Source organism: Triticum aestivum, chromosome 5A, assembly GCF_018294505.1.
Source record: "Triticum aestivum cultivar Chinese Spring chromosome 5A, IWGSC CS RefSeq v2.1, whole genome shotgun sequence".
Classification (NCBI taxonomy): Eukaryota; Viridiplantae; Streptophyta; class Magnoliopsida; order Poales; family Poaceae; genus Triticum; species Triticum aestivum.
In genome coordinates, this window is record NC_057806.1 from 167,967,746 (window position 1) to 168,039,834 (window position 72,089).

The 72,089-nt window shown below is 45.8% G+C and overlaps 1 long non-coding RNA gene across 6 annotated transcripts; it reads right to left on the minus strand.

The window, feature by feature from the left end:
- Positions 1–50,572: 50,572 nt before the first annotated feature.
- LOC123102725 (uncharacterized) lies at positions 50,573–54,394 on the minus strand. 6 transcript variants are annotated; one of them, XR_006449238.1, is made up of 5 exons: positions 53,583–54,392; positions 52,644–52,833; positions 52,037–52,268; positions 51,683–51,777; positions 50,573–51,191 (listed from the first exon to the last, which is right to left on the minus strand). It is a non-coding gene; the product is annotated as an uncharacterized lncRNA (long non-coding RNA). The 6 variants fall into 6 exon arrangements; XR_006449235.1 differs by having other exon boundaries at positions 52,037–52,957; positions 53,583–54,394; XR_006449234.1 differs by having other exon boundaries at positions 52,037–52,833.
- Positions 54,395–72,089: the final 17,695 nt, after the last annotated feature.

Below are 72,089 nucleotides of genomic sequence, written 5' to 3' on the forward strand. Positions count from 1 at the left end.
ATATCATGCATATGGCGCCTCGTATTGCTTACATTATACATCTTATATGACATCAGCTTAGTCTAGATTTGCTTTGTGTGAATGCCACCTGTTTGGTTTCTATATCATACTCCCGCCGTTCCTAAATATTTGTCTTTTTAGAGATTTCAACAAGTGACTACACACGGGGAAAAATGAGTGAATCCACACTCTAAAATATGTCTATATACACCGTATGTGGTAGTCCATTTGAAATCTCTAAAAGGACAAATATTTAGGAATGGCGGGAGTATATGGGAATTATGCAATGCCATCTTCTTTAGCCAGGCATCATATACGTGAATCATGCAATGTCATCCTGTTTAGCCAGTCATCGTATATGTGAATTGTATCGTGCCATATTTTTTTCATAATCTACTCCATTTGTCAACAATGTTTATACATTCATCTACTCTTCTTGTGCATCAGCCATTTGAGTCGGTCATGGGAAAATCTGGAGTGAAAACAAGGTATTCTGAGCAGTCAGTGCTACCTGTCGATGCAGATTTCTTGCTGGTTACAGATAGCTCCTCAAAGGAGGATTCAGAGACATATGACCAGTCGTACCCCCCCCCACCCCCGAGGTGCATGCCCTAACTTGGCAGGGTTATATTGCTCATATCATGCATATGGTGTCTTGCATTGTCATGCCATCTGCTTATATTAGACATGCTTTGTGTGAATGCCTCATGTTTGCTTTCTATATCAGATATGTGAATTATGCAATGTCATTTTTTTCAGCCAGTTATCATATGTGTGAATTATGCACCGCCATGTAGCCAGGCATCATATATGTGAATTATCTCATGCCATCCTTTTTTTCATTACGTATTCTATTTTTTTGACAATCTATGTATATTGAACTACTCTTCATGTGTATCAGCCATTTGAGCTGGTTACAGAAAAATCTGGAGTGAAAACAAGGTCTTTAGAGCAGGCAATGGTACATGTTGAAGCATATATCTCGATGGACAGGTAGCTCCTCAGTGGAGGATTCAGAGACAGATGACCAATCCTATATCCCACCGGAGGTGTATGCTCTAATTTGCAATGTTTATATTTCTCATATCATGCATATGGTGTCTTGCATTGCTTAGTTTAGACATCATATGCACAATTTTCAATTCCATCTGCTTAGTTTAGAGATCATACATGCGAGTGCCAGCTGCTTAGTATATGAATTAATTATGTCAATTATATCATGCCATCATGTATACTTAGACAACATGTATGTGAATTATTTCATCCCAACCTATTTTAGAAAGACATCATATAGTTTTATCATGTCATTATGTTTAGATACTCAACATATGTTGAATTATGCCATTGTATCCTGTTAAGTTATCCATCATATATCCGAAATTGTGTCATGCTATCCTATTGAGTTAGCCATCATATATGTGAAATTGTGCCATGCTGTCCTGTTTGGTTAGACGACATATATGTGAATTACCACATCTGTCTATCATACAATGTCTATACTTTCAATTTCTTTTCTTGTTTATCAGCCATTTGACTTGGAGGGGTGATGGCAGTATCTAAGGGAGCAAAAACCTGTTGTTCACAAAAGACAGTGCTACCCATCGATGCAGATAGAACCATTGTCGTACTGGCCCACGAACTAGCCCCACCACACATAATCGAGACTCTTCCAGATTGCACACTTACACCAGTGGACAGAGAACTAGCTACAACCCATCTAACCCCAACCCCAGCGGATAGTAACCCACTTCTAGTTGACACAACACCATGTCCACCACATAGTACCCCCACACGAGCAGTTTGTAAAGTAACTGTAGTACCCAAAGCACGAAGACCACCACAGCAAACCCAAGCTCCACGTTTAAAGTAGAAGAGCAACTATTCTCGGGTCAAATTCCGTAGCTATGGTCCATACTCCGTTGTTGTTGCATCATTGTATTTACTCATACCAACTACTTTCAAATTTGAAGGATCCAATTGAAACTCCAATGGCGCAACAGGTATGTTTTAAACCTATTTCTTTAACTGGATTGATGTTCTAACTTCTTGCTCTATGTTGATTTCAGTTTTAGTTGTATAAATAGTTATGTTCTCATGTGATGCACATTACAAGTGTTGCCAGTGTTGTGTAGTTTCTCACACTTATATTCTGTCTATGCTGACGTGTCTTAAAAATATATGATTTGAACTGTGTCTCTATCTTGATTTGGCAACATAAACTAGAATGATATGGACAATACAGTGACCATAGTACATAGATATATGTTTGTTTCATGTTGTTATCCTGTCCACCTTGCTACTGAACCGGTTTACCAAAATAAGTTTGTATACTACATGCTAAACATGTGATGTGTCTGCTTGTTTCTCTTGTAGAATGCAAACAGAATATTGGAGAAGAGCACCCCACTATGCAAAGGTAGAGAAAGTAATGCAGATAAGGTTCAAGATAGTGAGAAAACCCTGTTGGTCTCCAAGAAAGGTGATAAAAATGATCTTGTAGATAGTGAGACAACCCCGCAGTCCTGCGTTGATGTAGTGTTTGAGTTACTGGCCAGTACCGCTGGCACAAGCTCTTCGAACTCACTGCCTGAATCACTTCGGCTTCTTTAGTCTCAGCTACAAGCTGAAAGGCGTCAGTCAGCTATGCTGCAGCAAGAAGCCAAAGGACTGAGGAAGTCCCTGCAGAATTCAAATGCATACTTTCTGGTGCAACAACAAGCGCTGGAGGATTTAAGAGCCAAACAAGAGAAAGCTAATAAGCTTGCTAAGCATCTTGCCAGCATTATGGGTACCCAGGATATTGTTTCTTGAGATCTTCTGAAGTGGTTTCAGTTCTATACTTGTTTTGCTGTGGCGTTTATTTGCACTGGTAGCCAACTTTGGCAACCAGTGTATGTGATATGCTGCTTTGTTCCCAATATTTGCACTGGTGGCGAACTTTGATTCCTAGTGGATGTAATATGTGTAATAGCCGTGATAGCCTAGCGTAAGTTGCTTGCTTATTTATTTCCTTGTTGTCTTGTTTATTTGTTTGCTTGTAGTCAGTGCAGTTCTTTTCCTGTGGTTTGCTAGTGGCCCGCAATAACCTATTTTTTACAACTAGGCCACAATAACTATGGGCGACATATTGACTTTAGTGACCATGGGCCTCCTATGGGCCATAGAAACAATGGGCCTTCTACGGGGCGTAGCATCAATGGGCCTTCTATGGGCCGTATGATCGATTGGCCAAACATAGGCCAATAACGGATCGCATTATGGGTCGTAAACGGGCTAGAGTTGGAACCATCCGTTCATGGGCCGACCATAACGGTCCGTCGATCGGCCGTATATGCTGACGCTATGAAAACGGCCCAACGGATTAACGGGCCACAAACGGGCCGAATGTAACCATGGGCTGAATTTGGCCCACAAGTAGAAAGGCCCTGTAACGAGCCGTAAGTAACTGAATGCTGGAATTGAGCCCAAGAATAAATGGGCCTTAGAAGGCCGAAAGATAACACGGGCTGGAAATGGCCCAATGAATAATGGGTCGTTAATGGGTATAAAGCGATACTCTATTCATTACGGGCCAGTTTCACAATGGGTCGTTAATGGGACAAGAGTTACAAAGGGCCTCATATGGGCCGAAAGACGTCATGGGCCATACATGTGCCGGAAGTTACAACGGGCTGGAATCATATCAGACGGCCCAAATGACACTAATCGGCCTAATTCAGATAGGTCGTAACTGGTCGTGAGTTAGCAGGCTGTAAATGGACTATATGCGAACATGTCGTTAATAGGATTTACGTAGGTCGGCCCGCTACCTTTTGACCAAGTCAAATGGGCCAGCCTTTTCACAAGAATGGGCCTCTATTGGGTCATGCCACGTGTTGACGTATCATAGGCGCCTTCGGTCCAATGAGTGGATGACATCTGTCCCAACGGTGAGCCGACACGTGGTTCATCTGGCCATTGAGAATTTTACACGTGAAAATCCCCATTGGTTCGGGTTGTTAATGGGTTATCGGATCCAAACCAGAACCCGATAGCTTAACGTGGCCCGTTATGGTGGATGCCACGTGTTGGTTACCCTTGACGAAAGCAATTCTATGACGCACGATTTATCGTCATGGAAGTGGACACTTCCGTGATGATAATTTTGGTAATGTCATGGAACACTTCTATGACAGCACATGTATGACTATCTTGATTCTGTCATAAAATCGTCATGGATATACATGCATGACAGAAAATGTGACCTACTATGGCAAACACGTATTGTCGGATTCAGGGCTCCGCGGACCCAAGAAACATTTGAACTCTGGGGTGCGTGCGAAGAACTCAATCTCCCCAGCCTACCAACTCGGCGCTCTCACGGCCTAGCTCGGTGAATGGGAGAGGAAAGAGACACAGCAGTTTACCCAAGTTCGGGCCACCTTGCGGTGTAAGACCCCACTCCTGCTTTGTGGTGGATTAGACTCGAGGTGGTCTGAGGATGAACTAGTACAGAGGAAGAACTACCTCAGGAGGTCTATTCTTTTGTTGGTGTGAGCTGGTGGGGGTTCGGATCGGGTCTCTCCCTCTATGGTGGTGGCTAACCTATGTTTATAGTGGCCTTGGTCCTCTTCCCCCAAAATGAAGGCGGGAAGAGATCCCACAACGACCAGTTTGAAGGGAGACAAATAGTAAATCATATCCTAATGAAAGGTGGTCTTCGCCTGCAAAGCTTCTGGTCCTGACGTCGCGGTGGGCTCGGTGATGACCTCCATCCTGATGTCCTGGCGGTCTTGATCTTGTAGCACGGGAATGGAAAGCTTTGGCTGATTCCTCGGGACTCCGCGCCTGCGCTTGCCTCCTTAGCACCAAAGAGGAAACCCGCTGTACTGCGCCCACTGGCGCCCTCCTGGCCTTGGTCATCATGGCTTGTGTCACCTTAACTTCATGAGGTGAGCGCCTGCATAGGAATCTCCGCTCCTCAGGAGCCAGCCTAGGGTGGCCGCTCCCTTCATAGGTCTTCGCGTAGTCCGCCTCGCGAGGCTTGGCCCCTCGCGAGGGTCTTGTCTTGTCGATGCTGGAGATGGGTCATACCAGGCCGTTGATGGAGCCACGCCGTGGGCCGCGGGCAAGCAAGTCTGGGTACCCTGGTTCCTAGAACGCTGACAGTAGCCCCCAGGCCCAAGGCGCGCTCAGACTTGGCTTCGAGGTGAAGCCAACGGGCAACGGCGAAGCACCCCAGGCCCCAACCGCCTACGGGCCTAGTCGACGTGTGGCACTTGATGGGATGTGGGTGTCTCCACTTCCCCACGCAGCCTCAAAACCGTTTGACTTGACAACACCCTTCTGCATGCAAAAAAGATCATCATTACTAGGGATCATGGGAGGCCGGCAGTTGGCCTCCCTCTGGCAATAAATGGGGGGCGAAGCCCCCGGATCATCTCCGTCTTCTCGTTGCTTGCTCCTTCTTCTTCCTTTTGTTGCGAAACATAGTAAGAAATTTCAAAAAAAAACTACGCTCATGCAAGATCTATCTAGGAGATGCATAGCAACGAGAGGGGGAAAGTGTGTCTACATACCCTCGTAGACCAAAAGCGGAAGCGTTTGACAATGCGGTTGACGTAGTTGAAGTTCTTCTCCTTCCGACCGATCAAGCACCGAACGTACGGCACCTCCGAGTTCTGCACAGGTTCAGCTCGATGACATCCCTCAAACTCTTGATCCAGCAAAGTGTCAAGGGAGAGTTCTGTCAGCACGACGGCGTGGTGATGGTGATGGTGAAGTGATCCGCACAGGGCTTCGCCTAAGCACTACATGAATATGACCGGAGGCGTAAACTTTGGAGGGGGCGCCTCACACAGCTAACAGATGTTTATGTGTGTTCTAGTGGTGCCCCCCCCCAACATATATATAGGTTGGAGGGGAGGAGAGGCGGCCAAGGGGGCGCCCCAAGTAGGAGGAATCCTACTTGGGCGCCTCCCAATTCGGCCTCCCCCCTTACCATATCTTCCGGAGGGGGGAAGGAGCACTAAAAAAAGACACATATATGACATTTTGGGCCGAACGAAAAAAAATTATGTCATACATATGACACTTCTATGACGATAATTGTGACAAAACCCGGTATCATCGTACATGCGGTGGGCTCCTACTTCTATGACAAAAATCATGACAGAAAATGGGCTTTTCGTCCTGGGCGGGCCGGAGACGCAGCTGCATGACATTCTTTGGGCCGTCCATGATGGAAAAAATCGTGGTAGAAGCGAGGGGGAGGAAAATTTCGGGGAGTTCCCGGTTATGGTGGGAGGTCGGGGGCCGAGCAATGCGCGTTTCTCTCATACATGTACGCGCATGTGTGCGAGGCATTGGCTGTAACTGAACCCGAGCGAGGCGTTGGGCTCTAACTGAACCCGAGCGAGGCGTTGGGCTCTAACTGAACCCGAGGCGTTGGGCTCTAACTGAACTCAAGCGGTGGGAATAGTAGGGGGCAGTGAGGCCTCCGCGGCAGCACAGTCGGCCACGGGAGGCAGGAGCATGCGGCACGACCGGCGCTACTTTGGGCGGCGGGAGCAAGAAGACCAGAGGTTGAAGAAGCACTACGGCCGTTGGATGGACATCGTACGGTCACTGGAGCTAGAATCATTCATATTGACTAAAGTTGACAAAGGCCCCCGTCCCAGTCAACTTAGTAGGCCCACGAGTCAGCCTCCCACCATGGTGGGTCCCAGCTAGCAGGGGGAGTATTCATTTTTTTGTGCGTAATAAGGAGGCACTTCCGGTGGGTCTGAGCTGACAGCAGGGGGAATGTTTTTTTCGCGAAATACGCTGGCCCGTCCAGTGGGTCCCAGCAGTCAGGGGGGAACATTTTTTCACAAAATAAGGTGGCCCGTCCGGTGGGTCCCTGCTGTCAGGTGGAGGAATAATAATTTTGTGCGTAATAAGGAGGCACTTCCTTGCGGCCGCCTGGACCCAGTTGTCAGCCTCTCCACGTACAGTACTCTTCCGATGGAAGTCGGTCGTTGACCACGTTGACCACGCCGCGCTGAGAGCACCAGGGCGGTGGTCTAGACGACAGTGAGGCCTGGGAAGGGGACGATGCGGAGCCGGGGAAGACGCAGCAGTGGAAGCCCGCACGGAGAGGAGTACGAGGATTCACTGGTTCGGCTGCGGTGTGAGGCTACCGTCACCGCAGAATAACAGGGGGTGTGGGTGAGTAGAGGGATGGCCTGGCCAGCGGTGGGAGTAGTACGGGGCGGTGAGGCCTCGCGGCATCACAGCCGGCCATGGGAGGCAGGAGCACACGACACGACCGGCGCTGCTTTGGGCGGCTGGAGCAAGAAGACCAGAGGTTGAAGAAGCACTACGGCCGTAGGATGTACATCGTACGATCACTGCAGCTAGAATCGTTTATATTGACTAAGTTGACAAAGCCCTTGGTACGCGTCAACTTAGTAGGCCCACAACTCGGATTTGGCAGAGAACATATAGCCCATTTGTGATTTGTAAGAATGTACAGCCCATTTATTAATTCTAATGGAATTTACTACAGCCCATTTACGGTTTGTTAAAAGTACAGCCCAACTCCTAGCTAGGACAATGATTAATAATTTCAAACAACCACTCAAAACAGAATTCAAAAAAAATTCCCACATTTTGATGTGATCCGATATATTTTTATCCGAAATTTCTAGTCAGGTCAAATATAATTTCAAAATAAAGTTGTATTACGTTAAAATCCAACGAAATATTGCACGTGCAACAAGTAATGAAATTAAAATTTTCAAATTCCAAAAATAATATGTTTTTCAAACTAATTACGAGTTTGGTGCATAGTAACTGTCCAGTTATTATAATTACATCCCATTTATTATTTCTTAAACTCCATTTTCTTGTTAAGCCTAATGCATACCTCCTAGGAAAGTTTGCAGCCCAGCGGGGCGGAGAATAACAAGTTGACCCGGATATTGTGTACAACTGACGACCCAGTTGCATTGCTGATGTTGAAAAAAAGGCCTGTGTAGTACAGTAAAACCTAACATGGTTACTCAGCCCACATTCAGCGATGCCGGAAAGGCCCAAACAAGGCTTCTGTACAACTTTTTGAAGTCACTAAGCTCAATTAATAACTTAAGAAAAAAGTTAGATTACAGCGGAACCTAATTAAAAGTTGTCATGAGCAAATAAATAATTCAACGGGTCCCACTTGTGCATATGTGCGTGTGTGTGCGTGTGAGAGAGAGAGAGAGATAGATAGAGAGACCCATCGGTCGATGCTCGTAAATACATATTTCAGCCATATGCATTGCTGATGCTCAGTAAAAACTTATATAGTTGACACAATCATATAGAACATCATAGCACACTGAACTTGCATATAAAAATTTCACGCAGGTGGCACAATCAGGATGGAAGCAGTGGATCGCTACGGGAAGGGCTATGTTGAAACCAACGAAGTCGTAGATAATGGTTCATCGTCTTTATCAATGACGGGGAAATATCTTGAATGTTGTGCAAAGAAAACAGACAGACAACACAATAAGTTCTGCTAGCACATTAAGTTGACGTACATCCCTTTCTAAAAAAAGTTCAGGTACAAAATTAGAACAGGTCACAATCAAATGTATTGGCATATCAGTGCTTCACACCCATAGCTCGGATTTAACTAGTACTCCCTCCGTCCGGGAAAAGTTGTCCACAGGGCAGTGTATTTGTTTTTTTGCAAAAAAAACCACAGAGTTTTAAACACATCACAAAGAAGTCCATCTCCTTCCTTCCTCCTCCCCCGTCGCCCGCGCCTTGCAGCCATCGCCGGCTACCCACCTGCGCCACTGCCCGCCTGGATCTGCACCGCAACCAACACTAGAACCGTGGCCCAGCCCATGACCAACAACAGCACCACCGCCCGCTTGCACCTGTGTCGCAGCTTACCACCTGCACCGCCCGCCGTGAAGGTGACCTGCGCCGGCGCCCTCCTCGAGCTACGCCACCGGCCCCATTGAAGGTCGCCGCCCATGTTCGCCCACCTTCGCCGCCCACCTGCGCCTCCGATTTCGTCCGCTTCGGCAGCCGGCACCGTGGACAATTCCGGCCACTCCCGCCTCTCATGCTGCTACTGGTGGACAACGCCGGCGTCGTGGACCTCTGATGCTGCTTTTGCCTTTTCCCCTAACTCACCTCTGCTGCCACTCCCGCCTATGCTGGTGAGTCTGCCCCGCCCGCCTCTACTACTGCTGTTGTTCAATTTGTTGTTGTGAGTCTGAATTTGCTATTCTCAGTACAGGCTGAGAAAATTCAGTCAGGGGATAGAAATCTAGAGAAATAATCCAGGACAAAGGTTGTACACTGCTGCTAAATGATGAACAGATTATAGTGAAAATTTAGTTTGATGCCATCAAATTCATTGAGTAATACTCTTGGCATTCTTGGAGATCTGCTAGTTTTTGGAAGTTTTTCTTGCTACAGTTAACTGAAAATGTTCAGTGTTCCAATACTGTAGAGAAACTATAGTGCTTGTAATTCAGTTATGACTCCTTTACTGAAACTGTAGTGTTTGCTAAAACTGAGATGTAAACTAAAGGAGTTTGTGATTTGCAGAAGCTGTAGCATACTCCAACAAGTGATAAATGCACCCAAAAGTTCACTGAGAAAATGCAGAGGCTGCTCACTTGTTACTGAAAGTTTTCTGGAGTGATAAATGCACGCACAAGAAGTTCAGTTAACTGTTACTGTTGCTATATGAATTCCAACCAGGTCAATTTGTTTTCAATTACTCTGTAATACTCAGCCAGGTTTATGCAAAATGAAGATCAACCATGTTTATTTGGATTTATTTGGATTTATTTGAATCATTTGAATTTATTTGTTTTATTTGGATTTATACACCATTTGTCCAATTGCAAACATACCTAAAGTTTCCAATTGTCCAATTTTAGTCATTCATTTTACAGAGAGCTAAGCATAGCCATGACTCTTCCCTAAATATTCCTGTAGAATCAATTCAAGCAGCACAACACTGAAAACTGAAAACTGCCACAACCCTTAACTAAGAGTTGATAAAAACATGTCCCTAAAATTGGAATTATTTGAATTAGCTAGGTTTATTCTTCTTCATATACAGAAAAAGATGAATATTGTTCGTCTACTAGTTACATCAAATTTAGAACTGAATAAACACTTGTCATCTTCAGTAAACACTTGTAAATCTAGAGTGGTTTTAAACTTAGAATGCACCAAGTACTAATATCCTTTGCCAGGCTACACACCATCTACTTGGAGTAGACAGCAAGATTCACAGAGACATGCACGCTTCAATAGACTTGTGAATGCTAGCAAAGTGATAAGTAAAAACTTGGATGCTCTCAGAAATATAGCACCAGAGGACATTAAGTGAACTGGCCTGTATGCTAAAGGCAAGGAAATGCCACCTTCTTTTCTTCTTCGAGCAGTTGATGAACTGGCCTGTATGCTGCAGCTACACATAGGTTCTGCAGAAAATGCACCAAAAGAGTTACACACAGGTGAAGTAAGTGGAAAGCAACATTTAATCTCCACTTCTTTTCTTTTGGTAGTGAAATTCAATCTGAATTTTGTAAGCACAGAAAATGCACCAATACTGAACATTTATTCCCACCTCCACCACCATCTTGTCAGTTTCGACAGTGTGTGTATGGAGTAGTTTTGACGGCAGTATAATTGTGCATCATGTAAACATTATGAGAATGATTAAGGGTTCAGCAATCAGATTATAATTATGACCAGAACAGAGGAACAAATATCATGGTTAGTTTTATGTAAAAAAATCAGAAATGGAGTTACTCACTTGAAGTTACTATAGTTACTCACTTGAACTTACTGTAGTAGTGGCCAAAATTCAGAAAAGTTACTAAACAGCAGAAGTAGTGGCCAAAATTCAAAGTACTAAAAAGATTCTACACTAAATATACAGTGTTATCCATGTTCTGTATCCAGGACATTTTTTTATCTGTTTGCATGCATAGGTCCCACCTATCAGGAAGGATGGGCACGTACACGAACAGGTACGACTCATCAGTCTACCCGCATAGCCTTTTCGTTTAGTCTACCTAGCCGTCTAATCAACTGCCTGCACGCCACTTCTCCCATTTACTTCTCCATCGGGAACCGATTCTCCTCGGCTTCTTCACCTCCCCTTCGTCTTCATTTGCATCCAAACCCCACTGCGTTCACATTGTTTTAACCTCTTTAAATAATCATCTACTACTTCAGTTAGACTAGCCATCTAATCCTAATTCTCCAAACCATAGCCCTCCGTTCCAGCGGTTCCAAATGGCGGAAGAGATCGAGATGCAGGTTTTTAGCGTCCAACATGTCCTCGTCGAAGGCTCGATGCGCATAGTTGCCACCGTCACCGTCCACCCAAGGGTTGTTCGGCAGTGGATCAACAATGTATCCAACTCCCTCGAAAAGGTAGAGACGAGGGTCATCGGTCTCGACGCAGAGTACACGGAGCGTGCCCCTGGGAAGATCCAGTGCGCCGCCGTCCTTCAGCTGTGCCACGAAGATGATGTTTTGGTGTACCACATCATACACTCGCCCTCCATACCACGTGAGCTTCACGATTTCTTGTCTCGGGAGGACGTATACTTCTGTGGGGCAGCCATCGAAGGGGACAAACAGAAGCTGAAGCCGTACAACCTTGATTTGAAAAGCATCGCTGACCTACAAACCAGAATCAAAATTCATGTAGAAGCTTGTGATAAACAGACACCATCCCTATTCGATGTAGCAAATTTTGTGCTCGGTACAAATCTTCAGAAGGGTGACGAGACGGTGGCATTAAGGTCATCTGGATGGGAGAATTATCCCTTGACGTACGAGTGGATAAAATATGCTGCCCTCGATGCCCGTGTGAGTTTCGAGATAGGTGCAAGGTCCAAAGAGCTTGTTGCAAAGCCGTCCCCCACAGAGAATGATAAGAAGAAGAAGAAGAAGAAGAAGAAGAAGAAGAAGAAGAAGAAGAAGAAGAAGAAGAAGAAGAAGAAGAAGAAGAAGAAGAAGAAGAAGAAGAAGAAGAAGAAGAAGAAGAAGAAGAAGAAGAAGAAAAGGATGCACCAGCAGGAGGGCATTATGGATGGATGAACTATTTCCTCTCTTGTAAAAAAAAATTATTCCCTCTCGGTGTATATTGGTATAGATGGACTATTTCGATGGTGTGCATGTCTTTGGAACATAGTAGTAGCGTGGGTCCGCTTGACTATAAGGAACTATTTATCCGCATATATAGCTTTCTATGCTACTCCTTCCAGTGATCGGTATACAGTGCATGTGTCCGTAGACATGACAGCTTGTGTGCATGACATGTGGGCCACCTAAAATGCGGCGAGCATCAAGTTTCTACCAAAGCCACCCGCGATTCCCACGACGCCGCTCGAACCCATGAAACCACACGTCCCCCGACCTACGGCTCACCCCTCTTGGCCCCACTGCCCCTCTGCCTACGGGAGCATTACATGTGGACCAGTCACCTATCGGGTCCACATGTTATTGACTCAAAGGTAGGTGTAGTAAGGCGCTGAAGCTCAGTCTCGACGGCCCTGAGAGGGAAATGTAACTCCTGCGCCAGGGCTTGTGGTGCTCCCGCAGCACGAACTCGTGCCAAACTCGAGATTTGTTTCTTTACTATACATGCACGCAACGATTAAATGGACATTGTAATCTCAACATGTGATGGGGAGCTCAAAATTTGAATTTGAAACATATAAAATGAAAAGATTCAAAACAAATAAACTGGGAGAGAGGGAGTATATCGTAGGATGTGTCCCATACAAAATAAGTCCCCTGGTTTGTCACCGCGAAGATGCGGTTAGAAAGGAGCACAGCGTCTTCCTACTCGTACGGCAACAAATCGGCCGCAGACAGCATGGCCCGCCTTTGACCGCCATGTGCAAGGTTCGTGCTATCTTATTCAATCTCACCGTGGTTCCATCGTACCAATTCATGCGGTGGCCCGTTGCATGGCTGATCCCAATGTTGGACAAAGGTTCTACGGGAACGGTGTCACCGTTGTAAATGTTGTGCAAATTGATGTTGGTACCCTCCTGTACATATGCAAGCCAATCTCCACTCGCACCGAGCCTAACCTGTGAAACAGTGGGCAGGGGGAGAATTAGGAAATGGACACGGAAGTAGTCTTTAGAATGCATTTACTACGTGATCAAACTCATCTTACCTGCTCATCGGAGGAAATCCGAGTGCCCCTCAACGTCGGCATCTCAAGGGGCGTCAACTTGCAACTACGGCCACGCCGCGCTGGAGAGACCCCCAAGGAAACATCCTCGTGCGTTCCACGGAACATCAAGATGCATTTGTATGAGTAGTTTATCTTGTGAGAGAAAAGGATGAACGAGGGAAGGCCTCTAGAGATAGAGATGGACACTACTACTACCAATGTGCTGGCCCGTGCATTGCAATGGATCCAAAGTAGTAGAATAATACTTGTTCACGTGCTTGAAATATAAACACTCTAGTTTTGATATACATGTGTCAGCAGACATGACAGCTTGTCCATGGAAGTTGAACCACGGCGACCATCACGTTTCTTGTTTCTACCACTGCCACACCCACACGCGATTCCCACGATGCCGCTCCAACCCACGGCACGACGTCCCCCGACGTGGACATGGATCCTCTGACGTGGCTATCACTGCCTTGCCCTGCCTTTCCTTCGCTGATAGGTGGGACCCACGCTTATGGGTCCCACATGTCAGTGACTGAATGGTAGGATTGTTCGCGTCAGGGGATCCTCATCCCCCGACGTGCCCTCATCCCTCTCGGCCCCACCGCTCCTCTGCCTTTGTGTGCATGACATGCGGGCCAGCTAAACTACGGCGACCATCAACTTTCTACCACAGACACATCCGATTGGACGCGGTTTGCCTGCTCTGCTGCTGTGCGCCGATCCATACTCCCGCACCATCGAATTTTCATCCAGCGGTTGTGACACATTTCGTCCCGGGCATCAATCCTCAGCTGGAGTACTTATGTACTCCCTCCGGTCCTTTTTACTCTGCACATTGGATTTGCCGAAAGTCAAACTTTGCTAAGTTTGACCAAATTTATATTAGAAATTATTAGCATCTATAATATCTAATAAATATAATATGAAAATATATTCCAAGATGAATCTAATGATATTGGTGTTGTTATGTGAATGTCTATAATTTTTTATATAAACTTGGTTAAAGTTGGATGAGATTGACTTCGGACAAACCTAATATGCAGAGTAAAAAGGACCAGAGGGAGTACTACAGGTAGTACCCGCCGGTGTGGCCATCTACGCCTCGTAACGCCCCGACGCCCAGCTGTGGCACCCTCGCCACGGCCACGCCACCACCGGCCGGTTCATCTCGAATGAGTGAGTCGCGAACCACGCCACCACCATGAGAATGACATGTGGGCCAGCCGCATTTAAGGTCCGCATGTCATTGACTCATAGGCCGGGCACTAAGCCACTGAAGTTCGGTCCCGTGGGCCCCGAGAGGGAAATGTAACTCCTGCGGCAGGCCTTGTGGTGCTCCCGCAGTACGAGCTCGTGCCAAAACTGGAATTTGTTTCTTACTACTACCAACTACTAGTACTAGTAAGGTACACGTGCATTGCACGCATGAGATTCTGGTGGTTTGTGCATTATGCTTCTACATGTGGAGCTTTCTGGATTCTAACATGTGGCAAAATCTGGTGGAATGTAAGGTTAGGCAAGTTTGATTAACTTAGGTGAGTGTTTGGTTCAAGCCACACCTTAGGCAAGCCACACTAAGGCCCCACATGACATACACACAAAAATGTGGCAAGATTCCCTTAGGCTTGCCAACTTGTTTCTCTCGTTTTGAAGAACTAATAACTTTGCCTAAGCTTAGTTGTGGCAAAGTTAGGGTCTGTTTGATTCAAAGGATTTTCATAGGATCTTTGAAGGATTAGAATCCTTAGGAATTTTTCCTACGTTGGTCGTTTGATTCGTAGGATTGAATCATGTAGAATATTTTCCTAAGGATTCATTTGTACTACGTTTCACAGGAATTCTAACATGCACTCCAACCTCTTGAAAGAAATCCTTTGTTTTTCATGTGACACAATCAAACAAACTCAAATCCTATAGGGATCCAATGAACATGCCATTCCAATCCTACTTTTTTCCTATTCCTGTGTTTCTGCAATCCTATGAATCAAAGAGGCCCTTAGTCATGAATTAAGTTCAACCATGGAGTCTTCTAGATTATACATGTGGCAGAATCTGGTGGATGATATCCAACGGCCAGTAGTGCTCGGATTTGCCATCTTTGTACCGTCGGATTGGCTTCATCCAACGACCAACTTTCAAAGTTTTTCACACACTATATAGGGGGTATAGATATAGATGTGCCGGTCCATTGCAATGGATCCAAAGTATATATATCTATTTAGTGGAGTGCACTCTAAACACATTATCTATTTATTTTTCTCTAACCTTCCGTAGCCATGCAACCAAGCCACATAAGCTTCATGGGTGCCCCCCACATCATATTATTCATACTACGTTGATTGAAAAAAGATAAATCACCCAAAACAAGATCTTCCCGTTTTTTGTTCCTATGATGTTGTGCGTGCACGTACCTACTAGTTGTATAGTGGTAGTACTAGTAATATAGTATTAGGAGTACAAACTTGGTACTAGTAGGAGTAGTACTAGTACGGAATGCTCCTACTCTATCAACGAGCCCCGTCTGACACCAAATTTCTTGGCTTCCGTGCTACAGCTAGATCTTCCCCTCGTTTCTGTTTTCCAACCCGGCGGCGGGCGGGGTGTCGGTTTGCTCAACGGCGGTCCCACATGAAAGTGAAAATGCTAGGCAACACGCCTTCCCTAAGCTATGTGTCGTGCCGGACGGGCCGTGTTGTACTCCCGATTCCCGGGCGTGTGGGGGTGCGACGCGAACGCGGCAGGCCTTTTCCTTTTACCAGCAATGTGCCCGTGCGTTGCGACGGATCCAAAGTAGTAGAATAGTAGTATTTGTTCACAAACTTGAAAGAAATCACTATTGTTTTGATATACTCCTAATATATTACTCCCTCCGTACCTAAATATTTGTCTTTTTTGAGATTTCAAATGGACTATCACATACGGATTATATAGACATATTCTAGTGTTTCTAGCAAGATGCCCGCGCGTTGCACGAAGTTGATGGAAAAGGTAAGCACAACTTATAAATTGACGGATGGAGTACTAGTTATAGTGATGCATATAATTAAGCAAAGGGATCGCACATGTCGGTATTGACTGGAATGAGAATGCAACAGCACAATAAGAATTAAGGCCACGATGATGCGATCGCAGTGGTGGTTACAGAAGGCAAGAAGAAAGATGGATCCACGAACTTACGACCTCCTCCTCCTCAACTTAGTGCGTCGGGCCACCGACCGGCGGCTAAGGAGCGGCGGCTTTTGTGGCGAGGTCGAGGTGCTTCTCAGCAAAGGCATCCAAGGCTTCCAGCCGGTTGAGGAAGGCCAACATCGTAGCGTCCTCACTGGCCTTGTAAATACCTATGTACATGATTTCCTCATACATGTGGATGTGTAGGTCGATGAATTCTTGCAGGGCGAGGCGCCTCGCGGCGAGCGTGACCTCCAGGTGGACATTCTTCATGGCGTCGGCGAGCAGTCGCAGGGCCACCAGTGCTTGAAAGAGGTTCTGGCCATGGAGGCTGATTAGGGTGGCAGGAAATAAGGAGCCCCAGCACGCGGGCTGGAGGAGTACGGCGATGTCGTCTGCGAGCTTCTTGCGGACGGTGAACTTGTTGCTGGTGGCAACGATCATCTGGTCCAACTGAGAGTCGTAGTTGGCGTCGAAGGCGGCCATCCACCAGCCGGTCTCCAACACCGTCTGGAGACGATCCTCGGCGCCATGCCGCAGGCCGGCGTCGTGGACCATCTGGCGCAGCCGCTGGCCGCTCACGAGCATCGCCGCCATGGGTCTGGAGTGAGCTCTTTTGCGCTTAGTGTAGGTGCTTAGGAAAATGCTTAGATGCGTACGATGTGGTAGATGCATTGGAATGGAGGGGCGCCTTTATATGAGGGCAATGAGGGCAAACTGCGTTGCATTCACATCGTGCAGCCTCTTTTCCCGGACCTCCTCCCATTACTTCCCTCATGCATTAATTGAAGGTGGATGCATTGGCCGTTCAACATATCGGGAACCGCTACTCCCTCCCTCGTCTGCATTAAAGCCGTATCGGGAACTGCGCCGCCCGCTGTCAAATCGAATACTCCCTCCGTCTAGGTGAGTATTAAGTCATCTTACGAAAACCAAATAGTAAACACATAGGCATGGTGCATTAACTCTCACGTTGTTTCTTATTTTTTGACATAAATAGAGGAATCAACCAAGAAGAGATGTGGGGCTTGTATGCTTTTAATGACTTGAGACTATCAAACATGACATGCAGTGGTCAGTTCGTTGCACAAGAACAAATACAACCCACGTCAGCACACACGCATCTTATATAGCATCACATCCAATGGCTATAAAAGATGAATGAGACCAAATTATATCTCATCTAGATGAGTTCTAGCAAAACTGTATTAATAATACTTAGTACTCCTGCGCCATGTATCATATATTAGTATCATGTAGTACTTTATTTATTTATGAGGTATCCAGATGGCACTGCACCGCCAAGAAAAGAGGGTAACATCAAAATTATGGACTACTTTTTTGAGTATGTTGGTAAGGTCCGGTCATAGTCACTTGTTGAAATCTCTAAAAAGACAAATACTCCCTCCGTCCGGAAATACTTGTCATCAAATGGATAAAAGGAAATGTATCTAGACATATTTTAGTTTTAGATACATCTCTTTTTATCCATTTTGATGGCAAGTATTTTTGGACGGAGGGAGTAGAAAACAGAGTTGGTGATGATGGTGTGCGTGCCATCCTGCAATATAGGCCGTCGGATTTATATCTAAGAGATAGGAAAGAAACTATGGCAATGTTGCAAAAATATGCCCACACGTCTCTCCACGTTCGCAAATAAGGCCTTCCCTCGTTCAACCTTTTCTCTCACAAGATAAACTACTCACACAAATGCATCTTGAGGTGTCCATAGAATCGAAGAGAGGGATGATGTGTGTGTGTGCGCGCGCGCGATCGATAAAGAGTGCCATCGAATTTGTGTGTGCCCACGTCAAAGATATAGAGTGGCTGGCCTACTGGAACGTGAGATGGGACATGTGCAGTTTGTCTCTGTGGCATGGATACCTACCTGCAGCGCTCGACTATCGGTGTGTGGTGGGGGAAGAGGGAGGCCCAATTAACTATAGAGGTACAATGGCTGGTATATGTGTGGAGGAGGAGAGAGGCCTACCTCATGTATTAAGGAGATCGATTTGCCTCATGTATTAAGGGAGATCGATCGGCATCCATGCACATGTGCAGGAGAGGAATAAGGTTGGGAGAGAGACAGAGCTAGAGTGTTGGAGGGGGTGGTAGTGGAGTTGCTTCTAACAAATGGTGGGATAGGCTTGCTAGACAAACGGAGGGCACACCCGCAATATCAATAAGAGAGGAGATGGTTGCTTGTTGTCTGTGCACGTGCGTGTGAGAGACGGGTCAGGAGGCATGCACCAATGATGAGGGGGGGACGATGTGGCTGTGGTAAGCAGACGTAACTACATAGGAAGATCAATCGCCCTTTGTTAGAGAAAGGAGAAACATAACTTGTGAGGTAGGTCGGTCGATGGGGGGGTAGTTAAAGTCGATCTAGTTATATGTTGGGAGATCGATCGGTATACATGCATGTGTGTGTTAGAAGCAAATGAGGCACGAGGAGAAGGATAGGGAGAGAGAGGGATGCATGTAGGAGGTGGTATGAGAGGCATACTATATCGAGGGGGGAGGAGTGTGCGAGTACGAGAACAATGAAAAGAGTGGTGGGAGTGAGGCATGGACGGTGACAAGAGAAGAGGGGAAGCTTGTGTTTGTGCTAGGCACACCTGGCTAGAGAGGCATATCGATTGATGTGTGACGTAAAGAAGGAGCTGGGGGGGCTACACACACCATGGGTGAACGACCTAAAGTGAAAAGACGAATTTGCGCGATGGAGCTAGAGAATGCTGAGGGAGGGTGATAGGGATGCGGGCGTGTGCATGCACAAGAGAAAGTTAGCGCTAGCTACAAATATAAGAGGGTTGTGTGGGTGTAAAAGATGAATAGAGATCATATATACTTCATTATAAAAAGCGAATTCGGATATTTGAAGAATTTATCATAGTGTTTCAAACCGACACATGTGTGAATATATATATAACGGTGATACACATGGTGTGGTTATGAACATGTTATACTACATTTAGTATATTTTATCTCTACTCTTATAAAAACGGAGTTGTTGATGACGGTGTGCCTGCCATCCTGCATTATAGGCCGTCCGATTTATATCTGGCGGATAGCAAGGAAACTATGATGGTTGAAGTTGGCAACAATCATGATTGTAGATTCTTATTGAAATAGAGAAATGAATTCAAATTTAGTTCGAATTGCGGCGGTAGTATAGACATTTGGAATGCACTAAAATGTTGGTATGAGTAGGTTACATGCATTATACAGCAAGCGAAAAAATTTAATCGGACATAACATGGATTCATACTCCCTCCTTCCATCTATATAGGGCGTAATGAGATTTTAAGACCGCCTTTCACTATTGACAAGATTAATAGTACATGACATGCACAATGTGAAAATTATATCATTGAAACAACCTTTCACAGACGAATTTAATGGTGTGCTTCGTGTAAGTTGCATGTCATATATCATTGCTCTAATATTTGGTCAAAGTTAGCATCGAAAAACGCATTAGGCCCTATATAGACGAAAGGAGGGAGTAGCTTTGAATAGCATTTGTATAGTAAAACGGGGCAAGACTCTCTCTTTGTGTGGTGTGAATAGTTTTACTTTTTTTTGTTTTCTTTTTGGTTGAGGGAAGTGCGAATTGATTTGGTACGTACAAGTACAATATTACTACATGTTAGGCTTGTCCCTAAAATTCAACCTGCGTCTTGTTATATCCTGAAAATTCAGATATCATGCTCCCAAAACTGGCACCTTCACAACCCGCGCCTTGCTATTCCGAAATTACAACACGCGCGAAAACTCCCTCCAGCTGCCAAATCCTGACATGCGAAATCCCCCTTCTAATCCTGAGCCGAAAGGGCCGCTAGTTCAAATCGGTGGGGGGTACTTTTGTAACACACCCTACATTTTGGACAAGCGCCTCCCTATGTCATGCTTCACCCCCTCCCATCGCCCCCTTTTCGCCATTCGAAATCCCAGGCCGCTATAACCTCTCCGCTCCAGCCACGAAACCCCACCCTCCTCCCTCCGCCACGTCACCGCTGCCCAGCCGGAGCCTCTTCCCCGATGACATCGTCCACCGCAACAGCTCAACGTCTCTCGTCCACCTCCCCGGATGAGGATCCGTCGTCCATCTCGTTGTCCCGCCGGTTCAGCTGCCCCGTCCTCCACCTCCAAGGAGCTGCTCCGACGATCGCCTCGTCTATCATGGCTGCTCCATCCCCATAGCGCCACCTTAACCTGCTCCACCGGAACCGCAGCATCCTCACTGACTCCTCGGACGAAGCCGAGGCCTCCTCGGCGCCACCAAAGAGGTTGTACACTCATCGCATCGCACCTTCTCCTTAACTTGACCTCCCAGCGACGACAGTGCTCCATCCCGCACCCCCATGGAGCGGCTACCTTGAAGCTGGCGCAGCAGGCGACATCTCCACGGCGGCTCTTCCCCAGTGCGAGGCCCCTTCGGCGGCGGCGTCCATACCAGCCGGATCTGCTACTGCTGCTCCGGCTCTCGCTCGATCACTTGCTCGCCCAGCTGCTGCTTCTTCTCTCCCCCTCGCTCGTGATGTTGCTCTGCTTCGATTAAGCCACACTTCAGTCAACTGAATCGACTTTTGGGTCAGTCAATTTTCTGGGGTTGGGGGGGGGGGGGGGCTCGCCGAAGTTAAGGAAGAACCACCCGCAGCGGGGACGGGGGCTCACCGGAGAGGTACCCCACTATCTATCTTAGGGTTCAGGGGGGGGGCGGGGGGCCTAGAGGGCTGGCCGGGGCGGCGGTGGCGAGTTGTTTCGGGGCGGCGAGGCGGCGCTGGGGCCGGTGGTTCGGCCGGTGGTGGCTGGCGGCTCAGGGGGTGCAGGTTGAAGATGAACTACAGGCCCTCCCTAAACTACATGTCAAGTGCCTCTCTGCTACCATTGCGTTCAGTTTCGACAGTAGCATTCAGATTCTACAGTAAATTTCAGTTTCGACAGTTAAGTTCAGAGTCAACAGTTTTTACCTCATCTGTTGTAGTCAGGTGGTTTTTGGTGATGTTAATTTTACATCCATTTTACATCATCTATTGGAGCTGCTATTAGAATCCCACTTGAGATTGACGATGTCTGTCTTGTGCTGCTTCAGCCTTGACGTCTTACGGCTCACCGGAGCTACTCCAACGACAGAATGATCCATCACAACAGAGCAGTGCCCTGGACGCCGTCTACAGATTCCTCAGATCTTCCTCCACACCTACGACAGCCACCTCTGCCTCAACTACTTCAGTGACCAACCCAATGATGCTGAGGTCGACACGGCTACGACAAAGAGGTTGTACACTTGTTGCATCACTTATTACTATACATTCACGTCGATCCATTAGGGCTATTTTGGTTCAACGGAAAAACATCGATCCACTGGTTGTTACCATCACTCTAAATTTCTGCATGCTCTCCTTACATAATCTCACCATATTTTTTTCGTATGCATGTCAGATATTGTACATAGTCATGCTGAACATGTAGAGAAAAAGAGAAGAGTTTTGCGCGGCAATACAATGTCATGCAGACATCGCTCCATGGTGGGTTCAATGGAAAACCCTCCCCACCCCTCTCCAGATTGTAATCCAGAGGAAGATATCTATTCTGAGGCAGATTCAGACGCCGCTGACCACTCTTATTTACCCCCCCAAGGTGTTTGCTCTACCTTGGCATGATGATGTTAGTCATATCATACATATGTTTCCTTTCAGTGCCTACTTTTGACATCATATATGTCATCTGCTTAGTTTAGACATGTTCTGTAATGCCACTGTTTAGTTTCTATATCATATATGGGAATTATGCAGTCTCATGTCTTTTAGCCAGCCATAATATATGTAAAATGTGCAATGCCAGCCTGTTTAACCAGGCATCATATATTTGAATGATATCTTGCCCATCCTTTTCTTCATTACATTTCCATTTGTCGACAATGTTTGTACATTAAACTACTCTTCCTGTGAATCAGCCATTTGGGTGGGAGATGGAAAAATCTAGAGTGAAAACAAGGCCTTCAGAGCAGACGGTGCTACCTATCGAAGCAGATCTCTTGTTGGGTCCCGATAGCTCCTCAGAGATGGATTCAGAGACAGATGACCAGTACTATTCCCCCACTAAGGTGTATGCTCTAACTTGGCATGGTTATACTGCTCATATCATGCATACGGTGTCTTGCATTGCATAGTTTAGACATCATATACACAATATTCAACACCATGTTCTTAGTTCAGACATCATATCGAATGCCCTTTGTTTAGCATATAAATCACATATGTGAATTAAATGATGCGATCATGATTACTTAGATAACATGTAGGTGAATTATGTCATGCGATCCTGTTTAGTTATTCATCATATCTTTGAATTATGTTATGCTATGCTATCTAGTTTAGATAGACATCATATATGTGAAATTATGTCATGCTATCCGTCTTAGTTAAACAATATACATGTCAACTATTTCATGCCCTCTTTTTTCCACACTATCTATTGCATCTGTCTCTCATACAATGTCTGTACATTCAACTATGTTTCCTATTTATCAACCATTTGAATTGGAGCGGGTGATGCCAGTATCTAGCGAACTAAAAACATGGTCTTCAAATAAAACAGTGCTACCTCTTGGTGGAGATAGAACCCCGGTTGTACATGCACAAGAACCATCCCTACCACACATAAGCCAAACTCTCGCAGATTGTACCCCTACTGCGATGGACAGAGAACTAGCTTCACCCAATCTAACCCCAACCCCAGCCGATAGTAACCCAGTTCCTGTTGACACAGCACCATATCCACCATAGAGCTCCCAAACAAGAGCAGATAGTAAGGAAGCTCCAGAGCCCAAAGGGCCAGTACTATCACGGCGAACCCCAACTCCACCAGTTAGTACGCTTATTCCTGCGGAGGAAGCACAACCAGCTAGTCGTAGTTTAGCATCTATCGCATTTGATGTTGTTAAATCATATGTGCGTATCTTCCCATATTGGAAATATTATACTGAAGATGAAGGAAAATGCCAGTTGCAGGTGTTTGTCCAGGAGTTATGTGTAAGTAATGTTATTCATGGCAATTACTTTGCTTCGTCCCATACATCCTACCTCCATGATGGTTATAATACAGCAAATTTTCCCATTTTTCTCTATAGAGAAGGACCAATTTGGAAACTCAGGATGAGGTAACCTGTGCTAATACCTCTGCTATCTTCAAGAATGCTTGGTGGCAGTATTGGAATTACCTGAAGAAAACGTACTTCACCGGCAAACAAACTCATCAAATTCCCTTACGTCCTCCTGAGACACATTTACTGGACGATGACTGGGAACGCCTTGTTTTGTACTGGTCCCAAACCAAGAATGTGGTAAGGTCTATGAGCTCATTTTCTATTTTTAAGTATTATATTCTTGTGTCTTACTGTACTCTGTTCATGTAGAACAAGTGCCTAAACCTAAAGAACAACTATTCTAATTTAAGATTCCATTGCTATCATAGTTCAAAAAAGCGCTAGGCGTTAATTGTGCGTTTTGCCACCGCCTTGCGCTTTACTGACCAAAGCGCATGCTTATGCGCAGTTATGCACAGATTATGCGTAGTTATGTGCAATGCGTTTTGCCAACGCCCAGAGCCTAGGCGCACTTAAGCGCTCGCTTAGGCGCGCCTTTTTTAGCTATGACTGCTTTGCTCTTGTATCATTGTATTTACTCATACAAACTTATTTTTAAATTGAAGGATCCAATCGAAACTCCAATGGCACAGCAGGTATGTTCACGCATGTTTCTTTAACATGTTTGCTCTTATCAATAGCTCTGTTGATTTCAATTTCAATTGTGTATACAGTTGACTTTCATATCATGCACATTACTAGCATCACAACAGAGCCAATAGTGTTGTTGTACATGTAGACCCGTGGTACCCATCTGAAATCTTGTCGTGCCGTGTAGTTTCCCACGCTTTGTATTCTTTCACTGCTGCTTTGTCTTGAACTGATATGATTTGAACCATGTCTCTATTTTGATTTGGCAAGACAATGCAGTGACCATAGGACATAGATATATGTTTGTTTGATGCTTTTATTATGTACTAGTACTTGGCAATAGAAGACTTGGTAGTTTAATCCTGTCCACCTTACTAATGAACCGGTTCACCGAAATGAGTTTCATATACTAGTACATGCTAAACTTGTTATGTGTCTGCTTATTTCTTCTTTTAGAATGCTGACAGAATATTGGGGAAGAGTGCCTTATTAAGCAATGGTAAAGGAAGTAATGTAGATAAGGTTCAGGATAGTGACACATCCTTGTTGGTCTCCAACAAAGCTGATAAAACAGCTAAGGAAGACTATCCTGAAGACGGTGAGACAACCCCAAAGTCCAGTCTTGGTTTAGTGTTCGAGTTACTGGCCACTACCGCTTGCACAAGCTATTCAAACTCATTGTCTGAATCAGTTTGGTTTCTTGAGTCTCAACTACAAGCTGAAAGACATCGATCAGCTGTGCTGCGACAAGAAGCGGAAGGACTGCGGAAGTCCCTGGAGCATTCAGATGCATACTTTCTGGTGCAACAGCAAGCGTTGGAGGATTTTAGCGCCAAACAGGACAAAGCTAATCAGCTTGATAAGCTTATTGCCAGCATGGTGGATACCCAGGATAATGTTTCTTGAGCTCTTCTGAAGTTGTTTCAGTTGTGCTCTTGTTTTGCTACCACGTTTATTTGCACTGGTGGCCAATTTTGACGGCCAGTGTATGTAATGTGCTGCTTTGTTCCCTATATTTGCACTGGTGGCGAACTTTGATGCCCAGTGGATGTAATATGTGTAATAGCGGTAATAGGCTAGCGTTAATTGCTTGCTTATTTATTTCCTTATTGTCTTGTTTAGTTGTTTGCTTGTAGTCACTGCAGTTCTTTTTCTGTTTTTTTCTAGCGGCCACAATAGCCTATTTTTGGTAACTAGGCCAAAATAATCATGGGCCTTCTACGGGTCGTATGATCCATGGGCCTTCGTCCGGCCGTAGGATCCATCGGCCTTCTATACGGGCCTTAGGGTCCATGGGCCTTATACGAGTCGTAGGGTCCATGGGCCTTCTACGGGCCGTATGATCCATGGGCCTTCTACGGGCCGTACTACCCATGGGCCTCATATGGGCCGTAGGATCCATGGGCCTTCTACGGGGCGTATCATCATTTCACCAATCATGGGCCGTACTATTCATGGACCATAACGGGCCGTTAATAGGCCATATCTGATAACTCTATGAAAACAGCCCAACGGGTTTTTTACATGAAAACGGCCCAACGTATTAACGGTTTGCAAATGGGCCGACTGTAACGACGGGCTGAATTTGGCCCACAAGCAGAAAATGACAGTAACGGGCCGTATGTAACCGAATGCTGCAAATGAGCCCAAGAATCAATGGTCTCTGAGAAGGCTGAAAGATAACTTGGGCTGGAAACGGCCCAATGGAATAACGGGCCGTTAATGGGTATAAAGTGATACACTGTTCATTACGGGCCAGTTTCACCACGGGCAGTTAATGGGCCAAGAGTTACAAAGGTCCTCATATGGGCCAAAAGAAGTCATGGGCCACACATGGGCCGAAAGTTAAAACGGGTTGAATCATATTGGACGTCCCAGATGACACTACTGGGCCTAATTCGGAAAGGGTGTAACGGGCCCTGGGTTAGCGGGCTGTAAATGGGCTATATGCGAACAGGTCGTTAACTGGCTTTCCGTGGGCCGGCCCGCCACCTTTTGACCAAGTCAAACGGGCCGGCCTTTTCACAGGAATGGGCCTCTGTTGGGCCGTGCCACGTGTCGCTGTATCATAGGCGCCTTCGGTCCAATGAGCGGATGACATCTGTCCCAACGATGAGCCGACACGTGTTTCCTCCAGCCAATGATGATTTTACACGTGGAAAATCCCCATTGGTCGGGGCTGTTAACGGGTTATCGGATCCAAAACCCGACCCGGTAACTTAACGGCGTTCCGTTACGGTGGATACCACATGTCGGTCACCCTTGACGAAAGCACTTCTATGACGCGCGATTTATCGTCATGGAAGTGGACACTTCTGTGATGATAATTTTGGTAATGTCATGGAACACTTCTACGACAGCACAGGTATGACTATCTTGATTCTATCATAAATTTGTCATGGATGTACATGCATGAAAAAAACACGACCTACTGTGACAAACACGTATCATCACGGAAGTGTATTTTTTTTGTAGTGGAGGAGGGATGAGGGAAGGAAGGGGGAGGTCGAATCCCTCCCCTTCCTTTCCCTCTTCTCCTCTTTCCTTCCCCTCCTGATTCGGCCTACATGGGGCGCACCAGCCCCCTAGGGGCTGGTATGTTCCCTTCTTGGCCCATTAGGCCCATGTAGTTGCCGGGGGGATGCCCGGAACCCCTTCCGGTGACCCGATATGTACCCGGTACCCCCGGATCACTTCCGGTGTCCAAATACCATCATCCTATATATCAATCTTTACCTATCGGCCAGTTCAAGACTCCTTGTCATGTATGTGATCTCATCCGGGACTCCGAACAACATTCAGTCACAAAATCACATAACCCATATAATACAATATCGTCATCGAATGTTAAGCATGCGGACCCTACGGGTTCGAGAACTATGTAGACATGACCGAGACACCTCTCCGGTCAATAACCAATAGCAGAACCTGGATGCTCAAATTGGTTCCCACATATTCTATGAAGATCTTTATCGGTCGTACCATAATGACAACATATGTTGTTCCTTTTGTCATCGGTATGTTACTTGCCCGAGATTCGATCGTCTGTATCTTCATACCTAGTTCAATCTCGTTACTGGCAAGCCTCTTTACCCATTCCGTAATACATCATCCTGTAACTAAATCATTAGTGACATTTCTTGCAAGGCTTATCATGATGTGTATTACCGAGAGGGCCCAGAGATACCTCTCCGGTACTTGGAGTGACAAATCCTAATCTCGATCTATGCCAACCCAACAAACACCTTTGGAGATACGTGTAGAGCATCTTTATAATCACACAGTTACATTGTGACGTTTGATAGCACACAAGGTATTCCTCCGGTATCCGGGAGTTGCATAATCTGAAGTCAAAGGACTATGTATATGACATGAAGAAAGAAATAGCAATAAAACTTAACGGTCATTATGCTAAGCTAACGAATGCGTCTTGTCCATCATATCATTCTCCTAACGATGTGATCCCATTCATCAAATAACAACACATTTCTATGGTTAGGAAACTTAACCATCTTTGATTAACGAGCTAGTCTAGTAGAGGCTTACTAGGGACATTGTGTTTTGTCTATGTATCCACACATGTATCAAGTTTCCGGTTAATACAATTCTAGCATGAATAATAAACATTTATCATGATATAAGGAAATATAAATAACAACTTTATTATTGCCTCTAGGGCATATTTCCTTTAGTCTCCCACTTGCACTAGAGTCAATTATCTAGATTACTTTGTAATGACTCTAACACCCATGGAGTCTTGGTGTTGATCATGTTTTGTTCGTGGAAGAGGCTTAGTCAACGGGTCTGCCACATTCAGATACGTATGTATTTTGCAAATCTCTATGTCTCCCTCCTTGACTTGATAACGCATAGAGTTGAAGCGTCTCTTGATGTGTTTGGTTATTTTGTGAAATTTGGATTCCTTCGCCAAGGCAATTGCTCCAGTATTGTGACAAAAGATTTTCATTAGACCCGATGCACTAGGTATTACACCTAGATCGGATATGAACTCCTTCATCCAGACTCCTTCATTCGCTGCTTCTGAAGCAGCTATGTACTCCGCTTCACACGTAGATCCCGCCATGACGCTTTCCTTGGAACTTCACCAACTGACAGCTCCACCATTCAATATAAATATGTATCCGGTTTGTGACTTAGAGTCATCCAAATCAGTGTCAAAGCTAGCATCGACGTAACCATTTACGACGAGCTCTTTGTCACCTCCATAAAAGAGAAACATATCCTTAGTCCTTTTCAGGTACTTCAGGATGTTCTTGACCGTTGTCCGGTGATCCACTCCTAGATTACTTTGGTACCTCCCTGCTTGACTTATAGCAAGACACACATCAGGTCTGGTACACATCATAGCATACATGATAGAACCTATGGTTGAGGCACAGGGAATGACTTTCATTTTCTCTCTATCTTCTGCAGTGGTCGGGCATTGAGTCTGACTCAACTTCACACCTTGTAACACAGGCAAGAACCCTTTCTTTGACTGATCCATCTTTATCTTCTTCAAAACTTTATCAAGGTATGTGCTTTGTGAAAGTCCAATTAAGCACCTTGATCTATCTCTATAGATCTTGATGCCCAATATACAAGCAGCTACACTGAGGTCTTTCATCGAAAAACTCTTATTCAAGTATCATTTTATGCTATCCAGAAATTCTATATCATTTCCAATCAACAATATGTCATCCACATATAATATTAGAAATGCTACAGAGCTCCCACTCACTTTCTTGTAAATACAGGCATCTCCAAAAGTCTGTATAAAACCATATGCTTTGATCACCTCACCAAAGCATATATTTCAACTCTGAGATGCTTGCACCAGTCCATAAATGGATCGTTGGAGCTTGCACACTTTGTTAGTACCTTTAGGATCAACAAAACCTTCTGGTTGCATCATATACAACTCTTATTTAAGAAATCCATTAAGGAATGCAATTTTGACGTCCATTTGCCAGATTTCATAATCATAAAATGCGGCAATTCCTAACATGATTCGGATAGACTTAAGCATCGCAGCAGGTGAGAAGGTCTCATCGTAGTCAACTCCTTGAACTTGTCGAAAAACTTTTTGCAACAAGTCGAGCTTTGTAGACAGTAACATTACTTTTTGCAACAAGTCAAGCTTTGTAGACAGTAACATTACAATCAGCATCAGTCTTCTTCTTGAAGATCCATTTATTCTCTATGGCTTGCCCATCATCGTGCAAGTCAACCAAAGTCCACACTTTGTTTTCATACATGGATCATATCTTAGATTTCATGGCCTGAAGCCATTTATCAGAATCTGGGCTCATCATCACTTCCTCATAGTTCGTAGGTTCATCTTGGTCTAGTAACATGACTTCCAGAGCAGGATTACCGTACCACTCAGGTGCGGAACGTGCTCTCGTTGACCTACGAGGTTCGGTAGTAACTTGATCTAAAGTTTCATGATCATTATCATTATCTTCCTCTCTAGTTGTTGTAGGCATCATAGGAACTGATTTCTGTGATGAGCCAATTTCCAATTCGAGAGAAGGTACAATTACCTCATCAAGTTCTACTTTCCTCCCACTCACTTTTTTCGAGAGAAACTCCTCTAGAAAGGATCCATTCTTAGCAACAAAGATCTTGCCTTCGGATATGTGATAGAAGGTGTACCCAATAGTTTCTTTTGGGTATCCTATGAAGACGCACTTCTCCGATTTTGGTTTGAGCTTATCAGGCTGAAGCTTTTTCACATAAGCATCACAACCCCAAACATTAAGAAATGACAGATTAGGTTTCTTACCAAACCATTGTTCATATGGTGTTGTCTCAATGGATTTAGATGGTGCCCTATTTAAAGTGAATGCAATTGTCTCTAATGCATAACCCCAAAATGATTGTGGTAAATCGGTAAGAGACATCATAGATTGCACCATATCTAATAAAGTACGGTTACAATGTTCGGACACACCATTACACTGTGGTGCTCCAGGTGGCATGAGTTGTGAAACTATTCCACATTGTTTTGAATGAAGGCCAAACTCGTAACTTGCTGCCCCTGCTGTCATTGGGAAAGGACACCGCAAGATTGAACCCAAAGCTAAGCACTTATACAATTGCAAGAAAGATCAATCTAGTAGGCCAAACTAAACCGATAATTCGAAGAGACATGCAAACATATCAAATCATGCATATAAGAATTTAGAGAAGAACCAAATAGTGTTCATAGATAAACTTGATCATAAATCCACAATTCATAGGATCTCGGCACCAAATAACAATTATTTAGGTCTAAAACTAATCCCGAAGGTAGATGTAGTGGTAGTGTGCCGACGGTGATCACATCGACCTTGGAACCATTCCCGATGCGGATCGTCACCTCGTACTTAGCCAATATTCGTTTAATCCGTAGCCCCTGTTTCAAGTTACAAATATGAGCAACGGAACCGGTATCAAATACCCAGGTACTACTATGAGCATTAGTAAGGTACACATCAATAACATGTATATCAAATACACTTTGCCATCCTTCTTATCCGCCAAATACTTGGGGCAGTTCCGCTTCCAGTGACCAGTCCCTTTGAAGTAGAAGCACTCAGTTTCAGGCTTAGGTCCAGACTTGGGCTTCTTCCCAGGAGTGGCAACTTGCTTGCCATTCTTCTTGAAGTTCCCTTCTTTCCTTTGCCATTTTTCTTGAAACTAGTGGTCTTGTTAACCATCAACACTTGATGCTCCTTCTTGATTTCTACCTCCGCAGCTTTGAGCATGGAGAAGAGCTCGGGAATTGTCTTAGCTATCCCTTGCATATTATAGTTCATCACGAAGCCTTTGTAGCTTGGTGGCAGTGATTGAAGAACTATGTCAATAACACTATCATCTGGAAGATTAACTGCCAGCTGAGTCAAGTGGTTATGATACCCAGACATTCTGAGTATGTGTTCACTGACAGAGCTGTTCTCCTCCATCTTGCAGCTGTAGAACTTGTCGGAGACTTCATATCTCTCAACTCGGGCATTTGCTTGAAATATTAACTTCAACTCCTGGAACATATCATATGGTCCATGGTGTTCAAAACATCTTTGAAGTCCTGATTCTAAGCCGTAAAGCATGGCACACTGAACTATCGAGTAGTCATCAACACGCGACTGCCAGGCGTTCACAACGTCTGTAGTTGCTGGGGGTGGCACACCTAGCGGTGCATCAAGGACATAATTCTTCTGTGCATCAATGAGGATAATCCTCAAGTTACGGACCCAATCCGTGTAGTTGCTACCATCATCTTTCAACTTAGCTTTCTCTAGGAACGCACTAAAATTTAAGGGAACGGTAGCACGGGCCATTGATCTACAACATAGATACGCAAAAACTATCAGGACTAAGTTCATGATAAATTTAAGTTCAGTTAATCATATTACTTAAGAATTCCCACTTAGATAGACATCCCTCAAGTCATCTAAATGATTAGGTGATCCAAGTCAACTAAACCATGTTTGATCGTCACGTGAGATGGAGTAGTCTTCAATGGTGAACATCTCTATGTTGGTCATATCTACTATATGATTCACGTTCGACCTTTCGGTCTCCAGTGTTCCCAGGCCATGTCTGTACATGCTAGGATCGTCAAGTTTAACCCGAGTATTCGGCATGTGTAAAACTGTCCTGCATCCGTTGTATGTGAACGTAGAGCCTATCACACCCGATCTTCACGTGGTGTCTCAGCACGACGAACTGTCGCAATGGTGCATACTTAGGGAGAACACTTATACCTTGAAATTTTAGTGAGGGATCATTATAATGCTACCACCGTACCAAGCAAAATAAGATGCATAAAAGATAAACATCACATGCAATCAAAATATGTGACATGATATGGCGATCATCATCTTGTGCCTTTGATCTCCATCTCCGAAGCACCGTCATGATATCCATCGTCACCGGCTTGACACCTTGATCCCCATCGTAGAGTCATGGTCGTCTCGCCAACTATTGCTTCTACAACTATTGCTAATGCATAGTGATAAAGTAAAGCAATTACATGGCATTTTCATTTCATACAATAAAGAGACAACCTTAAGGCTCCTGCCGGTTGCCAATGACTTTTACAAAACATGATTTTCTCATACAATAATGTATATCACATCATGTCTTGACCATATCACATCACAACATGCCCTGCAAAAACAAGTTAGACATCCTCTACTTTGTTGTTGCAAGTTTTAGATGGTTGCTACGGGATTCTAGTAAGAACCATTCTTCCCTACGCATCAAAACCACAACGGTGATTTATCAAGTTTGCTGTTTTAACGTTCAACATGGACCAGCTGTAGTCAAATTCGATTCAATTAAAGTTGGAGAAACAGACACTCGCCAGCCACCTTTATGCAAAACTAGTTGCATGTCTGTCGGTGGAACTGGTCTCATGAACGTGGTCATGTAAGGTTGGTCTGGGCTGCTTCATCCAACAATACCGTTGAATCAAAATAAGACATTGGTGGTAAGCAGTATGACGATCACCTCCCACAACCCTTTGTGTTCTACTCGTGCATATCATCTACGCATAGACCTGGCTCGGATGCCACTATTGGGAAACGTAGCAAGCAATTTCAAAAAAAATCCTACGCTCACACAAGATCTATCTAGGAGATGCATAGAAACGAGAGGGGGAGAGTGTGTCTACGTACCCTCATAGACCAAAAGTAGAAGCGTTTGACAATGCAGTTAATGTAGTCAAACTTCTTCTCGTTTCGACCGATCAAGCACCGAACATACGGCACCTCCGAGTTCTGCACACGTTCATCTCGATGACGTCCCTCGAACTCTTGATCCAGCAAAGTGTCGAGGGAGAGTTCCATTAGCATGACGGCGTTGTGACGGTGATGGTGAAGTGATCCACGTAGGGCTTTTCCTAAGCACTACGTGAACATGACCGGAGGCGTAAACTGTGGAGGGGGGCAACGCACACGGCTAACAGATGTTGTTGTGTGTTCTAGTAGTCCCCCCCCCCCACACACACACATATATATAGGGTGGGTCTATTCTAATAACACCCCTTAAGACCTTATTCTGCACATCAACTGGCTTATTCTGATAACACTCCTTCGTCCCCGACCGGAACCACATCCACCACCCACCCCCGGAGCGCACCCACCCCCGCACTACCCACCTTCTTCCCCGCACGTCCCACGACCCAACTTCCCTGACACATCTCACCACCGTCACCCCCCAATCCCCTCCCGCACCATCCACGGGTCCACCTGGACTTCCTACGCCGCCGGCAGCAGTTCTGCCCGGCGATCCCCTCCACCTTCCTCCGACACGGGGCGCTGTCGCCTTGACCAGGCCAAAGCAGCCACGCTCCTTCGCCACTTGATCCCGTTGCCTGCCACCTATAGATTCGGCGACCCCCTGTGTCGTGACCCACCCATGCGCCGTCGTGCCATGACCAACTGCCCAACCGCGATGCAACGGTCGCCGCCGTCCCACATGCATAGTCGCGCTCACCCAGGCACCGCTGCAAGCCTGCCGACGGACCACCTCGCCCGGATCCGGCGCGCCCCTGATCCACAACATCCACCAACCACCACGGCGGCCCGACCCACCTCCTTCCTCTAGCGTCGCCACCTGATTCCCGTGGGGGAGATGTGGAATCTATGGATCCAGGGTTGGGGGAGGTTTGGCCGGCGCCGCCGGACGGGCTGATCTCTAGTAGGAGCACGACCAGCGTGGAGGTGGAGGGAGGCCCCGCGTGCAGTGCCCACTCCCACCGTTGCAGTGCGTGGCCGTCCACAAATGGTGCAGCCCGCACCGCTGAAGGTCGCCCTCGGTCCATGTTTCCAGCACGTGCAGCTCATGGCCCGCTGATTGTGTAGTGCGGTAGTGCGTGCTTGCATACAAGTGCGTCCAATGAGGAATTGCAATACACAGTTGCTCCGCTTGTGCAGTTTGTGAAGCACTTGCGTGCAGAAAAATTTGGTGGCGCGACTTTCTCTTGTTCTCCCCTTCTACAGGTCATGTCGCATTCCAACAGCCACCCTCTCTCAACCCACCACCATGGTCCATGGCTGCCAGATCTGGCCCAACAACCACTTCTGTCTCCGCTTCTCCCCATTCTAACTCTTTTCTTCTTCTCCAACATCCACCAGGAGGACGACGAGCAAGTCACAGGCAACGACTAAAGTTGGGCGGCATGCGACCTTCCAGTACAGCGCGACAACGAAAACTTCTTCAGTAAGGACTTGCATCTCACCAGCGAGCGGCTTGCGGTTGGCACAACACGGGCATGCAGTCCACTATCGCTTGCGGTTGGCGCAACGCGGTCAGTGTCCAGCACCCATGGGGGTAGCCTCTGTCAACCCATTCAGTTGAAGGAGCACTTGCTACTGACGAATCATGTTGATGTTCGACTCACAGTACAGAAGTGTACTCCATGGGGAGTCGATGATGGCTACATGCACCTGCTGAGTGCACTACTTCAGCGACGACCTTTTTGTGATGCTCAGATGTGGTTTAGTGTAAATGTTGTTTGCAGTTTGCTCGGCTGGTACTCCGCCACTCGAGCAGCACGACCATAGTGATGCAATGCACCACGACTCCAGCGTGCACAGTGGGTGTGTGCCCTCCTCGACTCCACGCCACCTTGCAGTATGGGCGTCAGTGAATTCTTCTTCGTTGAAGACATGCAGCTCGTCGGTGAGTGGCTCGTGGTTCAGGCAGCATGGGCGTGTAGTCCACTACTTGACTTCTATTTGTGTTTTGAGGTGGTGCAGTGCGGCGGTGTTTCTCCTTGGGGCATGGGTGTGAAGTACATTTTTTATGATAAAGTTGGGCGACGCAGTTTAGTCCATCCATGTGTTGCATTTTTTGGAGATTTTCTTTGGAGTGCACTCAGTTTGTCTAAAAATAATATGTTTCATTATCCCTATGTATGAAATGCAAAAAATGTTTCGTGTTTCAAAAATTAGTTGGCTACATCAACGTCTACAGTCTGTTTGGTCCTTGGATGTGGTTCGCTTTTGAGAGTGATGCCGTTCACTTGCGCACATCGTGGAAGTGCAAATTTTTTAGCGAAACAACTAAAAAATAATGTGGTCCACTATGATATTTGTCGCGGTTCACTTGCCTCATCTCTGCATTCCACTCTCGTTCATCAAAAAAGTTAAAAAAAGACAACAAAAACTCGTATGAGAAAAATTACGTCCGCCAAAAAGAATTTATGCAGCTCGCTTGCCCGTCTGATGCAGTGCAGTTTTCATTCTGACGCAGTGCGATCGGACGTGTGACGTTGTTCATCCCGTAATGCAAAAAAATTGTTACGAAAGCGAAAAAAAGTAATGCGGTTCACTTCTTGATAGTGTTGTGGTTCATTTACACCCGATGTGAAGTGCACTCTACTTTCTCGTCCTTAAAAAAAATACGTTTGAATAAAATAAACCATGTAGTTCTCTAACGCGTCTGATGTAGTGCGTTTTTCGTCCGATGCAGTGCGGTTTTCAGTCGGATGAAGTACCCACGTCGATTTGGGTGTCGCGAGAAACAGAATGTCCGCATTTCGGTAAATTTAAAACTGCTCTTAAACCGTAAGGAATTAGAGAGAGTGTTCCACATGAAAAAGTTGTGTCTCGTCGATATCTTTCCAACAGCGTGTGATTTGAATTATTCTGACCAGCTGTTCGTAAAAATTTCGCGAAAAAACAGCCGCTGCCTCTCGAAGTCAGCCGCACGATTTTCAAAATTAACTAAAATCCGTAAGGAATCTCAAAACCATTTCAACATATGAAAGTTGCGCCTTGTCCGTAGCTTTCCAACGGCGTATCATATGTCTCGTTTCGATAAACGGTTAGAAAACTGGAGCAAAAACAGTACCGAAAATTTCAAAAAATTTGAAAAATAGAGTTCCGTGATTTAGTAAATTTGAAACTGATCTTAAACCGTAATGAATTAGAGAAAGATTTATATATTAAAAATATGCACCTCGAAGATATCTATCCAATGGCGTATCATTTGCTTCATTCCAACAAGCGGTTTAGAAAAAAACACGAAAAAACGCTCGCTGCCACTCGTCATCTGCCGCACTATTTTCAAAACTGCTCTTAAACCGTGTGGAATCTCGAAAAGTGTTCAACATGTTGCGCCTAATCCATAGCTTTTCAATGGTATATTATACGCCTCATTCTAATAAATGGTTAAAAAATTAGAGCGAAAACAGTACCGAAAAAATAACGCGTGCAGTTTTTTCCGACGAGAAGTTCACTAGTCTCTATTGCAGTGCTCGTCGTCAAAATGATGCAGTGCGCTTCTGTTGAGCGTGCAGTGCCGAAGTGGTGTGCAGAATAGTTATTCTGCTAATATTAGCATAATAGACCGTCTGTATATATATATGGAGGGGAGGAGAGGCAGTCAAGGGGGCGCCCCAAGTAGGAGGAATCCTACTTGGGCGCCTCCTAATTCGGCCTCCCCCCTTACCATATCTTCTTGAGGGGAAGGAAGGAGGTGGGAGGAGGGAAGGAAGGGGGAGGCCGAATCCCTCCCCTTCCTTTCCCTCTTCTCCTCTTTCCTTCCCCTCCTAATTCAGCCTACACGGGTCACACCAGCCCTCTAGGGGCTGGTCTATCCCCTTCTTGGCCCATTAGGCCCATGTAGTTGCCGGGAGGATGCCCGGAACCCCTTTCGGTGACCCGATATGTACCCGGTACCCCCGGAACACTTACGGTGTCCAAATACCATCGTCATATATATCAATCTTTACCTCTCGACCATTTAGAGACTCCTCGTCATGTCCGTGATCTCATCTGGGACTCCGAACAACATTCAGTCACCAAATCACATAACTCATATAATACAATATAGTCATCGAATGTTAAGCGTGCGGACCCTACGGGTTCGAGAACTATGTAGACATGACCGAGACACCTCTCTGGTCAATAACCAACAGCGGAACCTGGATGCTCATATTGGTTCCGTAATGCATCATCCCGTGACTAACTCATTAGTCACATTGCTTGCAAGGCTCATAGTGATGTGCATTACCGAGAGGGCCCAGAGATACCTCTCCGATACTCGAAGTGACAAATCCTAATCTCCATGTATGCCAACCCAACAAACACCTTCGGAGATACCTGTAGAGCATCTTTATAATCACCCAGTTACATTGTGACATTTGATAGCACACAAGGTATTCCTTCGGTATCCGGGAGTTGCATAATCTCATAGTCAAACGAATATGTATATGACATGAAGAAAGCAATAGCAATAAAACTTAACGATCATTATGCTAAGCTAACGAATGGGTCTTGTCCATCACATCATTCTCCTAATGACACATCATTCTCCTAATGATGTGATCCCATTCATCAAATGACAACACATGTCTATGGTTAGGAAACTTAACCATCTTCGATTAATGAACTAGTCTAGTAGAGGCTTACTGGGGACATTGTGTTTTGTCTATGTATCCACACATGTATCAAGTTTCCGGTTAATACAATTCTAGCATGAATAATAAACATTTATCATGATATAAGGAAATATAAATAACAACTTTATTATTGCCTCTAGGGCATATTTCCTTCACCTTCCTGTTTCGCCATCTCGTCGAAGCATCCATGGCACATGTGAGGAGGTTTTCCGCGGCGGAGAAAGGGAAGGACCCCAAGGAGGGGCTAAGCTCGCCGCCGCCGAAGAGAGGCCGTGGGCGTCCCCGAAAGCACGCGGTGACTCCGGCGGCGTCCTCGCCCGCGCCCCTTCAACGGCTGGCGCTGCCTCTGGTAGCCGCGGTGGTGCCTCTTCCCATGGCAGGAGCTGCTGTGGACGGGGCAATCTCAGCGATGGGGGGAGGCGCGTGGCGATCGCCCAACCACCACGGCCATGCTCCCACTCAGTCGATGCATGTTCGGAATCCGTCGTGTGGTCGGGGAGGCCAGCGGGCATCTGGTTCCAGCTTCCATGTTCCTTTGTGAGCGCGCTGCCGGCCGGAGGGCCCGGTGGTCTCTGGATGCAGGCCGATGGCTACTGCAGCAAGGCCTCCTAGGTGGATGTTTAAGTCACCGCTGCCGGCAATGTGTTCCTAAACTGCGGGTGGTAGCCATTCGCCCGCGCATGCGGCCTGAATGGGAGGTGCAACCTCCACTTTAGGTATGACAGCGTCACGACCCTCTATGTCAGGGTCTTCGGGGAAGAAGGCCGGTGCCTTGGGTGCTGCCCGGAGAGCGACATCAACGACGAGGACAACAACATCGCCGTTGTTGCTGGCGGTGAGCTTGCCCTTGGTGACGGCCGCGCCGACTCCAGGAGAGGGGGCTCCTCTTTTGGGGAGAGGTATGAGCGACGGCGACTACGACAAGCCGCCACGCCGCCGGGATAGGACCGGGGAGGGCGACGAGCCACATCGCAAGCGCGCCCCGGTGAAATAGGAGGAAGACTCCGACTGAGCTGGAGCGCCGCTAGAGCCGGGCCTCGGGGGGGCCGCTGTGGTCGCGCGGCTTGCTTTTGTTTCTTCCTTTTTCCTACATCGAAGAAAAAGTAGGGGGCCCTGTTGGGGCGTGTAATGAACTATGACGGTTGCGCCATTATGCTATGCTCATTATTTTTATATTATGTCGTGATATCCGTGCAGCTACTGGGTGTGGCTAAGATGACTTAGCTGGATGTGCTCGTAGTAGACTATCGTGCTATGGGGGCGTGCCCCTTGCTTCAGGGGCGTCTTCTAAGGGCTTCCTTCTTGAAGAGTCAAGAGTCTTTGAGCCTCAGGAGGCGTCCTGTAGCTGCAGGGTTAGAAGACCTCATGAGGTGTCTCGTATTACCTCGCACGAGCCCCCGAGCATGGGTTGGTCATGGCTAGTGCGTCGCATAGCGGTGCTCGGGGGCACGGACTCAAGAGAACGAGCATGCCCACGAGCTCGTTTGAGAGCGTCCCGCGAGGATTAAGATGCCAAAGGCTGGGGCAGTAGGGCTTTGGCGGGGTGTGGTCATGGGCAAGCCCAAGTGCACACACCGTACCCAGCCCCCGCGCGTGGGACGTGCGAGGAAGAGCGACAGGCAACTGCCACTATCCCTAAGGCAAAATTTCAAAGGGCTAACACTGCGAGGAGAGAAAAAGAAAGAGATTTCCCGACCCTTGCGAATGAAAAACGCGAAAACTCCAAATTTCATTCAAGAAGTTGCAAAACAGCTACAGAAAGCAAGCAAAAGAACAAATGCGGCCCGCACCTAGACTAGTCTTCTCGTCTTCCCACCAGCGCGGAGCATGGGGCCTCCACTAGAATGTGGGTGGGAGCCCCCATGAGGCCCAGGGGCGGCACTCAGGAGACTCTGAGGCATGTACAGCCCCAACTCATTATTATGAGAGAGTGTCATGAGCGGAGACATTCATAGGTGCGGAGCCTTCGTCATGGGTAGAACTTCTGGAGATGCTGGATGTTCCAGGCGTTCTGGATGGGGATCTCGTCTTGCGTCTCCAGGCGCGCGGCGCTAGGCCTGGAGACATGGGTGATCTTGAACGGGCCCTCCCACATGGGTGAGAGCTTATGAAGCCCTTCCCTGGAGAGCACCCGCCTCAGGATGAGATCACCCACCTCGAGCATCCTAGAGCGGATGTTGCGGTAGTGATACCGTCGCAGCGCCTGCTGGTACCTCGGTGCACGGAGCGAGGCTTGGTGGCGGCGTTCCTCCCCCAGCATGAGGTCCATCCCCCACGAGGCATCCTAGCGTGCCTCGTTGAACGCCAAGGCCCATGTGGAGCAATGCCTGACCTCGTGAGGGAGGACCCCCTCGGCTCCATAGACGAGGAAGAACGGAGTCTCGCCCGTGGGCTTGGTCGCAGTGGTGCGGATGGACCACAACAAGGACTGGAGCTCATCGAGCCAGCCCCTGCTGTAGGCCTCGACCTTTTTCTTGAAGGTCCTCGCCTTGAGGCCCCTCAGGACCTCCACATTGGTGCGCTCGGCCTTGTCGTTGCTCCATGGGTGTGCCACCGAAGCGTAGCATATCTGCGTTCCAAGGTTAGCACAATATGTTTTGAAAAGGTTGCTCGTGAACTGAGAGCCATTGTCGGTGATGATGCGGTTAGGAACCTCGAAACGGCTCATGGTGCCCTTGATGAACTTGACGGCTGAGCCGGCTGGGATGGTGCGGATGGCCTCAACCTCCGCCCACTTGGTGAACTTGTCGATGGCGACATAGAGGTAGTGGTAGCCCCCAGACACTCGACGGATCAGGCCTAGGATGTCCAACCCCCAGACTGCAAACGACCACGAGAGAGGGATGGTCTAGAGGCCCTAAGAGGGTTGGTGGATCTGCTTGGCATGGAACTGACAGGTGTCACAAGATCTTACCAGCTCGGTGGCATCATTGAGCATCGTGGGCCGGTAGAATCCTTCGCAAAACGCCTTGCCCACGAGGGTGCGCGATGAGGAGTGATGCCTGCAGTCCCCGCCATGTATGTCAGCCAGCAGCTCGCATCCTTGCTCCCTGGAGATGCAACATAAAGAAACATCGTTTGGGCGCCTATGGTAGACCTTGTCTTCCTGGATGCAGTACGCAGTGGCCTGGCGAGCCACATGCTCTGCGTCTTCTTCCTTTTCCGACAAGGTGCCCCGGAATAGGTACGCCTTGAACTCTTCGGTCCAGCACCCCTCCTAAGGCTCGAGCGCAAGGAGCAGGTGGGCTCCCGAGGTTGGGCCGCAAGCTGGGGCACCCGAAGGAGGCACCGGGGTGCTCCTCCTAAGGCGATGCTAGTCCCGCAGCAGGAGGAGCTGCCGACGGCTTGAAGAGCCGCTCCTCAAAGACGCCAGGCTCCTGAGTTTGACGTCGGGCCGCTCTCTTGGCGATGTCATCCGCCTCCTTGTTCGTGCCTCGCGGCATGTGCTGTAATTCCAAGCCCAAGAATTTTTTTCTCAATTTGGCGTACCTCCTCAAGGTATGCCTCCATGTGCTCGTCCTTTGGCCTGTACACCTTGTTGGAGAAGTTGACGAGGAGCTGGGAGTCGCCCCTGATGGTGAGGCGCATCACCCCCAGAGTTGCCGCAGCCTTAGGGCCGGCGATTAGGCCCTCATATTCCGCTATGTTGTTAGATACCTTCTCGCCATGCTGGAAGCAGAGCTGCACCGTGTAGTAGAGCGTGTCCCGGGTGGGCGAGATGAGCACAACTCCAGCCCCCCGCGCCCTGACGTGCAAATGCACCATCAAAGTACATGACCCAACCATCCGGTGCTTCGTCTCCAGGCGCGAGAGAATGGTCCTCGCCCACTTCTCGGTCAGGGGCGTCAGTCCACTCTGCCACAAAATTGGCGAGGGCCACACCCTTGATGATCCTAGTGGTGCTGAACTCCAACTGGAACGCTTGCAATTCCATGTTCCATTCGGAGACCCTTCCCACGGCGTTAGGGCTCTAGAGTACCCTCTCCAAGGGGTAAGCTGAGACAACCTCGATGGGGTGGCCTTGGAAGTAGTGACGCGGATCTTGGGAGGCAGCAAGGAGTGCGAGCAAAAGCTTTTGCGGCATGGGGTAGCGCGCCCGCGCATCATTAATAATCCCCAAGTGCAGGGAATCATCATAGCAATTTCCAAAGGTGGAAGTGATAAGTATGGAGTGTCGAACCCACAAGGAGCTAAAGGTAAGATCAATATTCTCTCAATCCGTATCTGCCACTGATATGACTCTACGTACACCGAACGTTTGCTTCCAACTAGAAACGAGAAATAAGACTACGTTGTGGGTATGAAGTGGATAATTTTGTATGATATCGGAGAGCTAAAATATGAAAGTAGGTGTTGTTATCATAAAGTTAGAATATATTACTAAGTATTATAAATAGCGAGTGTGGAATAATGGTGGATCAGTGTGCGGAATTATCCTAGGCAATTGTTAACAAGATCGGTAATCACTATTGCAGTTTCATATGAGGGAGAGGCATAAGCTAACATACTTTCTCTACTTGGATCATATGCACTTATGATTGGAACTGTAGCAAGAATCCGCAACTACTAAAGATCATTAAGGTAAAACCCAACCATAGCATTAAAGCAGCAAGTCCTCTTTATTCCCATACGCAACAAGCCCCTTACTTGGGTTTGTGTTTCAGTCACTCACCAACCCACTATAAGTGAATCATGAACGTATTGCAACACCCTATAGCAGGAAACCCTCACGCTTGCACGACACGGAGGGCACCATAGGACAGCACCAAAGTAAAACATACAACTCATAACAATCTAGATGATCAATCAACCCAAAGACAAAGGATATCTACTCAAAACATCATAGGATGGCAACACATCATTGGATCATAATATGTGGCATAAAGCACCATGTTCAAGTAGGGATTACAGTGGGGTGCGGGAGAGTGGACCGCATAAAAGAGATGAGGATGGTGATGATGATGGTGATGTTGATGAAGACGATCACTGCAACGATGATTCCCCTCTCGATGGCACTCCAGTGCCACCAAGAGGGAGGAGGAGAGGTTCTCCCCCTTGTGCTTCCTCCTCCATGGCTTCCCTCCTGGATGGGGAGAGGTTCTCCCTATGGTACTTGGCCTTCATGACGATAATGGCCCCTCGGGATCCTCCTCCATGCCCTCCGGTGACGATGGCCCCCTCCGGAAGGGTGCCGGCGAGGGCCTGGATTGGTTTTCGGTGGCTACGGACGCTTCTGGCGGCGGAACTTCCGATCTAGGTTATTTTCTGGAGGTTTCTGTATTTATAGGAATTTTTGGCGTCGGTCTCACGTCAAGGAGATGCCCGAGTCGTCCACGAGGCAGGCCCACGCGCCTGGGCGCGCCCCCCACCCTCGTGGACGCCCCAGGACTCTTCTGGCCCAACTCTTTTACTCCGGGGTCTTCTTTTGGTCCATAAAAAATTGTCAAAAGTTGGCACGTCAATTGGACTCCGTTTGATATTCCTTTTCTGTAAAACTCAAAAACAAGGAAAAAACAGAAATTGGCTCTGGGCTCTAGGTTAATAGGTTAGTCCCAAAAATCATATAAAATAGCATATAAATGCATATAAAACATCCAAGGTTGATAATATAATAGCATGAATACTTCATAAATTATAGATACGTTGGAAACGTATCGGCATCCCCAAGCTTAATTCCTGCTCGTCCTCGAGTAGCTAAATGATAAAAGAAATAATTTATGAAGTGTGAATGCTAGCAAGTGCATAAGTTTCATCAATGATAGTTCCAATCACTTTTTCTAACATCATTATATATCACAACAGTAGCTCATTTTCATAAAACGTTTCATGATCAAGTAACAAGCTATTCACATGTTAAAGTATAGATCATAAACTCTCTTGAAACTAACAAACTATATTCTCAGTCATCAAACAATTGCAATTCATCTTATTTTTAGGAAGGGTCTATGTTAGAGCTTTGATTTAGCAAACTCCACATACTCAACTATCATTTAGTCTTTCACAATTGTTAACACTCACGTGATATTTATGGGTTCAAAGTTTTAATCGGACACAGAGAAAGATAGGGGCTTATATATTCACCTCCCAACCTTTTACCTCAAGGGTAATGTCAACAATAATAGTTCATGATAACTTACATCCAATTGGATATATATATCGGGATCCTTCCAACACAATGTGCTTGCTAAAGGATAAAATGTAAAAAGGAAATTGAAGATCACCATGACTCTTGCATAAGGTAGAAGATAAAAGTAAAAGATAGGCCCTTCGCAGAGGGAAGCAGAGGTTGTCATGCACTTTTATGGTTGGATGCACAAAATCTTAATGCAAAAGAACGTCATTTTATATTGCCACTTGTGATATGGACCTTTATTATGCAGTATGTCGCTTTTATTTTTTCCACATCACAAGATCGTATAAAGCTTATTTTCTCCACATTAATAGATCATACATATTTAGAGGGCAATTTTTATTGCATGCACTGATGACAACTTACTTGAAGGATCTTACTCCATCCATAGGTAGGTATGGTGGACTCTCATGGCAAAACTGGTTTAAGGAATGTTTGGAAGCACAAGTAGTATCTCTACTTGGTGCAAAGAATTTGGCTAGCATGAGGGGGAAAAGCAAGCTCAACATGTTGGATGATCCAAGACAATATACTTTATTTCGGATATAAGAAAACATAACCCATTACATTGTCTTCCTTGTCCAACATCAACCTTTTAGCATGTCATATTTTAGTGAGTTCTCACAATTACAAAAGATGTTCAAGATAGTATATTTATATGTGAAATATCTCTTCCTTCAATATTCTTTCATGAATTGTTCAAGTGACCAATTCCACGTTTGCTAACTTCCAATAAGTTTACTACCTATACTTATTATGTGTGAAGTCATTACTCACCATAGTATAAGCATAGGAAACATATATAAATTCAGATTTATGATATTCAATTCATTCAACCATTTACTCATAGGATATATGTGAAGCACGTGAGTAAATGATAAACTACTCCAAAAAGATATAAGTGAAGGACACTGAGTGGTCAAATAATTAACTAGCCATGGGAGGGTTCCCCTTTTTTCATTCAAGATTTCAGATCCAATGATTTTATTCAAACAGCAAGTAAAATTGAAAATACGCTCCAAGCAAAACACATATCATGTGACGAATAAAAATATACCTCCGAGTAAGGTATACAGATAGTTTTTGAAGACGAAAGAGGGGATGCCTTCCGGGGCATCCCCAAGCTTAGGCGCTTGAGTCTTCCTTGAATATTACCTTGGGGTGCCTTGTGCATCCCCAAGCTTAGGGTCTTTCCACTCCTTATTCTCCTCATATCGATATCTCACCCAAAGCTTGAAAACTTCAATCGCACAAAACTTAATGGAACTTCGTGAGATAGGTTAGTATGATAAAGAGTAAACCATTCACTTTGGTACTGTCAAATACAAGGCTCATAATTGTTCTCACACAATTCCTACTGTACCATATCATTTCTACAATTTATATTGAAAAATATTAGTCATAGAAACTAGAAAACAAGTAAACTATGCAATGAAAACAGAATCTGTCAGAAACATAACAGTCTATAATGATCTGAAGACTAACAATACTTCTGCTACTCAAAAAATAATGAAATAAACTGGTGGACGTGAGGAATTTGTCTATTAATCTTCTGCAAAAAGAATCAGGACCAAATCACTCTTCTGTAAAAAATGGCAGCTAATCTCGTGAGCGCAAAGTTTCTGTTTTTTACAGCAAGATCACATTAACTTTCACCCAAATCTTCCCAAAGGTCTTACTTGGCACTTTATTGAAACAAAAGCTATAATAAATGATTAATACAGTAGTTTAATCATGAGCACACACAAAAACAGTAAGGGTAAATATTGGGTTGTCTCCCAACAAGCGCTTTTCTTTAATGCCTTTTAGCTAGGCATGATGATTTCAATGATGCTCACATAAAAGATAAGAATTGAAACATAAAGAGAGCATCATGAAGAATATGACTAGCACATTTAAACTAACCCACTTCCTATGCCTAGGGATTTTTTTAGCACACAATTTATGGGAACAAGAATCAACTAGCATAGGAAGGCAAAACAAGTATAACTTCAAAACATTAAGCATATAGAGAGGAAACTTGATATTATTGCAACTCCTACAAAAATGTATTCCTCCCTCATAATAATTTCCAGTAGCATCATGAATGAGTTAAACAATATAACCATCACATAAAGCATTCTTTTCATGACCTACGAGCATAGAAATTTTACTACTCTCCACATAAGCAAAATTCTCCCCATTCGGAATGGCGGGATCACTAGTTCCTAAAGTTGACACTCTTCCAAGCCCACTTTAGATGATAGTGTTATTCATACTCCAAAACATGTAAGTGAAGTTCATGGAGAGTTATTCAATTAATATAGACTAACCAATATACAAGCTCAAAATATATAAGTGAAGCACACGAAGCATTCTATAAAGCCATACTCAAAAGATTTAAGTGAAGCTCAAAGAGCAATTCTATAAGATCATACTTAGAAGATATAAGTGAAGCGCATGAATTATTATATAAATTGATGAAAGGACATCTCATACTAGCATGGTTCTTAAAGAAAAACACAAAGGACATAAATCATGTGAACAAGACAAAAACCGAGGTGTATCGATAATTTGTTTAAGAAGAAAGATGGGATGCCAACTGGGGCATACCCAAGCTTAGATGTTTGAGTATCCTTAGAATATTTACTTGGGGTGCCTTGGGCATCCCCAAGATTGAGCTCTTTCCTCTCTTTATTCTTCTCACATCGGTAACTCCTCGTTCTTCAAACACTTCATCCACACAAAACTTTAACAAAAACTTTGTGAGATCCGTTAGTATAATAAAGCAAATCACTACCTTTAGGTACTGTTGTGAACTCATTCTAAATTCATATATACTGTATTCTAACTCATCCATGGTTCATACCCTCCGATACTACTCATAGATTCATCAAAATAAGCAAACAACACATAGAAAACAGAATCTGTCTAAAAAAGGATAGTCTGTAGTAATCTGGAGGTTTAGTAAACTTCTGTAACTCCAAAAATTATGAAATAAATTTGACAATTTGAACAATTTATACAGAAGTAATGTGCAAAACGTTTCAGACCCATTTGACTTTCCAGTAAAAATGTAAAATCACGCGCTACAGCCAAAGTTTCTGTTTTTGTTCTGCACATAGTAAACAAGCAATCTAATCATTCTAAAACCAAAGCTTGGCACATTATTTTTATAATACAATGGATATATATAAGGGGACAATTATTTACAGAGAAACTTCCATGAAAAATTCTACATTGTTTCCGTGAGCATGAACACGAGTGCTCAAGGTCGACCCTCACTTCTTCAATGCATAACTTTCCAATCACTTCTCTTTTTGAAAAACTTTTTAGACATGAGAGGCAAGTAAAAAAAATTGTATTTTCATTCTATTAAATTTTTTGTATGTTTCACCCACAACTAAACAGAAACAAAAAAAGAAAAAAGAAAATCTACTTAGTGAAGAAAGCAAACAAGCACACACGATAATATCAACCCCACGCTATTGCTCCCCGGCAACGGCGCCAGAAAAGAGCTTGATAATCCCCAAGTGCAGGGAATCGTCGTAGCAATTTCCAAAGGTGGAAGTGATAAGTATGGAGTGTCGAACCCACAAGGAGCTAAAGGTAAGATCAATATTCTCTCAAGTTGTGTCTGCCACTGATATGACTCTACATACACCGAACGTTTGCTTCCAACTAGAAACGAGAAATAAAACTATGTTGTGGGTATGAAATGGATAATTTTGTATGATATCGGAGAGCTAAAATATGAAATTAGGTGCTGTTATCATAAAGTTAGAATATATTACTAAGTATTATAAATAGCGAGTGTGGAATAATGGTGGATCGGTGTGCGGAATTATCCTAGGCAATTGTTAACAAGACCGGTAATCACTATTGTAATTTCATATGAAGGAGAGGCATAAGCTAACATACTTTCTCTACTTGGATCATATGCACTTATGATTGGAACTCTAGCAAGCATCCGCAACTACTAAAGATCATTAAGGTAAAACCCAACCATAGCATTAAAGCATCAAGTCCTCTTTATTCCCATACGCAACAACCCCCTTACTCGGGTTTGTGTTTCAGTCACTCACCAACCCACTATAAGCGAATCACGAACGTATTGCAACACCCTACAGCGGGAATCCCTCACGCTTGCGCGACACGGAGGGCACCATAGGACAGCACCAAAGTAAAACATACAGCTCATACCAATCTAGATGATCAATCAACCCAAAGACAAAGGATATCTACTCAAAACATCATAGGATGGCAACACATCATTGGATCATAATATGTGGTATAGAGCACCATGTTCAAGTAGGGATTACAGCGGGGTGTGGGAGAGTGGACCGCGTAAAAAAGATGATGATGGTGATGTTGATGAAGACAATCACCGCGGCGATGATTCCCCTCTCGATGGCACTCCGGTGCCTCCAAGAGAGAGGAGGAGAGGTTCCCCCCTTGTGCTTCCTCCTCCATGGCTTCCCCCCTGGATGGGGAGAGGTCTCCCTCTGGTCCTTGGCCTTCATGACGCGCCAAGGAGATGCCCGAGTTGTCCACGAGGCAGGCCCACGCGCCTGGGGGGGTGGGTGCACCCCCCACCCTCGTCGACGCCCCGGGACTCTTCTGGCCCAACTATTTTACTCCGGGGTCTTCTTTTGGTCCATAAAAATCATCAAAAATTGGCACGTCAATTGGACTCCGTTTGATATTCCTTTTTGTAAAACTCAAAAACAAGGAAAAAACAAAAACTGGCACTAGGCTCTAGGTTAATAGGTTAGTCCCAAAAATCATATAAATGCATATAAAACATCCAAGGTTGATAATATAATAGCATGAATACTTCATAAATTATAGATACGTTGGAGACGTATCAATCACGCAGCACCGTGCTGACGAAGTACACCGGGTGCTCAACGAGGGTGGAAGCGTTGGCGGGGTCCCGTGCCTCCCGAGGCTGGGGAACCTCACGAGTTTGGTCATCTGATGGGCAATCGTGGCCTTAAGAGTGCCATCCTTGGGAGTTCCGCTGATCGGAGGGATGGCTGAGGCCTTAGGAGCACTGCCCTGAGGCTAGGCGTCTCGGCCAGGTGCGGGGCGCTGCGCCGCATGCCCTGCTACCTCTTGAGTTTGCGTTGGTTTTTCCCTTGAAGAGGAAAGGGTGATGCAGCAAAGTAGAGTAAGTATTTCCCTCACCTTTTTAGAACCAAGGTATCAATCCAGTAGGAGACAATGCACAAGCCACCAAATACCTGCACAAACAAACACCAACTTGGACCCAACGTGATAAAGAGGTTGTCAATCCTTCACGGTTATTTGCAAAGTGAGATCTGATATAGATGGATAAATGGTAAAGTAATATTTTTGGTATTTTGTTTATGGAACGGAAAGTAAAAGATTGCAAAGAAAGTAAATAGGAAACTAAAATTGTAGATTGGAAACTTATATGATGGAAAGTAGACTCGGGGTCCATATGTTTCACTAGAGGCTTCTCTCAAGATAGAAAATATTACGGTGGATGAACAAATTACCGCCAAGCAATTGAGAGAAAAACGCAAGGTTATGACGATATCTAAGGCAATGATCATGAATATAGGCATCACATTCGTATCAAGTAGACCGACTCCTGCCTGCATCTACTACTATTACTCCACACATCGACCGACTCCAACCTGCATCTAGAGTACTAGTTGACCCGCTGCGCCAAATGGCACAGAGACCTGCTGAAGACATGTTGTCGATGAAAATAGTTTCATGCTGCAAGAACCTTCAACTAAATCATGCTATTTTTTAAACATGTTTATTATTTTGTTAAATAATAGTCTGGGAAATGGGAAACTTTGCATAATATGAATATGGCCACTATGATGAGAGAGTAAAGTTGGCATGGTTGTATTTTTTTAGCAAGTTTGAAAACATGGTTATCATGATGAGAAACCTGGCCGTGCATCTTTTTCCTACAAAAAAAGAGGGAAAAAGATAAGAAACCTAAGAAAAAAACATGTATTTGTTGTGCATATACGGAGATATAGGGATCAGGAGGTATTAGGATAGCCCATATGTTATTTAGCCCAGCCCACGTAGAGCGATGCCTGTGGCCCGTGAGGAGCTGAATATGAAGCGGCAGGGGCGGATCCAGCGGAGACTGTTTATCCCCTTCCTTTCGTTTCCTCAACCGCCGACCGGTGTGATTTCTTACCTCTTTTGATTTCGGATTTGTCTGCATGCATGGATTTACTTTCCATTTATCTTGATCTTGCATCTCCCCTCTTTTTTGTGGCGATTCCCACCCCTTTTGTCTCGTTTTCTAGGCATTATAGATCTTGTGATGCGATCCTTTCTATTTAGGGATGCACTCATATGGAAGTAAACTTCTGCAGTTATTCCAATGGTTATTTATAAGCTGACATTGTTTTGATTGAGAATCGATGGTGTCATAGGTCGGTGCGATATCAGTTCTGATGAAAGCATCTACTCTAAACATAATGATAATAATAAATTGAGGCTAACCTATGTGGCTAAGGTAAACAAAAAAGAAGAACACACCATAATTCTTAAAGTACCTATCCTAGGATGCATTTGACCGCGGTACCATCCTAAAAGTCCTTCCTGATGCTTCTTAGCTTCTTTCCTTAGATAATCGCCCTGTTTTTGAGTTTTCGCTAATTTTAACAAGGTCCCTCTTACCCCCTTCACATAATAGGTAAGAAGGTAAGAGTTAATCAGGGACCATGTTAAAACTGCTCTTTAGTTTTTGTGACACCTTCTCAACCCGATAAGAGTTCCATTGATAAGCTGATCTATGGGTTCAATACCCATAAATGTCAAGAGAAAAAGATCATGTGATGCATCTCTGCTAAGTCTTCAGAAGGTTGTGGAGCTCTAAATTTCTCTCGAATAGCCGCAACAGAAAAGAATAAACCATACCATACTCAAGTTGACTGGTGCAAAGCTCGTTATAAAACAGAAACTTCAAAGGCCATATCAGGTAATATGTTGATAGGATTTAGAAAACAATGGCTGGGAAAACAAAAATATTTCGTAGTACAGAACAAGCCAACAAAAACATTTCAACACTAAAGTAAAACTGCAGCAAGCACAATGGTTACACTACACTGTTTAGATACCTAATTGCTAATTTAGGTTATGTGGCTGATGGAACCAAACAATATATAAAGAATCTATTTTCAAGTACTCCCTCTGTAAACGGTCCAGTCCTATGAGGACATTACACATCAGTCAGAGTTCCATGGAGACGGTCTCCTTTCCTATACCTAACCTATGTATATATGCCTCCATGGAGATAGACGAAGACGACACGACCCACATCACGACAACACAGTTCTAGTTTCCTTGGTCCATCCCCTTGCTTCTCTTCAGGTCTCTACCTTGGTGTTGTCATGCTACTCCTGCATTCCAATCTAACATTTAGCTAATATAAACTCACTGCTCTCTGTACAAGAGAGCAGTAATAGGGTACAGAAGAAAAACTGGAACTTCACTTAATCACTGAAGTGTGTAAAGCCCAGCTCTGAATTTTCGGTTGCACCGCTCATCATCATCCATCTCAGAGAATAGGCAAAATCTACAACAATATGAATGGCCTTAGAATTAACTGTTGCGAGAATAAAGGATGTACATCTACAACTACAGCAGAATTAACTGTTACGAATTTTTTTTGCAGGAGTGAACATGAGCTTTGTAGTTCTATGTTTATTTTATGGAGCAGTACTGGCATTATTAAAAACAATCTTGTAGTATTATCATTTTTCCGAGAGCGCAGTATAAGTTATTTGAAATCGTGGAAAAGCAACCTGAAAATTGTCTGAAGGCATGAAGACCAGAATTCAGAGTAAACGGTTGTAAAATACCAAGAAGCACTTCATGGAATATATTTGATTACTCAGCATTAAACAACCAAACAAGAGTAGTAAAAAATGACCGAAGGATGATTTTAGCAGGCATTTTATGAAAATAATCTAGCCTCATTGTATTGAACACTGAAATGAATCATCAACTAAGAATTTTAAATTCCTGCTGAATTCCTTTGGGATTCAAATTTAGGGCAAAAGAAACCTTGCATTGTTCATCGAAGGGTAAAATTCTCGGGGCGTCTTGATTCTGGACCACTCAAATATCATGGAGGTTATACCATATCCATTCAGTAAAATCTATAACAAAAGAAATGTACGCATACATATCAGGATGAAATTCCTCATATAGATCATTATAACTAAGGCAACAAATAATATTTCAGGCTACTACCGTGTATGCTTTAATCATAGTATTTTTCACTGCAAATAATATTTGCTCTTTGTCAAAACATACGGGAATGTAAGGAAAAAGTCATACACAAGGGGAAGAGAAAAACGTCATGTAACATTCTTCAAGCCAAATAAACATTAGTAGAATCCTACAGGAGAGACTCACCATAAAATCGGGTCCATTCTTTGAATAACCACTTCATGCAAAATCCCTTACAATATATTCAGACCAATCCATCAACCAAAAAATTGTAGTGTTCTTCACCACTGAACTCTGATTCAAGAACTGAAGGGTATGTCAATTGCATATACTATCTTGCATGTTTTCATCTGTCTTTTCCCCTCCAAATGATAATTTTCTCCTTGCCAAAAGACACGAGAATGCAAGCAAAAAGGTCCTGGTGAGAGAAATGCATCCTGTTACAGCCTTACATGTGAAGCGAAATAAGCATTTTGTAGTAAGCATATATGGTAAACTACAATCTTCAGATAACCACATTGGGCAATCATTTACAATCAACTCAACCGACTAATCGGTCAATTCGACACCAGACAGTAAAGATAAACAAAAGTTACTAAAAACTTTTGAACCACAGATGCCTTGTACTTAATCCATATAATAAGACCCACGAGGTAATGCAGAACAAAAATAGTAGCTCTATATCTTAACCAAACCACAGTGCAAATATTTTCCACAAATATCACAGTGAGCAGGATAAGAACAACATGATAAAAACAGCAGCTCTGCATCTTAATCGGAAGTTCATCCCTACGTCGACTCCCTGTTCGCCGCCACCTCCTCCTGGATCTCATCACCGGTAGCACACCGCAGTCGGCCAGCCAGCAATCAACACCAAATGCACGTTGGCGCCAAACAATGGACTTAAACCAGAAAGTTGGTCTGACATTACATCATCATGCAAATATATGCACTGGAGGGTGGGTACCCAGTAAAAGGACACCCTGAAAATGGAAATGCAATATGGTTAGCATTGAGACCCTCATTGCAAAAGAACCACCGGAAGGCCACAACTTTCTGGACAAAACTGGGTACTCCATTCCACTTGGAATGTACTGGCAGTATGGCCTGAATACACACAAATGAGTTATGTAAGACACAAAGGCAATCGTATTTTGTTGTGCAGCATCATTTACCTAGCACAAAACATTTTAAAAAGTGTGTTTCCGTCTTTCTGTTAGCACTTATTTACCAAATAGGAATGTAAAAGCTATATTTAAAATGGCAGGGTCTTAATAAAATACAATTAGATAGAGCAGCTTAGATGAATCAATAACATCCCTGCTTTTATGAATCCAATTCTTAGAACTCTTGGTATATTGCTATCTCTGTCCAGTCTAAATGTACGCTCGCAACATCATCTTGCGAAGTAAAAAATGATTGGATGCATTCTAAGTGCATAACATGATCTATGAAAACAATTTTACACAAAGCATATGAACCAACTTGAACTATTCAACCACCCATTGCCATTTTCTGAACTTAATCAAGAAAAGTGGCTACATATAGCTAAAATCAAAGAGAAACTATGAGGCTGCAGAAGAGCATCGTCTCCTCATGCCTCGTTTCCTGAGAAGAGGATAAAAGGGAAGGGTTTGCGAACACACAACCATGGCATGCCTCATCGATGAATCAGGGGCCAAGGGGAGGAGGCCGCACGGATAGAGTAAGAAAGAGATTGGGTGAAGCTCACTTCGGTGTTGGCAGCAGAAGCGGTCGCCGTCGCTCCTCGTGTGCGCATCTCCCCCAATCCGCACCCCTGGCCTTGACCGCTGCGCCCGCTGCCTGCCGAGCCTGCCGCGCCCGCTGCCCGCCGAGCCTGCTGCACCATGTGTGGCGCTCATAGACGCTAGCCGTCGCCGTGTATCAGTCATGGCACCATCGAGACGCTCGATTTCACCTTTTCCTCGTCTAAATTCCGACCGGAAGACCCTGTCGTTGCCATGGGGCCCAAGTGACGGAGATGGTCGGCTGTGAGGACGAAGGAGGGAGGAGGAGGGAGGGGCCGACGACGCGGGGAGGAGAGGAGGCGGCCGAGGCGAGACAGGAGAAGAGTCCAGCCGCCGCCGCCCCAGATGCTGGCTGCTGCTCCCCTGCTTTCCCCTCCTCCTCCGTCGTCGCCCCAGATGCCGAGTCCCGATCGAGGCCGCACTCCTCGGCTCGAGGTCCTCCGGCTGAGGCCGGATCGAGGCCGTGCTCGTCGAGGCCAGCCATGGGGCGGCCGCATCTGGGCCACCACGCGACATGACCCTCTTCCCTGTAGCCTCATCCCATCGCGACGGGTCGCCTACCCTCCTCTTTCACCTCACCATCGGCCGACTCGGTGTGGCGGTGGCAGGGATCTGGGAAGGAGGGAGGAGGAAGAGAGGAATGGGGTGTGGCGGCTGTGAGAGGGGGAGGGAGGAGTGCGTGGCTTTGGATCGGGAGCTAGGGTTGGTGCGGTCGTGCCCAATGGGCTCCTCGCTCCAGCCCCAGCCCCCCCCTCCCCCCAGGCAAGCCACGGGACACGCGACGCGGGGCGCGCGAGGAAAGGGCTCACCCGACCGAAAATGACCTGCTGCTGACCCAGCCACTGCAAGTGTGAAACCAGCCCACTTGTCATTGGGCACTAAAATGACTGTGAGGTGAAAAATGATTTAACTGCAAGTGAAGATCCAACGGTGCAACTTAGTTGGAGGGGCAGATCGAACGGCCAACGAGGCCCCAATCGAGAGAGCCTTGTGGAGGTGAGTTGGCTAGCTTTTTTATAGTTTTAAATTAAGTTCATAGAACAGATTAACGCATTAAGTAAGATGGCATGATGGAATGGGATAAATTCAAGCAATATGATGAAAACTCCATCTTGTTATCCTCGATGGCAACAATACAATACGTGTCGGTTCCCCTTCTGTCACTAGGATCGAGCACCGCAAGATTGAACCCAAAGCTAAGCACTTCTCCTATTGCAAGAAAAACCAATCTAGTTGGCCAAACCAAACCGACAGTTCGAAGAGACTTGCAAAGATATCAAATCATGCATATAAGAATTCAAAGGAGATTCAAATAATATTCATAGATAAGCTGATCATAAATCCACAATTCAGCGGATCTCGGCAAACACACCGCAAAAAAGTATTACATCGAATAGATCTCCAAGAACATCGAGGAGAACATGGTATTGAGAATAAAAGAGAGAGAAGAAGCCATCTAGCTACTAGCTATGGACCCATAGGTCTGTGGTAAACTACTCACGCTTTATCGGAGAGGCAATGGTGTTCATGTAGAAGCCCTCCGTGAACGAATCCCCCTTCGGCAGGGCGCCGGAAAATGCCCCTAGATGGGATCTCACGGGTACAGAAGGTTGCGGCGATGCAAAAGTGGTTTCGTGGCTCCCCTGAAAGGTTTTGGGATATTTGAGAATATATAGGTGGAAGAAATTGGTCGGTGGAGTCACGAGGGGCCCACAAGGGTGGGGGCGCGTCCTCCGACCTTGTGGCCACCTCGTGGCTTTCCTGACGTGCACTCCAAGCCCTCTGGATGTCTTCTGGTTCAAGAAAAATCATCGTGAAAGTTTCATTCCATTTGGACTCTGTTTGGTATTCCTTTTCTGCGAAACTCTAAAACAAGGAAAAAACAGGAACTAGCACTGGGCTCTAGGTTAATAGGTTAGTTCCAAAATTAATGTAAAATAGCATATTAATGCATATAAAACATCCAAAACAGATAATATAATAGCATGGAACAATAAAAAATTATAGACATGTTGGATACGTATCAGGCATCCCCAAGCTTAATTCCTGCTCGTCCTCGAGTAGGTAAATGATAAAAACAAAATTTTTGATGTGGAATGCTACCTAACATATTTATCCATGTAATTCTCTTTACTATGGCATGAATGTTCAGATCCGTATGATTCAAAACAAAAGTTTAATATTGACATAAAAACAATAATACTTCAAGCATATTAACAAAATAATTATGTCTTCTCAAAATAACATGGCCAAAGAAAGCTTATCCCTACAAAATCATATAGTCTCGCTATGCTCCATCTTCATCCAACAAAATATTCAAATCATGCACAACCCCGATGACAAGCCAACCAATTGTTTCATACTTTTGATGTTCTCAATTTTTTTCAACTTTCACTCAATACATGAGCGTGAGCCATGGACATAGCACTATAGGAGAAATAAAAGGTGGTTGTGGAGAAGACAAAAAAGAAGGAGATAGTCTCACATCAACTAGGCGTATCAACGGGCTATGGAGATGCCTATCAATAGATATCAATGTGAGTGAGTAGGGATTGCCATGCAACGGATGCACTAGAGCTATAAGTTTATGAAAGCTCAAAAAGAAAACTAAGTGGGTGTGCATCCAACTTTCTTGCTCATGAAGACCTGGGGAATTTTGAGAAAGCCCATCATTGGGATATACAAGCCAAGTTCTATAATGAAAAATTCCCACTAGTATATGAAAGTGACAACATAGGAGAGTCTCTATCATGAAGATCATGGTGCTACTTTGAAGCACAAGTGTGGCAAAAGGATAGTAACATTGCCCCTTCTCTCTTTTCTCTCATTTTGTTGGCCTTCTCTTTTTTTATTCCCTCACATGGGAAAATGCTCTAATAATGAAGATCATCACACTTTTATTTACTTACAACTCAAAAATTACAACTCGATTGAGGGAGTCCTGGATTATGGGGGTCTCCGGACAGCCGGACTATATCCCTTGGTCGGACTGTTGGACTATGAAGATACAAGATTGAAGACTTTGTCCCGTGTCCGGATGGGACTCTACTTGGCGTGGAAGGCAAGCTAGGCAGTACGGATATGGATATCTCCTCATTTGTAACCGACCTTGTGTAACCCTAGCCCCCTCCGGTGTCTATATAAACCGGAGGGTTTTAGTCCATAGGACAACATACAATCATACCATAGGCTAGCTTCTAGGGTTTATCCTCTCCGATCTCGTGGTAGATCAACTCTTGTAATACCCATATCATCAAGAATAAATCGAGCAGGACGAAGGGTTTTACCTCCATCAAGAGGGCCCGAACCTGGGTAAAACATTGTATCCCCTGCCTCCTGTTACCATCCGCCTTAGACGCACAGTTCGGGACCCCCTACCCGAGATCCGTCGGTTTTGACACCGACATTGGTGCTTTCATTGAGAGTTCCTCTGTGTCGTCGCCGTTAGGCTTGATGGCTCCTACTATCGATAGCGATGCAGTCCAGGGTGAGACTTTTCTCCCCCGACAGATCTTTGTGTTCGGCGGCTTCGCACTGCGGGCCAACTCGCTTGGCCATCTGGAGCAGATCGAAAATTACACCCCTGGCCACCAGGTCAGGTTTGGAAGGTTAAACTACACGGCCGATATCCGCGGAGACTTGATCTTCGACGGATTCGAGCCCCTGCCTTGTGCGCCACGCGGTCATGATGAGTGCGATTTAGCTCTGCCATCGGACAGTGTTCAAGAAATCGCACCGGCAGCCGCTTCGACCCTTAATTCGGAGCCAGTTGCGCATCCCATGGACGGGTGGATAGACCCCACCACGGAGGCCGTATCCTCAGCGGCGATCGAGCCGAATATCGACCTTACCCTTCACGAGAGCTGTGTTACTAAACTATCGGATCCTTCTCCGGCCATGGACTCCGAATCGTCTACGCCCGTTCCTATCAAATCCGATTGGGCGCCGATTATGGAGTTTACCTCCGCGGATATTTTTTAGCACTCGTCCTTCGGCGATATACTGAACTCATTAAGGTCTCTCTCCTTGTCAGGAGGATCCTGGCCGAACTATGTCTGGCAGGATTAGGATGTGGATGACGAAGAAATTCGCCGCCCACCCACCACCCACTTAGTAGCCACTGTCGACGACTTAACCGACATGCTCATTTCGACTCCGAAGACATCGACGGTATATGGACGACGATGCGGGAGACGAAGAGGAACCACTGCACACAGGGCACTGGACAACCACCTCATCATACGATATATACATGGTGGACACGCCCAAAGAAGGCAATGGCGACGAGACAATGGAGGATGACCCCTCCAAGAAGCAACCCAAGCGTCGGCGTCAGCGCCGCCGCTCTAAGTCCCGCCAAGGCAAAAGTGGTGATACCGACACAGGAGATAATAGCACTCCAGACAGTGCCGAAGACGGCAACAGTCCCCTCCAGCAAGATTTAAGGCAGGAGGATGGAGAAGCCAGCCCTCCTGTGAGAGCGGCAGATGGAGAGGTGGAAGATGATAATTACATGCCTCCCTCCGAAGATGAGGCAAGCCTCAACGATGACGAATTCGTCGTGCCAGAGGATCTCGTCAAACAAGAGCGCTTCAAGCGCCGGCTTATAGCCACGGCAAATAGCCTTAAGAAAAAGCAGCAGCAACTTCAAGCTGATCAAAATCTGCTAGCTGACAGATGGAATAAAGTCCTGGCGGCCGAGGAGTATAAATTCGAACGCCCCTCAAAGAGTTACCCAAAGTGCAGGTTGCTACCCCGACTGGAGGAGGAAGCACAGAAACCTACATCCCTGGCGTATGACGCGGCTGATCGGCCACCTCGTGGCCGCGACAGAGAAACATTCCAGCCAAAAGCTCAGCCCGCACCCCGGCGCCATTCAAATAAAAAGGCATGGGGAAATATGCCAGACCTGTGAAACGTATTGGAGGACAAAGCAAAACATGCAAGATCGATCTACGGATCACGAGGGCGCCCCACTATACGAGACGATAATCGTCACGCCGGATACAGTAAAAGTAAGTCCGGCCGGGCCGAACACAGCGGGCAAGACTCATTTGAGCTGCGTCGCGATATAGCCCAGTACAGAGGCACCGCACACCCCTTATGCTTCACAGACGAAGTAATGGATCATCAAATTACAGAGGGTTTCAAACCCGTAAATATAGAATCATACGATGGCACAACAGATCCTGCGGTATGGATCGAGGATTTCCTCCTGCACATCCACATGGCCCGCGGTGATGACCTACACGCCATCAAATACCTCCCACTCAAACTTAAAGGACCATCTCGGCATTGGCTCAACAGCTTGCCAGCAGAGTCCATTGGCTGTTGGGAAGATCTGGAAGCCGCATTCCTCGACAACTTCCAGGGCACTTATGTGCGACCACCAGATGCCGATAACTTGAGCCACATAATCCAGCAGCCAGAGGAATCGGCCAGGCAATTCTAGACACGGTTCCTAAAAAAGAAAAATCAAATCGTCGACTGTCCGGATGCAGAGGCCCTAGCAGCTTTTAAGCACAACATCCGCGACGAATGGCTTGCCCGGCACCTTGGCCAGGAAAAGCCGATATCTATGGCAGCCCTCACGACGCTCATGACCCGCTTTTGTGCGGGAAAGGACAGCTGGTTGGCCCGCAGCAATAACATATCAAAGAACCATGGTACTTCGGATACCAAGGACGGCAACGGCAGGTCACGTCACAACAAACATAAAGCGCAGCATTAACAGCGACAATACCGAGGACACGGCAGTCAATGCCGGATTCAAAGGCTCTAAACCCGGTCAGCGGAAAAAGCCATTCAAAAGAAGCTCTCCGGGCCCGTCCAGTTTGGATCGTATACTCGATTGCTCGTGTCAAATACACGGCACCCCCGGCAAGCCAGCCAACTACACCAACAGGGATTGTTGGGTGTTCAAGCAGGTCAGCAAGTTAAATGCCGAAAATAAAGATAAGGGGTCACATAGCGATGACAAGGAGGAGCCCCGGCAGCCGAACACCGGAGGACAGAAGAGGTTCCCACCACAAGTGCGGACGGTGAACATGATATACACAACCCACATCCCCAAAAGGGAGCGGAAGCGTGTGCTCAGGGACGTATACGCGTTGGAGCCAGTCACCCCAAAGTTCAACCCATGGTCCTCCTGTCCGATCACCTTCGATCGCAGGGACCACCCCACTAGTATCCGTCACGGCGGATTCGCCGCACTAGTCCTAGACCCAATCATTGACGGATTTCACCTCACTCGAGTCCTTATGGATGGCGGCAGCAGCCTGAACCTGCTTTATCAGGACACAGTGCGCAAAATGGGTATAGACCCCTCAAGGATCAAACCCACAAAAACGACCTTTAAAGGCGTCATACCAGGTGTAGAGGCCCATTGCACAGGCTCAGTCACACTGGAAGTGGTCTTCGGATCTCCGGATAACTTCCGAAGTGAAGAGTTAATCTTCGATATAGTCCCGTTCCGCAGTGGATACCATGCACTGCTCGGGCGAACCGCATTTGCGAGATTCAATGCGGTACCGCATTATGCATATCTCAAGCTCAAGATGCCAGGACCTCGGGGGGTCATCACAATCAATGGAAACATAGAGCGCTCTCTCCGCATAAAGGAGCACACTGCGGCCCTCGCAGCGGAAGTGCAAAGCAGCCTCTTAAGGCAATCCACTAGTTCGGCGATCAAGGACCCGAACACCTTCAAGCGCGCCCGAAGTAACCGGCAACAGGACCGCCTGGCACGTTCCGAGCTCGCATAGCAATACGGCCCCCACCCCGGTCCCAGCCAAATGGAGAAATCCGTGCCACGCGTACATAATTACGCATTAAAAATACCATGGGCACAGGTGGGGAGGGGGGCACGACTACGACATGCTCTAAGACGCGGCTTAAACCGCACTAGGGGCTTCCCGCTTTGTTATTTTTCTCTTTCAGGACTTTAATCTCTGGAAACCCTGTCCGGCAGCATGATTACGGAACACATGATGCAGCAACCAAGGAGGCAGAAAGCTACGTCACACTACGGAACTCCCAGGTGGATTACGATAAAGAGTGAAATACTTGCCTTAATACTATTCCTCAGCTTTCCCTTGGAAGGGACATGTCAAATAGTCCTACTTTTTGCTTATCGCAGTACTTGTATCATTCTGCTTTAACGCACCTTTTTGAATAAACAATGCATAGCATTAAGACTATTATTGCATTCTTCCTTTTTATATGTATATATGTTCATTCATGACATCTAGCGCCCGTACACTTTGGTACGGCCAATACGCTAGGGGCTTAAGCATACCCCATACTATGGCGTGAGAAGTCCGAACACTTTCGACAGTGCGGCACCCCGAACTTATAGCATTATATGCATCAGCTCTGAATCATGTCTTGGGTCAATAGTTGGGTTTGCCCGGCTCCCATGTTTTGGTGCCTTACATTCCGCTATATCAGCTAAGGTAGCACTGGGAGAACTACTGCGATTGTGCCCCGGTTTTGCTAGGCTAAGCACCTCAGTAGAGAAAGCTAAAACTGACTGTCATGATAAGGCGAGAGACTGGTCGCTGTTCGAGAGGTTTTCGAGTCCCTAAAGACTTATGCCGCTTAGAGCAAGGAGTCGGCTCTGTCCGGCTTAAGGCGTATATAGCGCCCCGAATTCGGCCTTCCGAATACTAGGGGCTTCGCCGAAATTTAAAATTATAGAATTCTATGGCTAAGTGAGAGTGATAACGCATTATAGTCCGATTGCCTTGTTCGTTGTGCTGAGCACCTCCCTCGAAGGACCCAAAAATGGGAACAAGAGTGCTCAGGTTTATCCCGAACACCCCAGCACTCGTGGCATGGGGGCAGAAGCCGATGACTAGCCATCTCTCAGATTTGATAAACAGCCGAACAGAAGGTAATATTTTAAATTCAAACAAGCGTTGCATAGCGCATATGAAACAAGTTTTCATAATACAGGATCACACGAGCAAGTTTACTCAAATATTACATCTTTGGCACACTCGTCCGCTACAAGACGGGCACCCTTCAGGACACCTTCATAATACATCTCGGGCTTGCAATGCTCCTTGCCCTGCGGCGGCCCCTCCTTCACCAGCTTCACAGCGTCCATCTTGGCCCAGTGCACCTTCGCACGGGCGAAAGCCCAGCGTGCACCTTCGATGCAGACGGATCGCTTGATGACTTCGAGCCGAGGGCAGGCATCCACAAGCCGCTTCACCAGGCCGAAGTAGCTATTGGAAAGGGCCTCGCCAGGCCACATCCGGACTATAAAGCCCTTCATGGCCTGTTCGGCCGCCTTGTGTAGCTCGACCAGTTGCTTCAGCTGGTCTCTCATAGGCATCGAGTGTTTGGTCCCAGTATACTGAGACCAGAACAGCTTCTCTGTTGAGCTTCCCTCCTCGGCCTGGTAAAACATTGCGGCATCCAACACACTGCAGGGCAAATCTGCGAATGCTCCTGGAGAGCTCCGGACTCGGGTAAGTAACAAGTAATTTACTTTCACATGCTTGCTTTGCATATAGAATGCCTTACCCGCCGCTATCTTCCTCATCGCGTCAATCTCCTGGAGGGCCTTTTGGGCTTCAGCCTTGGCATTCTTCGCGCTCTCAAGGGCCACGGCAAGCTCAGACTCTCGCGTCTTCAAGTCAAGCTCCAACGCCTCATGCTTTGTCACGAGAGCTTGGAGCTCTTGCTGCACCTCGCCCACCCGAGCCTCTTGCCTTTCCCGCTCGGTGCGCTCCTTGGCCGCTTTGTTTTCGGCCTCGGACAGCGCTTGCTTCAGGGTCGCCACTTCGGTCGTGACCCCTGGCACATTCATGATGATCCTATCATTTTGCAATCGCATTTTCTTTATATATATATCTATAGACTAGGTATTACTTACCTTTGTTCTCCTCGAGCTGCCTCTTGGCAAGGCCGGGCTCTTTCTTGGACCCTTTGAGGTCCTGCTTCAGTATGGCGACCTCCGCAGTCAGTGCGGCAGAGGTCAGCAGCAAAGCCTGCATACGCATATAGACATACTTATATTAGACTCCTGCAGATATTAGTTGATCCTCTATTCGGCTTTTCTTTTTGAACACCAAACAGAGCATCAGGGGCTACTGTCTATGCGGTAATATTTTTCCTATATTTCAAATACTTACCTCAAAGCCTGTTAGAAGGCTGGCACAGGCTTCGGTCAGTCCGCTCTTGGCGGACTGAACCTTCTGGATCACCGCACTCATAATAGTGCGGTGCTCTTCGTTGATGGAAGCGCTGCGAAGCGCTCCCAGCAGATTGTCCGGTGCCTCTGGATGGACAGGGGTCACCGGCACAGGCGTCTTGCCCCTTTTGGAAGGAGGCCGCCTGCCCGAGTCCGGAACCACTGGAGGTTCCGTCGCGGTGTTCGGCTGAGGGCCGAACTCGGAGCCCTCGGGAGCCTTGCTCCCTCTACTCCCGGAGTCTGGAAGGTCGCCTTGAGGTGCCTCTGGGACTGTCTTCCCTCGACCCGGTGCCTCTTGAGACAGTACCTCGGCGTTGTCTGTTGGGCAAGGGGAGGTGGCAATCGGAAGTGGATCGCTATCCATATCCGACAAGTCCAGGGAGCCGTCCGACGAGGATACGTCGATACGGGCTCGGGGCGGTCTGCATAATCATAATTCGGTGTTAGGAGAAGCAGTGCGACAAAGGAATGCTATGAGTTACTCTGGTATCCAAATACTTACGACTTTGCCAGGGGCTTGGCCCTGAGCAGCCACTCGTCTTCGCCTTCGGCGGCGGTGGTGGAACTGTCCGGAAGGAGAGTCCTTCCCTTGGACCCTTCGGCCCCCCCAGTTGCGGCGGCCTTCCTTTTCTTGTCTCCCCCGACTGGAGGGGGAGCGTCTTCATCTTCCTCCTCGTATTCGTGGGAGGAGTGCACCAAGGAGTCATCGGACGATGAGTCCGATACCACCTGGCGCCGGGAACTCTTTCGGGTTCCCTTGGCCTTCTTGGTCTTCTCCGGCACCTTGTAAGGAGCCGGAGTCAGCATCTTCGTCTGGAGAGCATCCGCAGTGTCTTCGGGCAGAGGGGCCGGACAGTTGATCCGCTTCGATGCCTCCACCCAGTCCTGTCAAAGGCATGGGAGCTCAGACCCTGCACGTGGTTAAGCAATGGGAAGTAAATATCCTACCAGATGTACAGAACTTACCGGATTTGCAGGGCACTTCGCGCTTAGCCTGCGGTCCTCGGTGAGAGAGGGAGGGACCTCGGCGCCCTTGAACAGCACCCTCCAGACGTCCTTATGTGTCATGTTAAAGAGCTCGCTGAGAATCTGGTGCCGGGCCAGGTCGAACTTCCATAAATTGAAATCCCGTTGTTGGCACGGGAGGATCCGGCGGAAGAGCATGACTTGGACTATGTTGATGAGCTTAAGCTTCTTGCTTGCCATATTTCGGATACATTTCTGGAGTCCGTCCAGCTCCACCGATGCACCCCAGGACAGGCCCTTCTCTTTCCAGGAGGTGAGCCGCGTGGGGATTCCGGATTGAAACTCGGGGGTTGCCGCCCAGTTGGCGTCACACGGCTCAGTGATGTAGAACCAGGCCGATTGCCACCCCTTTATGGTCTCCACGAAGGAGCCCTCAAGCCATGTAACATTGGGCATCTTGCCCACCATGGCTCCGCCGCATTCCGCTTGCTGGCCTCCCACCACCTTCAGCTTGATATTGAAGGTCTTCAGCCACAGGCCAAAGTGGGGCCGGATGCGGAGGAAAGCCTCACACACGACGATGAACGCCGAAATGTTGAGGATAAAGTTCGGGGCTAGATCATGAAAGTCCAGCCCGTAGTAGAACATAAGACCACGGACGAATGGATGGAGGGGAAACCCCAGTCCACGGAGGAAGTGGTGGAGGAAGACTACCCTCTCGTGAGGTTCCGGGGTGGGGACGATCTGCCCCGCAGCGGGCAGCCGATACGCGGTATTCGCGGATAAGTATCCGGCTATGCACAGCTTTTTGATGTGACCCTCCGTGACGGAGGAAGCCATCCACTTGCCTCCCGCTTCGGGCATGTTTGGAGAAGGTTGAGGAGAAGGATGTAGACTTGGGCGTTGGGGCTCGAGTGCGTGAGAATGGATGAGCAAGGAGGAAGAAGGTGTGGGTAGAAAAAGGTAAAACATTATCCCTTTATAAGGGCGGACGAAACTATGCGCCCCCACTAGCCTGGTTAAAATCTCTTATCCCCCAAGCGCCGTAATTGATGGCGCGGTTGGGTTACCCACGCCCGTATTGATGAGAATCCCGTAATAAGAGGGACACGATCTCTGCTTTGACAAGACGTGTCGAGAAACCGCCTCGCGTTATGTGCGGGGCTGGTTAAAGGAAAACGGTTCGAATAATCGCCGAGCCATGGCATGATGTCATGTTGCCAAAACGTGTCAGGAGATTAGATTTGTGGAAATATTCTTCTCTCTACGGTGGTATGTGGAACTTATTTTGCAGGGTCGGACACTATCCTTTCATTCAAACTCTTATGTGGTGTATCCAGAGGAGGAACTCGCCTTGCAATGCCGAAGACAACACTGCGCGCCGGACTCATCATCATTGAAGCCTGGTTCAGGGGCTACTGAGGGAGTCCTGGATTAGGGGGTCTCCGGACAGCCGGACTATATCCCTTGGCCGGACTGTTGGACTATGAAGATACAAGATTGAAGACTTCGTCCCGTGTCCGGATGGGACTCTACTTGGCGTGGAAGGCAAGCTAGGCAGTACGGATATGGATATCTCCTCCTTTGTAGCCGACCTTGTGTAACCCTAGCCCCCTCCGGTGTCTATATAACCCAGAGGGTTTTAGTCCGTAGGACAACATACGATCATACCATAGGCTAGCTTCTAGGGTTTAGCCTCTCCGATCTCGTAGTAGATCAACTCTTGTAATACCCATATCATCAAGAATAAATCGAGCAGGACGTAGGGTTTTACCTCCATCAAGAGGGCCCGAACCTGGGTAAAACATTGTGTCCCCTGCCTCCTGTTACCATCCGCCTTAGACGCACAGTTCGGGACCCCCTACCCGAGATCCGCCGGTTTTGACACCGACATCGATACGAGAACAAAAATATGACTCTATGTGAATGCCTCCAACAGTGTACCGGTATGTGCAATGAATCAAGAGTGACATGTATAAAAAATGATGAACACCGGCTTTGCCACAAATATGACGTGAACTAGATGATCATGCATAGCAATATGACAATTATGGAGCGTGTCATAATAAATGGTCCGGTGGAAAGTTGCATGGCAATATTATCTTGGAATGGCTATGGAAATGCCATAATAGGTAGGTATGGTGACTATCTTGAGGAAGGTATATGGTGGGTTTATGGTATTGGCAGAAGTTGCACGACACAAGAGAGGCTAGCAGTGGCGGAAAGGTGAGAGTGCGTATAATCCATGGACTCAACATTAGTCATAAAGACCTCACATACTTATTGCAAAAATCTATTAGTCATGGAAACAAAGTACTATGCGCATGCTCCTAGGGGGGGGGTAGATTGGTAGGAAAAGACCATTGCCTGTCCCCGACCGCAACTCATAAGGAAGACAATCAAAAATATCTCATGCTCCAACTTCGTTACATAACGGTTCACCATACATGCATGCTACGGGACTCACAAGCCTTAACACAAGTATTTCTAAAATACACAACTACTTACTAGCATGACTCAAATATCACCATCTTCATATCTCAAAACAATCATAAGGAATCAAACTTCTCATAGTATTCAATGCACTTTATATGAAAGTTTTTATTATATCCCTCTTGGATGACTATCATATTAGGATTAATTTTATAACCGAATCAAATTACCATGCTATTTTCAAGACTCTCAAAATAATATAAGTGAAGTGCGAGAGTTCATCAATTTCTATAAAATAAAAACCACCGATGTGCTCTAAAAAGATATAAGTGAAGCACTTGAGCAAATTTGCCTAGCTCAAAAGATATAAGTGAAGCACATAGAGTATTCTAATAAATCACGATTCATCTGTGTCTCTCTCAAAAGGTCTATATAGCAAGGATGATTGTGGCAAACTAAAAAGCAAAGACTCAAATCATACAAGACGCTCCAAGCAAAATACATATCATGTGGTGAATAAAAATATAGCCTCAAGTAAAGTTACCGATAAATGAAGAGGAAAGAGGGGCCAGGGCATCCACAAGCTTAGGCTCTTGGTTGTCCTTGAATATTACCTTTGGGTGCCTTGGGCATCCCCAAGCTTAGGCTCTTGCCACTCCTTATTCCATAGTCCATCAAATCCTTACCCAAAACTTGAAAACTTCACAATGCAAAACTCAACAGAAAATCTCGTAAGCTCCATTAGTATAAGAAAATAGAGCACCACTTTTGGTACTGTTGTGAACTCATTATTTATTATATTGGTGTAATATCTACTGTATTCCAACTTTTCCATGGTTCATACCCCCGATACTAGCCATAGGTTCATCAAAATAAGCAAACAACACGCGAATAACAGGATCTGTCAAAAACAGAACAGTCTGTAGCAATCTGGAGATTTCGAATACTTATGTAACTCCAAAAATCCTGCAAAATTAGGACAGCCTAAGAAATTTGTTTATTAATCTTCTTCAAAAAGAATCAGTAGTTTTATCGCACTTCTACTAAAATGAAAATTAATCTCCTGGGCATAAAAGTTTCTGTTTTTCAGCAAGATCAAATCAACTATCACCGTAAGCTATCCCAAAGGTCTTACTTGGCACAAACACTAATTGAAACATAAAAACCACATCTAACCAGAGGCTATATAAATTATTTAATGCAAAACAGAACCTACAAAGCAAAAACAAAAATAAAGTTGGGTTGCCTCCCAACAAGCGCTATTATTTAACGCCCTTAGCTAGGCATAAAACATGAATAGATCTAGGTATTCTCGTCTTCAGTATGTAATTCTTTTCTCATCAAATCCTCCAAACCCCATCTAAGCAATTATATCCTTTCCTTTATTTCCCTCCTAGTGGATGAACTTAAATCATGGAAAGGACTTTGATTGGTAATTTTAACATTCATAACCCCATAGTCGGGATCATTACCGTATATATCATCATATAAGATAGGAAGCTCGTTTTTAAAAGGTTCCTTCATCATTTGTTCAACCAATCTCTATTAAATCCTACATAAATTCCCCTAGTTATCCAATCAAACTCCTCAAAAGTTTCAAGATACAAACACTAAGAGATCTCTGAATGGGGAACTCTTCTCCTAAGATTTTCACTATAAGATTGGTAATCCCTAGATTCCAAACTATGCATAGTTTCTTTATCATGAAGGATATCTATAATTGGAGGGTGTTCAACATCCTTTTTATATAAAGCAAAAATATCCCTAGCTTCTTGTGTTATAAAATTGAATTCACGCACAAGGATAATAGTGGCAATCTTTTTAGCTATTGGATGATTAATATTAGGAAGTTCATAAAACACTTTTTGCAAGGCAGGATGAAGATGCATAAATTTTCTTTCCAATTTCTCAACAAGCATAACAATAGCATCTGCATAACAATTTGTCTCAAGAAGAATAGATCTTTTATTAATAGGCATGGATCCCGTACAATCAAAGAATTCTTGGATAACACTCTTCCCGATAACATTACCATCCCCCACACGAAAGATTTTTGTTTTGTAACTAGGCAGATTTTCAGCATGATCCCAAGAACAAGATTCTGGTTTTTCTTCAAGATTTTCAATGATAACCTCCCCAGTTTCAGACATGGTGGCAACTAGCAAACGAGAAAATGAGCAAGCGAAGAAGACCAACAGAAGAGGGGCGAAGAAAACGCAAATCTTTTTGAAAATCATTTTAGAAGTGGGGGAGAGGAAAACGAGAGGTGAATGGCAAATAATGTAATGCGAGGGATGAGAGTTTACCTTGGGTACTTGGTATGTCTCGGCTTGGCGTAGATCTTCCTGGCAACGGCGCCAGAAATTCTTCCTGCTACCTCTTGAGCTTGCTTTGGTTTTCCCTTGAAGAGGAAAGGGTGATGCAGCAAAGTAGAGTAAGTATTTCCCTCACCTTTTGAGAACCAAGGTATCAATCCATTAGGAGATAACGCACAAGCCACCGAATACCTGCACAAACAAACACCAACTTGCACCCAACGCGATAAAGGGGTTGACAATCCCTTCACGGTTATTTGCAAAGTGAGATCTGATATAGATGGATAAACGGTAAAGTAATTTTTTGGTATTTTTGGTTTATGGAATGGAAAGTAAAAGATTGCAAAGAAAGTAAATAGGAAACTAAAATTGTAGATCGGGAACTTATATGATGGAAAGTAGACCCGGGGGCCATAGGTTTCACTAGAGGCTTCTCTCAAGATAGAAAATATTACAGTGGGTGAACAAATTACTGCCAAGCAATTGATAGAAAAGAGAAAGGTTATGACAATATCTAAGGCAATGATCATGAATATAGGCATCACGTCTGTATCAAGTAGACCGACTCATGCCTGCATCTACTACTATTACTCCACACATCGACCCACTGCACTTGCCGCAAGGTGGGGGTGAAAGCCCGGTGGCCCCTGGTGCCTCTGAACGCGCCCGGCTGCTCAGCCAGTGGAGCGACGCCCGCCATGAAAGCCGAACAGCAAGGGCGGGGTATAGCAAACGAGGGGGTGAATCTTCGACGCACCCCTACCTGGCGCTCCAAATGTCGGATTCAGGGCTCCACGGACCCAAGAAAGATTTGAACTCTGGAGTGCGTGCGAAGAACTCAATCTTCCCAGCCTACCAACTTGACGCTCTCACAGCCTAGCTCGATGAACGGGAGAGGAAAGAGACACGACAGTTTACCCAGGTTTGGGCCACCTTGTGGTGTAAGACCCTACTCCTGCTTTGTGGTGGATTAGCCTCGAGGTGGGCTGAGGATGAACTAGTATAGAGGAAGAACTACTTCAAGAGGTCTGTTCTTGTGTTGGGGTGAGCTGGTGGGGGATCGCATCGGGTCTCTCCCTCTATGGTGGTGGCTAACCTATATTTATAGTGGCCTTGGTCCTCTTCCCCCAAAATGAAGGCGGGTCCTATCCTGACAAAAGGTGGTCTTCGTCTGCAAAGCTTTTGGTCGTGACATCATGGTGGGCTCGGTGATGACCTCTGTCCTGCCGTCCTGGCTGTCTTGGTCGTGTAGCACGGGAATGGAAACCTTTGGATGATTCCTCGGGACTCCGTGCCTGCGCTTGCCTCCTTAGCACCAAAGAGGAAATCTGTTGTACTGCGCCCGTTGGCGCCCGCCTGGCCTTGGTCGTCATGGCTTGAGTCACCTTAACCTCATGAGGCGAGCGCCTGCATAGGAATCTCCGCTCCTCAGGAGCCAGCCTAGGGTGGCCACTCCCTTCGGAGGTCTTGGCGTCGTCCACCTCGCAAGGCTTGGCCCCTCGCGAGGGTCTTGTCTTGTTGATGTTGGAGATGGGCCGTACCAGGATGTTGATGGAGCCATGCCATGGGCCGCAGGCAGGCAAGTTTGGGTTCCCTGCCCCCCAAAACGCCAACACGTATCATCACGGAAGTGTATTATTTTTGTAGTGTCCGTTGGTCCAATTAATTTTTGTTTTAGTGGTTTATATTTTGAATAAATAGTTACTCTTAGTGCTGTTGTAGATGATCTTGCATGTTGAATTCTTAGAGTTCTAAGTAGTTTGAATGCTTGATATGGCCTCTATGCATCCCTACGAGTACTTGCTACCAATCTTGTGAAGTTTTGTTAACAAATTTTTGTGACCCAAAATTTTCCAGAAAATTGTACGCAAATATGATGAACCTCTTTGGAAGGAGTTCTTCAAGGAGGTCCTCAGAGACATCTTCTAGTAGCAGCTCTGCTCGTTGGTCTTACGTTGAACCAAGTGAAAAATTCTATACGAGAAGCTACCACCAAATCATGTTTATGGCCATGCAACGATTATATGGTGTGTGTGGGCATTAAAGAAGAATTTGAGCAATGTGTTCACAATGCCGAGCTCGGTCCCTACATTTCAGATAAGTGTGATCAACACCTCAACCTCACTGAATCATTTACTAAAGAATTTAAATTCCACCCTCGTGAGTCTATGGTGTGGTTTAAACTGTATGAAAATCCATTTACCATTCCTTTAGAGAGATTTGCTTACCACTACAAAATTCCATTTTGGGGCTCGTTGGATGAACCAGCTAGACCCAAGTATGGAACATTCTTGACTAGCATCCGCTATGATCAAACTAGAGGAGTGAAACAGGGTAGAATAAAGAGCATTCACTTTCCCTCAATTCAATACTTTGCACTTTTTAATGGGAAATGCATTGTAGGCAAACAGGCTTGTAGTACACTTTGTGCTCTAGACTTGAGCCTCATATGCACCGCTCTTACCGATATCCAAAGTTATAACCTTGGAGCGATTGTTGCACGCAGGTTGCAACACAACACTAGTAGTGGATATTTTTATGGTGGAATTTATGCCATGTGCTTAGCAAGAGAGTTGGGTGTTTCACCTTGGCCTTATGACCCCATCCTACCCACGCAGTACTTGGACTTTGATGCTATGAAACGTCATAAGATCCTTAGTGGTGAAGCCCATAATTTTACTTATAGCCTATTGTTTAATAAAAAGTCCGTTGTGGACACATATTTGCCTGCACCTGCTCTCTTTGATGTTCACAGTAAGGGAAGATATTATGTTCTTGAGAGCAAGGCCCAAGCACATAACGCAACGGTTGTGGCTGCAGGGGGGCTGAGGCATCTGCACCTAGAGCCTCCGTGAGATATCACTCTGACCACTATGCAGGCTAATGACGGTGATTACCAAGTTAGGCCAAAAGCCTAAGCTTGGGGGTACGTATTTCCACCGACATTACATTCATGTTCAAACATTTCATTCAAGTTGTCGGTGTCCACACTCTTTCATTATATTATTCATGTTAGATTTATTTTCTCGCCTTCTTCTTGTGTGTTTGAAAAACTTTGAGAAAATCCAAAAATATTTCCTGCTTCTTTTCGGTTTTTCTTCCTAGTTTAATTTGTTGTAGTACTACTAGCACAAATGCCCGTGCGTTGCAACGGGAAAAATCAGTTTATATTCAAGTTTATTTATAATAACATGTGCAAAAATACATTCGTTGTTCATGCAAATTTTAGTCAAATTTTTTTAAGATCCAAAATTATCGAAATAGGACATGCTAATCTTATAGAATATTTCTTTACCTACATCAACATACTTCTCCTTGAAAGAAATTAGGAACTCGGTAAAGTTTAGCCAATACCGGTCACAAAATTCGGAGAGAGATAGCATACGTTCGCAACAACTATTATATTTTTGGGCTTGTTCAAGTGGGGATATTTGGATATTTTCTAGATTTTGAAAATATTGTACTAAAATAGTGTTTGGGGCTCACCACGGTTCTTGTTAAAAACAAAGTCATATATGATATTTATTTTTTCGTTAACATTCTTAGTTCAACCG